We start from the raw sequence: 69521 nt of genomic DNA, 5'->3' as shown, positions 1-69521 counted from the left end.
GAACTCTTGTTTGTTGAGTCAGGGTGTGGAATTCTATGTTAGACATTCTATGTTTAGGTTTTAGTTTTTCTATTTCTATGTCTGGCCGGGTATGATTCCCAATCAGAGGCAGCTGTCGCTCATTGTCTCTGATTGGGGATCATACTTAGGTAGCCCATTGCCTGCTGTGTATTGTGGGATCTTGTTCCTGTTAGGCTGGTATGTGTATAGCCCTTTGGACGTCACGTCACGTCACGTCACGTCACGTCACGTCACGTCACGTCACGTCACGTCACGTTGTTTCTTGTTTTGTTGAATGTTTATTTAGTTAATAAACATGTACGCTCTTCACACTGCACCTTGGTCTGACCCATCTCTCAACGTTCGTGACAGTCATCCTCATCATTGTCTATACTTGTGTTTTGTACAAGATGAGCAAGTGCATAGGTAAGCAATATTATTGTGCATGATACAGTATGCTTATCAATTGTTGGTACAGTTACATTATTTTACATGTTTTGGCCAAAATTGGTCATAAAAGCTCGTCATCGGCACTGTGTAGCTCAGTTGGTAGAGCATGGCTTTTGCAACGCCAGGGTTGTGGGTTCGATTCCCACGGGGGGCCAGTATGAAAATGTATGCACTCACTAACCGTAAGTTGCTCTGGATAAGAGCGTCTGCTAAATGACTAAAATGTAAATGTTGATTGTATTGATTCTTGTTTGATTAAAAGGAACGCACACTCAGCTATGTGCTCCTGCAGTCCCCAGTCATGATAACCAGGTAACCTGACCTAACACTTGTTTAGCTGTTGCTGAATCAATGGGTTTTTCCTTCAATCAAAATACGAAAATATGCATTTTATTAGAAGGGTTGTTTCACTATACCACAATACTTAGTCTAATACCAAATATTTGGATAATCATTTTTTGCTATTCTTCTCAGGATCAAGAGCCTGATACTCTCCATTACGCCGCTCTGAACGTCGTCCACCAGAAACTGAAGGCCGGGAGACAGGGGAACGCCATGGAGAGAGACACTGTGTATTCTGGGGTGAGACGCCAAAACATGGACTGAAATGTCAACTTTTCCTCTTTAATAACTTGCATTGATTCTGTGTTCTCTACACTGTATGTATGACTGTGGCTTTTACATTGTAAGTTACAATGTCTTTTTACATTGATACTGTTCAATTTTGATCAAATAAAACATTAAACTGCTTTCATATAGAGGATTTTCATTCATATTTTTCTCTTTCCTTACATTTCTACAACACTTTCACCCACAGATTAAGTGGGCAACAACCATATCAAGCCTATGCTCAATGTAAAGAAGATGGTTGGTTGCATAATAACTGTTAATATGTATATATTGCTGGTGTTTTAGCCTCTCAAACTGTCTTCTTTTAGTTGTATCCTGTATCACAGCTCTCTGTGGTGTTCTGACTGCCCTAAATAGATTTTCCACTCACGTAAACTCAACTCTAACCCCCAGCAATGACCGTCAGTCCTCACCACACTCTCTTTTCACACACCATCAAAAACCACAAAAATCTATCACTGAGAACACAACTCTCTCTCTCTCCATAAGAAAAGACTGAACTAAAAATAAACTTCTTAGCTGAATATACTTTGAACAGAATTGATATGGTTGAGAGACTGATTTCCAATTTGACATAGTAACTGGGCAGTTTTCAAAAATGATTGACAAAATGTGAATATGTATAAGTGCACCTTGTAGGACTGCAATCAATTTCTTTTTCAACAGGGAGCAGCAGTGTACATGGAAGTCCCCATAACTACCTCAACAGAGTTGGCAGCAACATGTAGTTGTCAAAGTTCATTAATTTGAAGTATCATAGACAACTTGCCTTTCTGTGATAGTTCATGTGTCTAGCCGAAATAGCAGTCAAACAAATGCCAAAAAAGACAATGTGTGGCTATGAAGAATCTATAACAAGGTAATATAGTTATTAAATGCTTATTACACATCTATAACATGTTAGAAATAATTTCCAGTTGCTTTAAGTAGCAACCACCTAAAAAGCCAGGCAGTCATCATCACTGGATCATTACTACTAACCTCAACATAGTTATAAAGTGTAACTTAGTAACAAGGAGCAACAATCATTCAAAATGAAACAGGTAGTAGAGTGATCTGTATGATGAAGACAATGACTCATGTGTGTAGTTTTGTAATTGAGTTCCAGGGAGTCATTGCATAAGTAAGGCAACAAACATATTTTTCAAGTAATATCTCCTCTAAAATGTCTTGACCTTCTTTTAGACGTGTTGATAGCATGACACTCACATCCACCAACACACAGCTAACAAGTTCACAGGTACTTGCGATCTGCTCGAGGCCATATCTAGGCTTTGGTCAGGCCTGCTGGCTTTGTACACACAGGACCCTCCTACCTGCTCTCTGTGTCTCTGTGGTTTTCAGCAAGATGTCTATCTGGTGTCAGTCTGTTGTTTTCACATTTGTTACTGTTGTTCATGTTTCTACTGACAGCTTGCAGTCACAGCAAACCAGTTCTCGGATGTATATAGTTATCTGAAATCAGTAACAAACCACAAAGAACTGCTAATGAACTATTTAAACTCTCCAAGTTAAGCATCATGTGTAATACAGCACCATTCATTGTATAGCTATGTGCTCAGGGGGAAGGGCCATGTTATGAGGATGTCATGACTCATGGGAGAACTAGTACATTCTCAATCAGACAAGTGTTCTAGGAATACTGCAGGGTTCTCTGTAAGGAGACCAATTGAGGAGGATCCTCCTGATAGATTGCCTCCTATGAGAACGGTGTGTCATGTATATTGGTTATATTAGGCTGGGGTGTCCAATCAGTCATGCACTCTCAGGTGTTATATTTCAGTTAGTGCATGTTTCTGTGAATGATAGGGAATGAGACTGACATACAATTGACTTGTTTCATTCTATAGTTGTTTATCTCATATACCCTCCCACAGCTCTACCCCTTTTCACCCGTATACATTTACTTGTTAGTCATTTAGAAGATGCTCTTATCCGGAGCAAGTAGGGTTAAGTGCCTTGCGCAAGGGCACATCAGCTGATTTTTCGACTAGTCGGCTCGGGAATTCAAACCAGCAACCTTTCGGTTACTGTCCCAATGCTCTTAACGTCTAGACAAGACAAGACATGTTCTATGTATAACAGCCCGCCTATGGGTCATCTGGAGGACTGTAACTGTTGAAGGACTTGTTCAAAATAATAATAGTTTTCTTTCAAATACTTTAAGTACACTTGGTTTTGCTGGTCTTCTGCAATGGAGGCAAGATAAAGTAAGTGTGAGAAAACAAATAGTCTACCAATGGCAGGTATCTTAGTGGGTAAGAGCGTTGTGCCAGTAACCGAAAGGTTGCTGGTTCTAATCTCAGAGCCGACTAGGTGAAAAATCTGTAGGTGTGCCCTTAAACAAGGCACTTAACCCTAATTGCTCCTGTAAGTCGCTCTGGATAAGAGCGTCTGCTAAATGACGTAAATGTTTCATATTGCATTTTTAAAATGAGTGACCTGTGACCTTGTATATCAATTGATTAAATTGCTCTTCTGAAATCCCTGTATATGTTGCTTCTTTTAGCATCAATAAATATCAATTTAAACAACTGATACTGACTAAAATAGACTTGTTCCTTCTCTTGTGTTCTGTACATACATTATGTCTGTATGAATGTGTGCAGAGGGCTTCTGCAGACCCAACCTACTGATAAATGCTAAACCCACCCATGCTTGCACCCACACAGTGAGATGTTCACAGGTACCTGTACACTGTGGTCTGCAGTGATAACAAAACAAGGCCGTCTCTATGCTTTGGACAGGCCTGCTGGCCTTTTACATACCCTGTGTCTCTATGTGGTTTTCAGCAGGATGTCTATGTGGTGTCACTCTGTTTTCTCTCATTCTTTCATTGTTGTTCACAACCAAGACAATTAGCAACGCAGTCCACTTATATACTGTATGCCATGTAGCCTGTATCTTGTCACAAGATCATAGGTTTAATTAGTTCAAACTACAATCATTTGTTTACAGAGTTTAAAGTAGAACTTGTATCAATGTATGCTAGGCTACAGCCAAGAGGCCTGCCCCCCGAGGTACACCCCTACTAAACGCTCAACTAGTAGCCTACACTTGAGTTAGTACATGAATGACAGGGATAAGACTGACTTTCATTCTGTAGGTGTTTCCCCCACATACCCTCACAGTAATGCTCCACCCCTGTTCACCCCACATATCAGGATATGTTCTATGTATAACAGTCCTCCTATAGGTCATCAGGAGTACTGTCTGTAACTGTTGCATGGGCTGGAGGTAAATTTACAAGGCACACAACTGAGTTTGACACCAAGAGCATACAGGTACATGTATGTGTAATGTATGCTTGAAAATGTACTGCATACTTACCAGATAACATTATACTTTTAACCCACTTTACTGAAGGATATTAACACATTATTTTTACACACTGCCTCAGCATTAGACATCTTTGATTCAGCTGGTACCTAAATAGCAAGCTATACATTGTATGTAAAAATAATCAATTATCATCTAGACACCACAAAGTGTGTATGCTTCATCCACCCTCTAGAAAATATTCGATACAGTAAGCATTGGTTCACATTGCATGGATTATATGAGTGAATTTCAGTTACGAAGACCATGGTTGGGCTGAATAAGGTGTTAACAAAAATGACGCGTCCAGTTCGACCAATCACCAATAACCCCATAGTTGAAGTGTTGTCTACATGGGAGGACTTTTTCAACTCAAGACACAGGTTGTGAAGAGGACAACTTCAAAGATGATCACACTGAGTCTGTTACTGGCACTTCTTGTAGAGATGGGTAAGTCCAACTTTTATATTTCTCTGCTTAAGGGATGTACACTCAGTTACTATATTGATGCAATTCATAGACGTATGTTTTGGGTATATAAAGGACTTGTGTAAGTAATGGATGATGTCTCTGTCTGTATTCTAGCTGCTGCACAATCCTCTGAAATTCATCTTGTTACAGCCAATGTTGGAGAGACAGTGACTTTGCACTGCTTCTATAAAGGCAACCTGGCACTGTACTTTATGTGGTACAAGCAAACAATGGGTGACAATCCTCAAATCGTATCAACCTTTTACAAGTATAACAAGAATGCAACATTTTACCATGCATTTAAGGGTAACACTCGCTTCTCAGTGCAAAGCGGTGAAGGAATTAATCACCTAAAGATCTCAGACATGCAGCTCTCTGATTCAGCCACATATTACTGTGGGAACTCTTATGCCAACCAGGTGGAGTTTGAAGAAGGAGCCATTCTGATTGTGAAAGGTACAACATCTGAATTTAGAATGAAAGGAAATAGTAACTAATGTTCTGCAACTATAATCTTGAGGGCTTTTTCCACATTACGTTTTGGATACAATGGCTTAATTATGCTGTATTTGCATAATCAGAAATGAGAATGATTTCAAAAATGTTAAGTTGGGACACAACATACGGAATAGATTTACTGACTTATAAACCTTCTTGTCAGGATCAGGGTCCAGAAACATGTCTGTGCTCCAGCAGCCTGTGTCTGAGTCAGTCCAGCCAGGAGACTCTGTGACTCTGAACTGTACAATACACACTGAGACCTGTACAGGAGAACACAGTGTCTATTGGTTCAGACATGGCTCAGGAGAATCCCTTCCAGGAATCATTTACACCCGTGGAGACAGGAGTGATCAGTGTGAGAAGAGCCCTGAGGCTGGGTCTCCTACACAGAGCTGTGTCTACAACCTCCCCAAGAGGAACCTCAGCCTCTCTGATGCTGGGACTTACTACTGTGCTGTGGCCTCATGTGGGGAGATACTGTTTGGGAACGGGACCAAGCTGGACATTCAAAGTAGGTGATACGGCTTGTATCTTTTTATATATTTTACTAATCTACTGTGTAGAATATACATTTACTTGCTGTTATGAGTGTCTTCTATCAATGTTTTAATCTCCACAGGCCATAGGGCAGACCCTCTTCTCTTGGAGTACTGCCTGGGTGTAGCATTGGCTTTCTCCTTAGTCCTGATCATTGTCCTTGCTTGCATCATGTATAAGATGAACCAGAGAAAGTGTCTGCAGTGCAGAGGTAAGTGACTTTGTCTTAGAGGTTGCTCTTCTTTAATATCAATATCTACAGATTTATCTTTAGTGGAAGAAGGGGTTGTATATTTATCTTTGTTGTATTTATTTTCAGGACCCCTCTCTCTGACAACATGTCCAGCAGTCTCTTGTACGGATGCAGGGGTAAATAGAATTCCTTACATTTTTTATTACCGTAAAAATATGTTTGAAAAAGTTCATATTGAAAAATAACATATAGTAATATTTCCCCCTCCCCCCATTATAATTGTTTCTCAAAGGCCCAAGATGCAGACAATCTCCATTATGTAGCTCTGAATCTGAGAAACAAGAAGAACAGGTCTGGAAGACAGAGAAGCCAAATGGAGGAAGAGACAGTGTATGCTGGGATCAGACAGTAGAACTGGATGAATGAAACAGTCCAATGAATTCTCTTTTTATTAACTCTCACTTTATTAACATTATTAGCTGAATTACTGTAACTAATAATTACTGTAGCTACTTGAATTAAGTACATTGCTTCTCTGCCAAACTAATTTGAAATGGACTTGCTTGTGATGAGATCAATAAAGCATTTAGCAGCAGTCAAGACAAAGGAAGTTGAATGTATTTATTTAGGCCAACATCAGGCATCTTTAAAGGTGAAATATGCAGAAATCGCTAGGCCATTTCCTGGTTGCTAAAATTCTAATAGTTCGCCTAATTTCAGTTTATGTGACAAAACAAGCAATGCATAGTGTACAGAATCATTTGAAACATATTTTCAATAACCACAAATATTGTATTTTCAGCTGTTTAAAACTGGTGTACTAAACCGAAAGTAAAAGATGCAAAAACTAAACTTAATAACTGAAAGCTGAGAAATAGAGCCAATAGAACAGATCTACCGCTTCTTAGACTTGCTTTCAATGAGAATGAAAGATCTATAACTCACATTTCTATGTGAATTTGTTCGGGTCGCACAAAAAGTTATACATTGTTGCTTTAAGAACGGGAAGCATAGAAATAGCGCACTTAGAACAGAACTACTGCTTATTAGACTTGCTTTCAATGAGAATGACAGATACATAACTCCCATTTCTATGTGAATTTGGTCAGGTCGCCCAAAAAGTTACGCATTGTTGCTTTAAGAACTAGAAGCATAGAAATAGCACACTTAGAACAGAACTACCGCTTCTTAGACTTGCATTAATTGAGAATGACACATCTATAACTCACATTTCTATTGGTCAGGTTGCCCAAAAAGTTACATTTTGCAGCTTTATTTTGTAGTGTTAAACCGTTTTTTCTCTTCTCATGCCACTAACACGCCCTCAAACACACAGCAACCTATTTACAGTTACTCTGCGGTCTGTGAAGAACACCAGATGAGGATGTATCTGTGCTTTGTTAGGGCCTGCTGGCTTTGTACACAGGACCCTCTGCTCTCTTTCTTTCTCTCTGTTGTTCTCTCTCTCTCTCTCTCTCTCTCTCTCTCGCTCTCTCGCTCTCTCTCTCTCTCTCGCTCTCTCGCTCTCTCTCTCTCTCTGTGGTTTTCAGACGGATGTCTCAGAACTCTTAGCTCTCTCATACCGTAGGCTATACTACTTGCTCTTCAAGTTGACCATTTTAACAACAGTAAACCAACTCTTTTAATAATTATAATAATTGGTCATTTAGCAGACGCTCTTATCCAGAGCGACTTACAGGAGCAATTAGGGTTAAGTGCCTTGCTCAAGGGCACATCGACAGATTTTTCACCTAGTTGGCTCGGGGATTAGAACCAGCGACCTTTCGGTTACTGGCCCAACGCTCTTACCCACTAAGCTACCTGCCGCCCATGAGGCAGCTTATCTATACATAGTCTACTGAAATCTGTGAAAAAACACAATGAGCTATTTATTAAATCATTTGACCTAGATCTGTAGTTCTTAGTCAAACACAACACAGTGTTAACTGTGAAGTATTATCATCACCTATAGGCCTAGAGGAATCTGCCTCCTCAATAACAAAATCATGGGAAGGGATTCTATCCATCCAATCCAATCGAGTGTAAGTCCTGAATTAGATTTTTTTTTCCGTAGATGTTTTTTAGTGAGGTGAAGTGACCGTGGTGATAGAAGCCCTAGTGGATGACAGTGTCATTGCATGCATGTTCCCAACAAGTTCACAACTATGAGTGTCTTGACGTAGACAACAGTAGCTGTAGTGATAAAGAATAAGGGATGCCAAACTTGAATGATCATTACTAAATTTGTACTAAATATATAAGGATAAGAATATACCTATAATAAAATGTTTGTGTGTCTGATTCAGTCCAACCACGAGACTCTGTGACTCTGTACAATGTGAAGAAGATTGTCGTACCGGAATATGGTGTAAAAAAAAATGAAGCGTCCAGTTCGACCAATCATCTGTAACTCCATTGTTGAAGTGTTGTCTACATAGGTTAACTTTTTCCACTCAAGACAGGTTGTGAGGAGGATGACATCTTCAAAGAGGATCACACTGTTTCTGATATTTCCACTTCTTGTAGAGATGGGTAAGTCCAACTTTTATGTTTCTCTGCTTATGCGATGTCCGCCCTTGATTTGGATGCATGAGATATCACATGTAATACTTTACAGACACTTTGAATATTCTAAGTTGTATTTGGGGTATGTAACAGCAAATATGTTGTATTGTTCATGTTCTTTAATACATGTGGTAGCTGGTACTGAGTCCTCATCCATACTTCAGGACAGTGGACTCATATCAGCCAACATTGGAGACGCCGTGATTGTGCACTGCTTCTATGAAGGCGACATGGCCATGCATTTCTCCTGGTACAAGCAACCCTTGAGAGATAAGCTTAAACTCTTATCAACCGTCTATAAGTTTGACAGGAACACAACATTTTACCATGAGTTTAAGGATAACCCTCGCTTCTCAGTGGAAAATGGCCAACAAAAGAATCACCTAAGGATCTCAGACATGCAGCTCTCTGATTCAGGCACATACTACTGTGGAAGTGCTTATGGCAACAAGGTGGAGTTTGGAGAAGGAGCCATTCTCATAGTAAAAGGTACGTTTTTGAAAAACTTAATTTACAGATATGAAGTGTAAATATAAGGTATTATCTAATATGATGAAATGTTGAATTTGAAAACATTCTACAGTAATATTCTATAGATTCACTGGGTTTATTGAACTTCTTGTCAGGATCAGGGTCCTACAGCATGTCTGTGCTCCAGCAGCCTGTGTCTGAGTCAGTCCTCCCAGGAGACTCTGTGACTCTGAACTGTACAATACACACTGAGACCTGTGCAGGAGAACACAGTATCTATTGGTTCAGACATGGCTCAGGAGAATCCCTTCCAGGAATCATTTACACCCATGGAGACAGGAGTGATCAGTGTGAGAAGAGCCCTGAGGCTGGGTCTCCTACACAGAGCTGTGTCTACAACCTCCCCAAGAGGAACTTCAGCCTCTCTGATGCTGGGACTTACTACTGTGCTGTGGCCTCATGTGGAGAGATACTGTTTGGGAACGGGACCAAGCTGGACATTCAAGGTAAAACCCACTTAATCTGTTAATATCCCCAACAATACCGTATATTCGTGCAAACGGCCTACCTCCAAATGATCATATCCTTTTTTCTCAACAAGCTTTATAATAACACCATTAGCTTTTGATGCCATATTTTACTGTTTGATGATCTTCCTAACCACTCATGAATACAATATGAATACCCTGATACCCTTTCCACAGTTTCAGAGCATGATCCTCCATTTGATCAGAGTCCTACTGTTCTGGCCTTGGTCGTCTCCAACATCGTTCTGGGGATAGTGACCCTTCTACTTGTCTGGGCGCTGTGCAAGACTCGGAACAGAGATAGCAGAGGTATTACTTTATATCCAATGTATCCAATGTATCTAACGTTATAGCTGTGTCTAATGTTTCATGCATCTCTATGCGATGTACCTTCTGTAAATATCAGTTAAATAACCAAAGTATAAGCATTGTTAATTAACTACATGTTGTTAAAAAGAGATAGATTGTCATAAAAATAATAGCTGGCCTTCCTCTATTTCAATCTCTTTGAAGGGAGGACAGATATCCCAACATCCCAGGGCAATCAGGTACATTTGTCAACATTTATAAATACAGTATGTTTTCAAGAAACTGCCATTTAATTTTCCTTACAGCTAATATTCAGCTTATTTGTGCTTTTTATGTTATGAAGCTTTATTGGAAGTAATAGGTCACTCTACTAGATGAAGCCTTCTGATCTTTGTGTTTGTTGTTCATTTTTCCATGGAACTTCTGTCTGTCACTGTTCCACTGACTGTCAGGTCATTGTAGTGGGTGTACAGTCTGAACAGTCCTGTCTTTTGTAGAGTGTTTTCTTCCACGGGAGAATATAAACATTATATAGTAGATCATGATATCATCATAATGTATTTTCTCATGGCTCCACCCCCCTCAGAATCAAGACAGTGACGTATTGAACTATGCAGCTGTGAGTTTCACCCCCAAGAAGAACTCCTCCTCCTCTAGAAGAGCAAGAGAGAAGACCAGCAGAGAGGATGCAGTGTACTCTGAGGTCAGATACCTGCAGCAGCAGTGAGAGGTATCACCACTGTCAAAAAGACTCCAAGAAAAACCATTTAACTATTTGTAGCCTAATGAAACTTTTAGTATCTGAAATTGGTATGGAATTTACAATGCAACAAAGAAACTGTAATTTTAACATTGTCTGTATGTTAGATGTATATAATGATCCTGTAATGCGTTAAATAGCCATATGTTATGCCCTGACCTATAGAACTCTTGTTTGTTGAGTCAGGGTGTGGAAATCTATGTTAAATTTTCTATGTTTATGTTCTAGGTAGTCTATTTCTATGTCTGGCCGGGTATGGTTCCCAATCAGAGGCAGCTGTCGCTCATTGTCTCTGATTGGGGATCATACTTAGGTAGCCTATTGCCTACTGTGTATGGTGGGATCTTGTTCCTGTTTAGGCTGGTATTTGTATAGCCTTTTGGACTTCATGTTACGTTGTTTCTTGTTTTGTTTGTATGTTTATTTGGGTGAATAAACATGTACGCTTTTCACGCTGCACCTTGGTCCGACCCGTCTCTCAACGATCGTGACACCATAACTTTTTACAGCTTTTTATTGTAACAAATAATCTGACAGAGAATCCCATTTTTGCTCTATGACTGTGTGTTTTTAACATAATAAACCATTAATTGATACACTCCGTACATCTCTATTCTCTGTCTACAGTACATCTCTGCTATCACATATACAAATATACAATATGATCAAAGGAATAGCGGTTTAGGTGAATATGTGTCAGGCGAACACCAACCATTATATAACAATGTTTAGTCTAGTTGAGATAAAAATATTTTTTTCAGGAGAGAACATGAGAATCTCTCTGACTCCACATACCGCATAGCTAAACATTTATATGATTTACAATAAATGCTCTCTTTGTAAGAAGTGCAGTGTCGGTTCACACACCTACCAGGCCGGGTGTGATTTGATGTGTCTCCCACCAATCAGAGAAAAAAGTTTCCTTTCTGCCTTTCTCTGTAACTGTCACGCAAGAAGCCTACTGATCACAGTACTACACCAGTCCATTTGGTTCAGGGCGAGAGTAACCACTCAGGATGGATTACAAGATGACCCCACTATTCATCTATATGGCGATTCTGCTTCTCACTTGTAAGCACTGTATGTGCAGTCAATTTCTCCTGTGTTTCAGTAGCTATTTACTGTAAGATATCTGACAATATCCTCCACCTTGGCTCAACATATTGACATGGCTTTACTGTAACTCTTATGCAAATTAGGATGTGAATTGATTACATCAATTAGCCAAACATGAACCCTTTACCTCTGGATGATTTACACCATTAGCAAATATTTCCATCTCCAACTATGTCCTCTGTCCTGTGTGTTCCAGATGGTACCATGCATCCCATTGTATCTCAGCCTGTGCTGACAGAATCGTTGCCCCTAGGGGGATCTGTGACTCTGGAGTGCTTCTCCACTGTAGACTCAGTGTTATCCTGGATAGGGCTGAAACACACACCAGGACATGGACTTGTACTCATTGTAACAACCTACTATGAAAAAGTGCAATTCCAGGGAGATTTTGCAAATATGTCTCATTTTGAGCTGCAAATTATGATTTTTGTTTTAATTTGACACTTTGGAATGTTGCCCATACTGATGTTGGATCGTATCATTGTGGAATATTCTGGTATAAATGAATACTATTTTGGAGATCGTGCATATCTCATGATTCAAGATCAGTGAAGAAAGAGAAAGTTTAGTAGGAATCTATGTTTCCAATTTCAATTTCTGATTTTCTTCCATCAGAATGTCAAGATGATGTGTGGTTCTCTTTAGCCAATCAATCAACTCAAGTGATTCGGAACCAGGCTGGACATTGAAGGAAAGACATTCTAAGAGCTGATTATAAAAAATAAAAAAAACGTTTTACACATTATGTATTCTCCTCACACGGGGCACCAAATGTAGGTACAGCTATCATACTTGTAAATGAATGTGCAGGGTTTTCTGATCAGCAAACTTCTCTCTTTCTTTATTTTTGAATCTGAACATGGACACACAAAAATGCTGCTGCACTGAGCTTCTCAATGAACAGATCAGTGTGGAAGAGGGAGAGGGCAGGATGGACACATTTCTGAGACAAGTTGTGTAAACTCCCATGAAGCAACGGCCGTGAAATAATCCCAGACTTGTTTGAGTATGTTAAAATATCATACTGTATCTAATTCTTAATTGTATCAGTATTGAATTGAGTTTTACATTTTCAATAAAGATTAATGTATTTATTGAAAATCTGAACAGAAATACAAAAAAAGTATTACAAGCTAATCTGCATCATCAACATGTGGGCATTTTACCTTGACATTATGCATTTAAACTGATGAGCACTGAAACATTTGAACAGACAGTAAACCACATTTGTGTTTGAAACAGCTGAAGGATTGAGAAACTGAATCATTGAATTGATCTATTTCCTGATGAGGTAGATGATGAAGATGATGGTTAGACAGCAGAGGAGGGCTCCAGTTCTTATGATAGAGAGGAGGACAAGGATCCTCATATCTGCTTCAGTCGCCGCTTGAATGTCACTACCTAAAATAATTAAACCTTTTATATTTCCCATTTTATAGTATTGACAAAAGTAAGGACAAGCAAGAGAGAGAGAGCGAGAGAGATAGCTATATTTCGTGGTATATATTTTTTCACTTTTACTTACTTAGCTAGAATCGAATGCCGCTAGCTAGTTTAGCCACACTCAAACACCCGGCTCAAACAGAGAGGGATGCTATTTGAGAGGAGGAGAGTGCGTCGATACATGAGAGAAGGAATGATATATACAACGAGCTGTTTGTATGTGGCTGCTATGAAAGTGAACTGTGTTTGCGTGCAATCAGGGGTGTATTCAATGCGCCTATTCTGTTGAAAAACTTTCTGAAACGGAAGCAAACGCAACGAAATGGGGACAAACACACACTACCGGTCAAAAGAACACCTACTCATTCAAGGGTTTTTCTTTATTTTTACTATTTTCTACATTGTAGAATAATAGTGAAGACATCAACACTATGCAATAACACATAGGGAATCATCTAGCAACCAATTTATTTTTAAACAAATCAAAATATATGTTATGTTTGAGATACTTCAAATAGCCACCCTTTGCCTTGATGACAGCTTTGCACACTCTTGGCATTCGCTCAACCAGCTTCATGAGGTAGTCACCTGGAATGCATTTAAATTAACAGGTGTGCCTCTTAAAAGTTAATTTGTGGAATTTCTTTCCTTCTTAATGTGTTTGAGACAATCAGTTGTGTTGTGACAAGGTAGGGGGGGGGGGGGGGGGGGGGTATACAGAAGATAGCCCTATTTGATAAAAGACCAAGTCCATATTATGGCAAGAACAGCTCAAATAAGCAAAGAGAAACAACAGTCCATCATTACTTTCAGACATGAAGGTCAGTCAATACAGAACATTTCAAGAACTTCAAAAGTTTCTTCAAGTGCAGTCACAAAAACCATCAAGCGCTATAATGAAACTGGCTCTCATGAGGACCGCCACAGGAAAGGAAGACCCAGAGGTATCTCTGCTGCAGAGGATAAGTTCATTAGAGTTACAAGCCTCAGAAATTGCAGCCCAAATAAATGCTTCACAGAGTTCAAGTAACAGACATATCTCAACATCAACTGTTCAGAGGAGACTGTGTGAATTAGACCTTCATGGTCGAATTGCTGCAAAGAAACCACTACCAAAGGACACCAATAAGAAGAACAGACTTGATTGGGCCAAGAAACACGAGCAATGGACATTAGACCGGTGGAAATGTGTCCTTTGGTTTGATTTTTGGTTCCTACCGCCGTGTCTTTGTGAGATGTGGTGTGGGTGAACGGATGATCTCTGCATGTGTATTTCCCACCGTAAAGCATGCAGGAGGAGGTGTTATGGTGTGGGGATGCTTTGCTGGTGACACTGTCTATGATTTATTTAGAATTCAATGCACACTTAACCAGCATGGCTACCACAGCATTCTGAAGCGATACACCATCCGATCTGGTTTGGGTTTAGTGGGACTATAATTTGTTTTTCAACAGGACAATGACCCAACACATCTCCAGTCTGTTTAAGGGCTAATCTACCAGGAAGGAGAGTGATGGAGTGCTGCATCAGATGACCTGGCCTCCCAATCCCCCGACCTCAACCAAATTGAGATGGTTTGGGATGAGTCGGACCTCAGAGTGAAGGAAAAGCAGCCAACAAGTGCACAGCATATGTGGGAACTCCTTCAAGACTGTTGGAAAAGCATTCCAGGTGAAGCTGGTTGAGAGAATGCCAAGAGTGTGCAAAGCTGTCATCAAGGCAAATTGTGGCTATTTGAAGAATCTTTAATATAAAATATATTTTGATTTGTTTAATATTTGTTTGGTTACTACATGATTCCATATTTGTTATTTCATAGTTTTGATGTCTTCACTATTATTCTACAATGTAGAAAATAGTAAAAATAAAGAAAAACCCTTGAATGAGTAGGTGTTCTAAAACTGTTGACTGGTTGTGTCCCTGAATTGGTCCATTAGAAACTCTCGTTTGCAACTGTTGGACTAATGATTACACCCTAGATCAGCTAGATGCAGGCAAGAGTGTGCAAGGCGGTATTGAATGTGTCACTGTCTGTCACCTTGATTACTCAAAGTTCTCTCGACCTGTATACCTACGTTGCAAACTTTCATTCATAGGCTAGGTTGTAGCAACCTCATGATGGGTATAGGGGAAATTAGAGTATCATGTAGTAGCCTAAACCTATCGATGTTACATTGAGCTGGGTGAATGGAATATGAATGACAGTCATCCAATATGCTGTAATAGAAATAAGTAAAAAAAATTATCATCCTCCCTCATCTTAAACGGCACTGACCGCCACTGGTGTAGACTAGTCGTTCTGCCATCAGATTAGAGTGAGAGGCAGGGGGTTGGCTGTCTAACATGGCTGGAATGATGGTCCCATGTTCTGATTGGCTGTTCTGAGACCAGCAGAGAGAAGGAAGAGGACAGCCTACTCTATCATCAGTCCTGCTTCTAAAAGTGAACTCTGAAGTTAATAAAGTAATTTATAATCAGATGATGATTAACATTCTTATATGTTTCAGATTTTTACACTGTATCTAAACTTATATGTACATCAATTAACAATCTTTTAAAGTGAAATGAAATAGAACAGTAGCCACTAGATGTGGTTGTAATGAATAGAGCGGTTTCAGTTTTCTTCTTTCAAATGTGGCTCTATCTTTGAAATGGTTAAACTACAAAATATTAAGACCCCATCACTGACAGATAATACTCTCAGGAACACATATGTGTCTTCTTTTTCCCTCTACATTTCCCAGATGCTAGAACAGAGTGGACAAGACCAGGCACTAACTCAGACTGGGGGAAAAATAACATAATCAATATCATACAACATTATTGCCTGGTGATCATTTGAACTTCCAAATACCTTTCTGATGCATTTCAGTCACTTCAAACCATACTTCATTCAGATTGAAAAAACTGTCAAAAGTACTGATTTGTAATAGACTGTCATAGCTCCAATTCTAAAAGTAAACATTGGCAATTTGATTACATAACATTTTTTACATGGTGGGGTTGCGAAGAATGTTTGATATCAAAATGGGGTGGCGAGCAAAAAAGTTTGGGAACCCCTGGGTTAGTATCTCTGACACCCAGACGATATGCATGCTATGATCATGAGCTAAAAACAAGTATGGGTAGCTGCAGCCCAATATGGCGACAGGAGTATGGGCGAGTGGGTGTGTCGAAACGAGTGTGTGTATGGAAAGCGAATCAGTGCACCGGTGTTGTATCGACCTGACTGCTGACCTGAGGTGCTGGGCAGTTATATCACGGTTGTGTCGCCAGCGGTAGCTAACATGGTCATGTTTTACCATCACATTATTTTATTTCAAGTAGGATAGCAGCATACACAATAACTATTATTGATAACCATCTAGATGTCACCTTGATACATACATACAGTCTACTACTCAATGGGGAGACCATGAACAGCAACAACACCGGGACACAGTGCCCTTTGCTCCCGTTTGCCAAGCACTAATGTCCGGCAACGGCGTGGGAAGTAGCTACCTACTGTAGTAGCCAATATCAGGGTGACAGTCACAGTAAGCACACACATACAACACATTAAGTAACAGTACACCCATCATCAGTACTTTTAATAACAAATAAACAATTGTCATTTTTACAGCTCAAAAAGTACAATTACTGTTTAAAACTATCAGTGAAACACGACTCAGAGTCATGGTCTTGCTTCAAAACAGACGTCCAAACTTCCGCGGTATGGTAGCTCAACGTATGGTAGCTGCGTGGTAAGAAACTGAAAAAAATAAACACAACGGTCAATCAAAACAGTCTAACCTATAGCAGAGAGCTTTCGACACACCAACTAGATTCCACATTCCTACTACTTTCCTTTCAACACACCCACTCTGCCATTCTCCAGTCACCATATTGGACTGCAGCTACCCCCTTTTCGCAAAAACGCCTGTCTCTGAAAAGACTTGTCTACCTTTGTAGCTGTATCTACAGTCAGGCAAGGGTTAGGGTTTGGGTTAGGCTAGGGTTACGGCTAGGACTAGGGTTAGGGCTGAGGTTAGGGATAGCGTTAGAGTTAGGGTAGGGCTGGGGTTAAGGGTTAGGGCTGGTAGATAGTTAGTTTGACCACAAGGGTCATGTGGTCATCTATGAACCCCACCAAACCCAAACACCTATATCAGTTGATGGGTTCTGAATTATAAACTAGAAATATCCTTAATCATGTCACAGAGGGAGAGAGAGGAATGCAGGACGTGTAAGTACTGGCAGAACATCTTATTGTTAATTATCAAGTATCCTATGGAAATGAGGAGTGCCATAGTCTGGTTTCTAAACCAGAATGTAAGGGTTATCTGTAGGAGGAATGTATATGGTGGAGGCAATTAAGTACTGAGTAAAAGAAAGAAAATCACATGATTACAGTCACTGATGAGTGTGGAGAGCTGTGGATTAGTGAGGAATGGGGTCAAGGTCAGGTCAGGTCACGTTAAGGGAGAAGGAGCAGTTTATTGCCCGCGTTACTTCACTTCCTGCCTATCAATAAACATGTCATGTTTAGAGGGAAGGGAGGATACTTCACCCAAATTGGGGTATATACTTGTGCTGGTGGAAACATGTATTTGTCTTATAGAGCTGTGTGACCCAGTGGGTGAATAAACTTGGTTGAGCTTTACTAATCGTCCGTGAGTTTTACTCGGTTTGTTTAGAACCTAACACAGTTGTTCCCAAAAATGTTTGGCCTGCGACCCGATTTTGATATCCAACATTTTTCGAGACCCCACCATGTAAAAAGAGTGATGTATGAAAAATGTATGCACTCCCTAACTGTAAGTCGCTCTGGATAAGAGCGTCTGCTAAATGACTAAAATATAATGTAAATGTTATCAACGGCCAATGTTTACTTTTTAATTGGTGATATGACAGTCTGTAAATAGACATTGTGGTCCAAAACCAACTACCACGCCCCCTACCAATGAAATCCCTTTTGATCTCAGAGTGAATAACATTTACATTTTAGTCATTTAGCAGGCGCTCTTATCCAGAGCCACTTACAGGTAGGGAGTGCATAATTTTTTTTTTTACATACTGGCCCCCCGTGGGAACCGAACCCACAACCCTGCCGTTGCAAACACCATGCTCTACCAACTGAGCTACATCCATGCCGGCCATTCCCTCCCCTACCCTGGACCAATTGTGCACCGGGATTCGAACCAGGATCTCTAGTGGCAGTGCCTTAGACCACTGTGCCACTCGGGAGGTTAATAAAGCAGTGTTCTCTAATTCACAACCAGACAGATCAGAAAAGATCTAAAACAGAATGGCCAGAACCTTCCTACCAGCACTACTGCTCTATGGATTGAGTAAGTAAGCTACTGTTAATTCTAACATGGAGACAGAGTAAGACTGACTGCATCAGTCAAGTATAAACAGAATGTTCAGTGCAGCATTTCTTCCTGATTTCTAACATGTACATGTGATATCAACAATTATATTCATTAACATAGGACTTTGTTCTTTGTATTTCAGGTTTGGTCTCTGTTTCGGTTTCTCAGTCTCAGACTATGGAGGTCCGTACTGGGGATACCATCACCTTGCAGCGCTCCAATGTTACAACGGCTGTGGGACACATAGCATGGTCAACGGATCAGAGCCTGTCTGTATCTCATCTATGTATGGCTATAATTCAACAGCTGATCTCCACAATGGTTTTCAAAGGAGCCATTTGGAAATGTTCAGCACCAACACCACTATCTTTCTTAAAATCACAAAAGTGGAAATAGCTGACTGTGGCCTGTATTTCTGTGGATTGTATCCACATAGCCACATGTTCTTTGTCAACGCAACAGTTCAAAAAATTCAAGGTACGTTATCAACTATTTATCTGGCTTTTGATGCATTTGAAAATGTTTATCAACCTATTCAGGAGTTATCATGAAACACAGGCAAACCATTGATGGACATGTTTTTTTATCATTACAATTTGGAGACAAAATAAGTATTTATTCTTACTAATCTCAATGTTATAGGGCACAACGGAGGTGAGGAAATACCATCCAAAAATATTGAGTTCGTCTTTCTTTCTCATGTAGATAAAACATAATAATAATTAAGCAAAATGTTTAGGTTTGTCATTAAAGGACCACCTAGTGATTAAATAAAATGTAATCTAATAGGACAATGTAATGGAACTATCAGTCTAGCAGGAGAGGATGATGATGGAACCATGTACCTCCTTCCCCTGGTTGTGAACCTGGATGTTGTGACTGCTGTTCTACTGATCCTCATCCTGGTCCTCAAGATCAGACGAGACGCAAACAGACACAACACAGGTAGGAGCCCATTTCATGATAATGTGGGACCTGTGAACTACACCTTTAATGTGGATGTTTTTCCCGTGACATACTGTACACTGACGATCAGAAGAGTCAGTGAGTACACTAGAATGGAATGATCCATTAATCCATTCTCTTGTCTCTCTTTTATATCATATTCAGGACCTGATTCTCAAAGACAACAACAAAATGATCAGGTAAATACTGCATGATTAAATACTGAATTATAAGCAATTCAGAAACAGTGAAAATTACAACTGTAGTCTATGTCATTGTGTTTGCAAATCCAGATGCATTGAATTATTCCGCCCTGAATTTCACCTCCAAGAAGAGGAAGATGGAGAGGAGAAGAGAGAAGGAGCTGGACCCCCATGCAGTGTATGCTGCTACAAGATGACAAAGTGCCATATCTTTGAATGCAAGTTTAAATCCTTCTATATTGTATGTGTAGTTAAAATAAATGTTTAGAAATGTAAATCAGTAAATATCTCTGTAGTGTTTGTGAGTTGTACCTCAGGGCCACTGTAGCTCTCTCCAACTTGGTTAGGCAACAAAGCTCAGTGGTACAGGGTGTGGGTAGTCCCCTGTAGCTCAGTTGGTAGAGCAAGGCGCTTGCAACGCCAGGGTTGTGGGTTCGTTTCCCACGGGGGGCCAGTATGAAAAATGTATGCACGCACTAACTGTAAGTTGCTCTGGATAAGAGCATCTAGTAAAATGTTAGAGAGGAAGGGTTAGAAGTCAAAACACAACTGTTTAATGGTTGCAGAGGAGCAGTTGCCTCACTTAACTTAGATGTCTGTTGTGTGTGTTAGTGATTTAAAAAAAATATTTTTATAGGGTGACCCTGAGGGGCAAAGTACCCAGCAGTAGACAATTGCATTATACTGATCACTTATAAAGACAAATAAAGAGATCAATCAAAATGACCTTTGTCGTGATGTTATTTGCCCCTTAGTATTTCCTGTCTTGGCTTTGCACTGATCACAGCCCCCTATTCTGAGAAGCACCTTATAAGGAGAATAGGACTGGGGTTTGAGGTAGAGGAGGGGCCAGTGAGGGTACGCATCACTTCCTGTGGTGTGAGTGACAGGAAGGATCAGCTCAGTGTAGAGTGAGACCTGCTGAGGTGAACATCACTGGGTCTCTCATAGACTAACACTGGGGGATGAAATGTCCCTTATGCTCTCTCTCTCTTGCCCGATTTTCAGTCCACCTGCCATTAGATAGAATTGGCAAAATATTTGTGTGTAAGAGTAAATGCCTGGGTTATTTGAGGGCGTGGGGGGTGGGGTGGGGGGGCTCTTTACACACGTCTCTTAATTTGTTCATTTGGACGGTAAACACCAGACCCCTGCCGCTCAGTTAGATGTGCAAAGTATGTCAAGAATATAAACAAGCTAAAAGCATTTTCCAAACCCTAAACTGTGCAGGGTTTCTTAAACTATGGGTCCTGAGTTATGAGAATACATCTATAATCAAACACTATTTCTTCTTACTTTGGGTTGTTGGAGGTCGATTTTGGTCACGGGAGGACAGTCAATTTCTCATTTGGGTCTCGAGTTGAAAACGTTTAAGGACCCTACAGTATTCAACAACAGGACAAAGTGCAGATAAAGATTGAGTGTCATCTCAATATTTTTGTCAACTCTTCCTTCATGGAAAAAAAGAAGGTATTGGTATCAAAAAAAGGTTTGAAATTAGGCCAACAAAAACATATATTATTCAATGCTATTGCGGTTACAACTAGTATTAGTATTTAATGTTGGAGGCTTATGATGCAGCTTTTATGCAGTGGTGGGTCAATTTACATTATGGATAACTTTAACCCTTGGGCTGGGCTGTGTTGGGGTCGGTAGTATAAGCAGCACTAGAGATCCTTCACTGTTTCCTGTCCAAACATCAAAAGAGAAATCATTTCAGTAAATGTTTCATTTCTCTCAAAAAAGAAGCAACCATATCAAGCCAATATTTGATTGCCTTGATCCAGTAACTCTGACTTGATTTATAATGTCTTCTTAAAAATGCAATTCCCGGGAAGCTCAAACTATGGTAAGCTAGAGGACACACATCTAAGATTGTAGTCAGCCAATAAAATCTCTTGTTTCAGTGTTCCCTCCTACTGTATGACGGCTACATGTAAAGTGTCATCATATATAAGGTGCCGATAAGGTATCACACGTTCAGACCCACACACTATACAGTGCAGAAGGGACTAATGTTACAATGATGAATAGAGAAGTACTTTTGTTTTACATCAACTTGTGTAAGTGTAAGATATTTTAATTGAGTTCCTTTTTAATCATTTGTAGTATGTAGTTTGAATATGATAAGTGAAGTGGATGTTCTGTCTGTTATGGGTATAAATGGTTTATCCATGTCTTTGTCTTTGATCCATTTTATTTGTTTGCTTTGACAGTTTGTGCTTTTACCAAACCAAACGTAATCCAACCAGACCCTGTGATGGTTACTGAGCTGGGAGGCACCGTGACTCTCACTTGCCTTTGTCCAGATAAGTCAGTGACCAGATTTCATTGGTTCAAGCAGAGTTTTGGACAGAAACCCCTCCTCGTGTCGTTATCTTTTTATGTTGGCCAAGACAGTTATTATTCCAACAACTTTATCAAGGACTTTACTGAGACCAAACGTTTGGGTGTGAGGAGAGGAGTCTACAGCTGTAACTTGACCATATCCAAGACAGAGCCAGGGGACTCAGCTACATACTATTGTTCCATTACAGCCATCTATGAGCAAATATTTGGAGAGGGAACTGTTTTAATTGTCAAAGGTAACACAATGTCTTTCTTCAATTTCAAATTGTGTGGCCCTGTATGTTGATATGTTCGTTCAACTGCTTCATCAAATGCTAGTGATGAATACATGTCTTTTCATGCTCTTCACCAAAACACCTTAGATTTACTTTAGTTACTCACTTTCTTCAGGTTCAGAGTCCAACAGCATGTCTGTGCTCCAGCAGCCTGTGTCTGAGTCAGTCCAGCCAGGAGACTCTGTGACTCTGAACTGTACAATACACACTGAGACCTGTGTAGGAGAACACAGTGTCTATTGGTTCAGACATGGCTCAGGAGAATCCCATCCAGGAATCTTTTACACCGATGGAGACAGGCGTGATCAGTGTGAGAAAAGCCCTGAGGCTGGGTCTCCTACACAGAGCTGTGTCTACAACCTCCCCAAGAGGAACGTCAGCCTCTCTGATGCTGGGACTTATTACTGTGCTGTGGCCTCATGTTGGGAGATACTATTTGGGAACGGGACCAAGCTGGACATTCAAGGTAAATCCCATTTAATCTGTAAATATCCCCAACAATACTGTATTTTTATGCAAATGGACTACCTCCAAATGATCATATACATTTGTCTCAACAAGCTATACAATATCACATTTAGCATTTGATGCCATATTTTATTGTTTGATGATCTTCCTAAGCGCTCATGAATACAATATGAATTCCCTGATATCCTTTCCACAGTTTCAGAGCATGATTTTCCATTTGATCTGAGTCCTACTGTTCTGGCCTTGGTCGTCTCCAACATCGTTCTGGGGATAGTGACCCTTCTACTTGTCTGGGCGCTGTGCAAGACTCGGAACAGAGATAGCAGAGGTATTACTGTATATCTAATGCATCCAATGTATCTAACGTTATGCTGATGTATCTAATGTTACATGCATCTCTATGCAATGTACCTTCTGTAAATATCAGTTAAATGACCGAAGTAGAAGCATTGTTAATTAACTACATGAGGTTAAAAAGAGATAGATTGTCATAAAAAATAATAGGTGGCCTTCCTCTTTTTCAATCTCTTTGAAGGGAGGACAGATGTCCCAACATCCCAGGGCAATCAGGTACATTTGTCAACATTTATAAACATAGTATATTTTCAGTTTTTACAAGAAACTGCCATTTACCTTTCCTTACGGCTAGTATTCAGCTGTTTGTGCTTTATATGTTATGAAGCTTTATTGGAAGTAATAGGTCACTCTACTAGATGAAGCCTTCTGATCTTTGTGATCGTTGTTAATTTTTCCATGGAACTTCTGCCTGTCACTGTTCCACTGACTGTCAGGTCATTGTAGTGGGTGTACAGTCTGAACAGTCCTGTCTTTTGTAGAGTGTTTTCTTCCACAGGAGAATAGAAACATTATATAGTAGATCATGATATCATCATAATGTATTTTCACATGGCTCCACCCCCCTCAGAATCAAGACAGTGACATGTTGAACTATGCAGCTGTGAGTTTCACCCCCAAGAAGAACTCCTCCTCCTCTAGAAGAGCAAGAGAGAAGACCAGCAGAGAGGATGCAGTGTACTCTGAGGTCAGATACCTGCAGCAGCAGTGAAAGATATCACCACTGTCACAAAGACATCAAGAATAACTTTTTTTTAAACTATTTGTAGCCTAATGAAACAGCTTTTAGTAATTGAAATTAGTATGGAATTTACAATGCAACAAAAAAAATGTAATTTTAACATTGTCTGTATGTTAGATGTACAGTGGGGGAAAAAAGTATTTAGTCAGCCACCAATTGTGCAAGTTCTCCCACTTAAAAAGATGAGAGAGGCCCGTAATTTTCATCATAGGTACACGTCAACTATGACAGAAAAATCCGGAAAATCACATTGTAGGATTGTTAATGAATGTATTAGCAAATTATGGTGGAAAATAAGTATTTGGTCACCTACAAACAAGCAAGATTTCTGGCTCTCAGAGACCTGTAACTTCTTCTTTAAGAGGCTCCTCTGTCCTTCACTCGTTACCTGTATTAATGGCACCTGTTTGAACTTGTTATCAGTATAAAAGACATCTGTCCACAACCTCAAACAGTCACACTCCAAACTCCACTATGGCCAAGACCAAAGAGCTGTCAAAGGACACCAGAAACAAAATTGTAGACCTGCACCAGGCTGGGAAGACTGAATCTGCAATAGGTAAGCAGCTTGGTTTGAAGAAATCAACTGTGGGAGCAATTATTAGGAAATGGAAGACATACAAGACACTGATAATCTCCCTCGATCTGGGGCTCCACGCAAGATCTCACCCCGTGGGGTCAAAATGATCACAAGAACAGTGAGCAAAAATCCCAGAACCACATGGGGGGACCTAGTGAATGACCTGCAGAGAGCTGGGACCAAAGTAACAAAGCCTACCATCAGTAACACACTACGCCGCCAGGGACTCAAATCCTGCAGTGCCAGACGTGTCCCCCAGCTTAAGCCAGTACATGTCCAGGCCCGTCTGAAGTTTGCTAGAGTGCATTTGGATGATCCAGAAGAGGATTGGGAGAATGTCATATGGTCAGATGAAACCAAAATATAACTTATTGGTAAAAACTCAACTCGTCGTGTTTTGAGGACAAAGAATGCTGAGTTGCATCCAAAGAACACCATACCTACTGTGAAGCATGGGGGTGGAAACGTCATGCTTTGGGGCTGTTTTTCTGCAAAGGGACCAGGACGACTGATCCGTGTAAAGGAAAGAATGAATGGGGCCATGTATCGTGAGATTTTGAGTGAAAACCTCCTTCCATCAGCAAGGGCATTGAAGATGAAACATGGCTGGGTCTTTCAGCATGACAATGATCCCAAACACACCGCCCGGGCAACAAAGGAGTGGCTTCGTAAGAAGCATTTCAAGGTCCTGGAGTGGCCTAGCCAGTCTCCAGATCTCAACCCCATAGAAAATCTTTGGAGGGAGTTGAAAGTCTGTGTTGCCCCGCGACAGCCCCAAAACATCACTGCTCTAGAGGAGATCTGCATGGAGGAATGGGCCAAAATACCAGCAACAGTGTGTGAAAACCTTGTGAAGACTTACAGAAAACGTTTGACCCGTGTCATTGCCAACAAAGGGTATATAACAAAGTATTGAGAAACTTTTGTTATTGACCAAATACTTATTTTCCACCATAATTTGCAAATAAATTCATTAAAAATCCTACAATGTGATTTTATTTTTTTTATTTTTTTATTTTGTCTGTCATAGTTGACATGTACCTATGATGAAAATTACAGGCCTCTCTCATCTTTTTAAGTGGGAGAACTTGCACAATTGGTGGCTGACTAAATACTTTTTTCCCCCACTGTATATAATGATCCTGTAATGTCTTAAATAGCCATACATTTTTACAGCTTGTAAGAAATAATCTGACAGAGAATCCCATTTTTGCTGTATGACTGTGTGTTTTTAACATAATAAATCATTAATTTATACTGTGCCTTGCAAAAGTAATTGAAAACAGAAATAACGGAAAAGTGGTGCGTGCATATGTATTCACCCCCTTTGCTATGAAGCCCCTAAATAAGATCTGGTTCAACCAATTACCTTCAGAAGTCACATAATTAGTTAAATAAAGTCCACCTGAGTGCAATCTAAGTGTCACATGATCTCAGTATATATACACCTGTTCTGAAAGGCCCCAGAGTCTGCAACACCACTAAGCAAGGGGCACCACCAAGCAAGCGGCACCATGAAGACCAAGGAGCACTCCAAACAAGTCAGGGACAAGGTTGTGGAGAAGTACAGATCAGGGTGGGGTTATAAAAAAATATCAGAAACTTTGAACATCCCACGGAACACCATTCAATCCATTATTAAAAAATGGAAAGAATATGGCACCACAACAAACCTGCCAAGAGAGGGCCGCCCACCAAAACTCACGGACAGGCAAGGAGGGCATTAATCAGAGAGGCTCAAAGAGACCAAAGATAACCCTGAAGGAGCTGCAAAGCTCCACAGCGGAGATTGGAGTATCTGTCCATAGGACCACTTTAAGCCGTACACTCCACAGAGCTGGGCTTTACGGAAGAGTGGCCAGAAAAAAAGCAGTTTCTTCAAGAAAAAAATAAGCAAACATGTTTGGTGTTCGCCAAAAGGCATGTGGGAGACTCCCCAAACATATGGAAGAAGGTACTCTGGTCAGATGAGACTAAAATTGAGCTTTTTGGCCATTAAGGAAAACGCTATATCTGGCGCAAACCCAACACCTCTCATCACCCCGAGAACACCATCTCCACAGTGAAGCATGGCGGTGGCAGGGACTGGGAAAATTGTCAGAATTGAAGGAATGATGGATGGCGCTAAATACAGGGAAATTCTTGAGGGAAACCTGTTTCAGTCTTCCAGAGATATGAGGTTCACCTTCCAGCAGGACAATTTACATTTGAGTCATTTAGCAGATGCTCTTATCCAGAGCGTCTTACAGTTAGTGAGTGCATACACTTTCATAATGGCCCCCCGTGGGAAACGAACGCACAACCCTGGCGTTGCAAGCACCATGCTCTACCAACTGAGCTACTTGGGGCTTAAAGATTGCTGTACACCAACGGAACCCATCCAACTTGAAGGAGCTGGAGCAGTTTTGCTTGAAGAATGGCTAGATGTGCCAAGCTTATAGAGACATACCCCAAGAGACTTGCAGCTGTTCTTGCTGCAAAAGGTGAAAGGTGGTTCTACAAAGTATTGACTTTGGGGGGATGAATAGTTATGCACGCTCAAGTTTTCAGTTTTTTTGTCTTATTTCTTGTTTGTTTCACAATGAAAAATATTTAGCATCTTCAAAATAGTAGGCATGTTGTGTAAATCAAATGATACAAACCCCCCCCAAAAATCAATTTTAATTCAAGCTTGTAAGGCAACAAAATAGGAAAAATGCCAATGTGGGTGAATACTTTCGCAAGCCACTCTGTACATCTCTATTCTCTGTCTACAGAACATCTCTGCAACCACATATAAAAAACATAATATGATTAAATGGAATAGCAGTTTAGCTGAATATGTGTCAGGCTCCATCACACCATTAAAAATGGAAGAACACTAACACACATCTATTTCTTATCACAGAAGAGGTGCCTTTTTATTTAACCATTCTATAACCATGTTAATTCTCATTGATATACAAATAACTTTTTCAAGAGAGACCTGGTTCTTGAGAATCTCTCTGACTCCACATACCACATAGACAAACATGTATATGATTTGCAATAAATGCTCTCTTTGTAAGAAGTGCAGTGTCGGTTCACACACCTACCAGGAAGGGTGTTATTTGATGTATCTCCCACCAATCAGAGAAAAATGTTATTTTCTGCCTTTCTCTGTAACTGTCAGGCAAGAAACCTACTGATCACAGTACTGCACCAGTCCATTTGGTTCAGGGCAGGGGAGAGTAACAACTCAGGACGGATTGCAAGATGACCCCATTATTCATCTGTATGGTGACTCTGCATCTCACTTGTAAATCTAGATGTGCATATCTAGACTGCCTAGTATATTTCTCCTGTGTTTCAGTAGCTATTTACTGTAAGATAACTGACATTGTCCTCTACCTTGGCTCAACTTATTGACATGGCTTTACTGTAACTCTTATGCAAATTAGGATGTGAAATTATTAATTTTACGCATACATCAATTAGCCAAACATGAGCCCTTTACCTCTGGATAATTTACACCATGGGCAAATATTTCCCTCTCCAACTATGTCCTCTGTCCTGTGTGTTCTAGATGGTACTATGCATCCCATTGTATCTCAGCCTGTGCTGACAGAATCAGTGCCCCTAGGGGGATCTGTGACTCTGGAGTGCTTCTCCACTGTAGACTCAGTGTTACCCTGTATATGGCTAAAACACACACCGGGACATGGACTTGTACACATTGTAACAAACTACTATGAAAAGGTGCAATTCCAGGGAGATTTCGCAAATACGTCTCGTTTTGAGGATGACTTTAGTTTTAATTTGACCCTTTGGAATGTTGCCCATATCGTATCATTGTGTAATATTCTGGTATAATGCTTCTTATTTTGGAGATTGTGCATATCTCATGATTCAAGGTCAGTAAAGAAACTGAAAGTTTAGTAGCAATCTATGTTTCCAGTTTCAATTTCTGATTATTTTTCCATCAGAATGTCTAAATGTTGTGTGGTTCTCTTTGGCCAATCAATCAACTCAAGTGAACCGTAACCAGGCTGGACATTGAGGGAAAGACATTCTATGAGATGATTATTTAGAAAATATATATTTTTACAAATTCTGAAAAGTATGTATTCTCCTCACACGGGGCACCAAATGTAAGTACAGTTATTATACACGTAAATGAATGTGTAGGGTTTTCTCGTCAGCAAACTTCAGAATTCCCTGTAATTTAGTAATTGTGGATGAAGTACATATCTCTCTTTCTTTATTTTGGAATCTGAACATGGACCCACAAAATTATGCTGCACTGAGCTTCTCAATTAACAGATCAGTGTGGAAGAGGGAGCGGGCAGGGTGGAGACGTTTCTGAGACACACGTTGTGAAAGCTCCCATAATGCAATGGCCGTGAAATACTTCCCATCAGTCTTGTTTGAGTTTGTTAACATATCATACTGTATCTACTTCTTAATTTTGTCAGTATTGAATAAGAAATGGCATTGTCATTAAAGATTAATGTATTTATTTAAAATCTGAACAGAAATATAAAAAATAATTGCAAGCTAATCTGCATCATCAACATGTGGGCATTTTTCCTTGACATTCTGCCATCTAAGCTGACATTTGTGTTTGTAACAGCTGAAGGATTGAGAAACTGAATCATTGAATTGATCTATTTCCTGATGAGGTAGATGATGAAGATGATGGTTAGACAGCAGAGGAGAATTTCAGTTCTTATGATGGAGAGGAGGACAAGGATCCTCATATCTGCTTCAGTTGCCACTTGAATGTCATCACCTGAAAGAAATAAACATTGTATATTTCCCATTTAATATAATATAGTATTTACAAAAGTAAGGACAAGCAAGAGAGAGAGAGCGAGAGAGATAGCTATATTTCGTGGTATATCTTTTTTCACTTTTACTTACTTAGCTAGAATCGAATGCCGCTTGCTAGTTTAGCCACACTCAAACACCCGGCTCAAACAGAGAGGGATGCTATTTGAGAGGAGGAGAGTGCGTCGATACATGAGAGAAGGAATGATATATACAACGAGCTGTTTGTATGTGGCTGCTATGAAAGTGAACTGTGTTTGCGTGTGATCAGGGGTGTATTCATTGCGCCGATTCTGTTGAAAAAAAAATCTTAAACAGAATGAAATGGGATATACACACCTGAATTGGCACATTAGAAACTCTTGTTTGCAACTTTTGGACTAATGATTACACCCTAGATCAGCTAGATGCAGGCAAGAGTGTGCAAGGCGGTATTGCATGTGTCACCTTGATTACTCAAAATTCTCTCAACCTGTGCATCTACGTTGTAAACTTTCATTCATATGCTAGGTTGTAGCAACTTCATGATGGGTACAAGGAAAATTGGAGTCTCATGTAGTAGACTAAACCTATCAATCTTACATTGAGCTGGGTGAATGGAATATGAATGACAGTCATATAATATGCTGTAATAGAAATAAGGCCATGTTCATTAAAAAATATAATCCTCCCTCATCTTAAAAGGCACCGACTGCCACTGGTGTATACTAGTCATTCTGTCTGTCAGATTAGAGTGAGAGGCAAGGGGATTGGCTGTCTAACATGGCTGGAATGATGGTCCCTTGTTCTGATTGGCTGCTCTGAGATCAGCAGAGAGAAGGAAGAGGACAGCCTACTGTATCATCAGTCCTGCTTCTAACAGTGAACTCTGAAGTTAATAAAGTCATGAATAATCAAAAGATGATTAACATTCTTATACATTTGAAGTCGGAGGTTTACATACACCTTAGCCAAATAAATTTAAGTTTTTCACAATTCCTGACATTTAATCCTAGTAACAATTCCCTGTTTTAGGTCAGTTAGGATCACCACTTTATTTTAAGAATGTGAAATGTCAGAATAATTGTAGAGAGAACAATTTATTTCAGCTTTTATTTCTTTCATTACATTCCCAGTGGGTCAGAAGTTTACATACACTCAATTAGTATTTGGTAGCATTGCCTTTAAATTGTTTAACTTAGGTCAAACGTTTCGGGTAACCTTCCACAAGCTTCCCACAATACGTTGGGTGAATTTTGGCCCATTCCTCCTGACAGAGCTGGTGTAACTGAGTCAGGTTTGTAGGCCTCCTTGTTCGCACACGCTTTTTCAGTTCTGCCCACAAATGTTCTATAGGATTGAGGTCAGGGCTTTGTGATGGCCACTCCAATACCTTGATTTTGTTGTCCTTAAGCCATTTTGCCACAACTTTGGAAGTATGCTTGGGGTCATTGTCCATTTGGAAGACCCATTTGCGACTAAGCTTTAACTTCCTGACTGATGTCTTGAGATGTTGCTTCAATATATCCACATAATTTTCCTTCCTCATGATGCCATCTATTTTGTGAAGTGCACCAGTCCCTCCTGCAGCAAAGCATGATGCTGCCACCCCCGTGCTTCACGGTTGGGTGTTCTTCGGCTTGCAAGCATCCCCCTTTTTCCTCCAAACATAACGATGGTCATTATGGCCAAAAAGTTATATTTTTGTTTCATCGGACCAGAGGACATTTCTCCAAAAAGTACGATCTTTGTCCCCATGTGCAGTTGCAAACTGTAGTCTTGCTTTTTTATGGCGGTTTTGGAGCAGTGGCTTCTTCCTTGCTGAGCGGCCTTTAAGGTTTTTATTTATTTATTTTATTTATTTCACCTTTATTTAACCAGGTAAGCCAGTTGAGAACAAGTTCTCATTTACAACTGCGACCTGGCCAAGATAAAGCAAAGCAGTGCGGAAAAATCAACAACAACACAGAGTTACATATGGAATAAACAAAATGTAAAGTTAATAACACAATAGAAAATCTATATACAATGTGTGCAAATGTAGTAAGTTATGGAGGTAAGGCAATAAATAGGCCATAGTGCAAATCATTACAATTATAATTTACTATTAACACTGGAGTGATAGATATGCAGAAGATGATGTGCAAATAGAGATACTGGGGTGCAAATGAGCAAAATAAATAACAATGTAAATAACAATATGGGGATGAGGTAGTTGGGTGGGCTAATTACAGATGGGCTGTGTACAGGTGCAGTGATCGGTAAGCTGCTCTGACAACTGATGCTTAAAGATAGTGAGGGAGATAAGTGTCTCCAGCTTCAGAGATTTTTGCAGTTCGTTCCAGACATTTGCATTAGAGAACTGGAAGGAATGGCGACCAAAGAGGTGTTCGCTTTGGGGATGACCAGTGAGATATACCTGCTGGAACGCATACTATGGGTGGGTGTTGCTATGGTGACCAATGAGCTAATATAAGGCGGGGATTTGCCTAGAAGGGATTTATAGATGACCTGAAGCCAGTGGGTTTGGCGACGAATATGTAGTGAGGGCCAGCCAACGAGAGCGTACAGGTCACAATGGTGGGTAGTATATGTGGCTTTGGTGACAAAACGGATGGCACTGTGATAGACTACATCCAATTTGCTGAGTAGAGTGTTGGAAGCTATTTTGTAAAATCGCCGAAGTCAAGGATCGGTAGGATAGTCAGTTTTACAAGGGCATGTTTAGCAGCATGAGTGAAGGAGGCTTTGTTGCGAAATAGGAAGCCGATTCTAGATTTAACAGTTATGTCGATATTCGACTCATTTTACTGTGGATATGGATACTTTTGTACCTGTTTCCTCCAGCATCTTCACAAGGTCCTTTGCTGTTGTTCTGGGATTGATTTGCACTTTTCGCACCAAGGTACGTTATTCTCTAGGAGACAGAACGCTTCTCCTTCCTGAGCTGTATGACGGCTGTGTGGTCCTATGGTCTTTATACTTGTATACTATTGTTTGTACAGATGAACGTTGTACCTTCAGGCGTTTGGAAATTGCTCCCAAGGATGAACCAGACTTGTGGAGGTCTACCATTTTTTTCTGAGGTCTTGGCTGATTTCTTTTGATTTTCCCATGATGTCAAGCAAAGAGGCACTGAGTTTGAAGGTAGGCCTTGAAATACATCCACAGGTACACCTCCAATTGACTCATATTATGTCAATTAGCCTATCAGAAGCTTCTAAAGCCATGACATCATTTTCTGGACTTTTCCAAGCTGTTTAAAGTCACTGTCAACTTAGTGTATGTAAACTTCTGACCCACTGGAATTGTGAAACGGTGAATTATAAATGAAATAATCTGTCTGTAAACAATTGTTGGAAAGATTACTTGTGTCATGCACAAAGTAGATGTCCTAACCGACTTGCCAAAACTATAGTTTCTTAACAAGAAATTTGTGGAGTGGTTGAAAAACGAGTTTTAATGACTCCAACCTAAGTGTATGTAAACTTCGACTTCAACTGTAGTATGATAAGTGAGGTGGATGTTCTGTCTGTAATGGGTAGAAATGGTTTATCCATGTCTTTGTCTTTGATCCATTTTATTTGTTTGCTTTGACAGTTTGTGCTTTTACCAAACCAAACGTAATCCAACCAACCCCTGTGATGGTTACTGAGCTGGGAGGCACCGTGACTCTCACTTGCCTTTGTCCAGATAAGTCAGTGACCAGATTTAATTGGTTCAAGCAGAGTTTTGGACTGAAACCCCTCCACATGACGTCATCTCTTTATGTGGGTCAAGACAGTAATTATTCCAACAACTTTATCAAGGACTTTACTGAGACCAAACGTTTGGGTGTGAGGAGAGGAGACTACAGCTGTAACTTGACCATATCCAAGACAGAGCCAGGGGACTCAGCTACATACTATTGTTCCATTACAGCCATCTATGAGGTTACATTTGGAGAGGGAACTGTTTTAATTGTCAAAGGTAACTAAACATTTGCTTCTTCAATTTCAAATTGTGTGGCCCTGTATGTTGATATGTTCGTACAACTGCTTCATCAAATGCTAGTGATGAATACATGGCTTTTCATGTTTTTCACCCACTTAGTCTTATTTGAGTTACTCACTCTCTTCAGGTTCAGAGTCCAACAGCATGTCTGTGCTCCAGCAGCCTGTGTCTGAGTCAGTCCAGCCAGGAGACTCTGTGACTCTGAACTGTACAATACACACTGAGACCTGTGTAGGAGAACATAGTGTCTATTGGTTCAGACATGGCTCAGGAGTATCCCGTCCAGGAATCATTTACACCCATGGAGACAGGAGTGATCAGTGTGAGAAGAGCTCTGAGGCTGGGTCTCCTACACAGAGCTGTGTCTACAACCTCCCCAAGAGGAACCTCAGCCTCTCTGATGCTGGGACTTACTACTGTGCTGTGGCCACATGTGGGGAGATTCTGTTTCGGAACGGGACCAAGCTGAACATTCATGGTAAATCCCATTTAATCTGTAAATATCCCCAACCATACTGTCTATTTATGCAGACGGCCTACCTCCAAATGACCCCATACATTTGTCTCAACAAGCTATACAATAACACCATTAGCTTTTGATTCCATATTTTTCTGTTTAATGAAATTCCTAAGCGCTCATGAATACAATATGAATTCCCTGATACCCTTTGCACAGTTCCAGAGCATGATTCTCCATTTGATCAGTCCAACTGTTCTGGCCTTGGTCGTCTCCAACATCGTCCTGGGGATAGTGACCCTTCTACTTGTCTGGGTGCTGTGCAAGACTCAGAACAGAGATAGCAGAGGTATTACTGTATATCTAATGTATCCAATGTATCTAATGTTATAACTGATGTATCTAATGTTTCATGCATCTCTATGCAATGTACCTTCTGTAAATATCAGCTAAATAACCAACGTATAAGCATTGTTAATTAACTACATGAGGTTAAAAAGAGATAGATTGTCATAAAAAATAATAGCTGGCCTTCCTCTATTTCAATCTCTTTGAAGGGAGGACAGATGTCCCAACATCCCAGGGTAATCAGGTACATTTGTCAACATTTATAAATATAGTATATTTTCAGTTTTTACAACAAACTGCCATTTAACTTTCTTTCCACCTAATATTCAGCATATTTGTGCTTTATGTGTTATTAAAATGTATTGGAAGTAATAGGTCACTGTACTAGATGAAGCCTTCTGATCTTTGTGATCGTTGTTCATTTTTCCATGGAACTTCTGCCTGTCACTGTTCCACTGACTGTCAGGTCATTGTAGTTGGTGTACAGTCTGAACAGTCCTGTCTTTTGTAGAGTGTTTTCTTCCACAGGAGAATAGAAACATTATATAATAGATCATGATATCATCATAATGTATTTCCTCATGGCTCCACCACCCTCAGAATCAAGACAGTGACATGTTGAACTATGCAGCTGTGAGTTTCACCCCCAAGAAGAACTCCTCCTCCTCTAGAAGAGCAAGAGAGAAGACCAGCAGAGAGGATGCAGTGTACTCTGATGTCAGATACCTGCAATAGCAGTGAAATATATCACCACTGTCACAAAGACTCCAAGGTGAAATTAGTATGGAATTTACAATTGTAACATTGTCTGTATGTTAGATTTATATAATGATCCTGTAATGCCTTAAATAGCCATAACTTTTTACAGCTTTTTATTGTAAGAAATCATCTGATAGAGAATCCCATTTTGGCTGCATGACCGTGTGTTTGTAACATAATAAACCATTCATTTTTATGCTGTTTGGGTAAAATCACTGGGGAGGCCAAGCCATTTTACAACCTATGTGTTGTGATAATTGCATTGTTTACTCTATAACCTGTTAACTCATATGCCTTGAGACCATCATATATAGGCCTAAAGACCAAGACAATAAGAAGACACAATGCCAGAATAAATTCAACCACACCTTTGTTCTTTCACAAAACCGGATAGCAACCTTTGTCCAGTGAAGTCCACAAAGCATATTGAATGTACAGTAACAGACAGTTGCATGACCACAGCATGGTCAAGGAAGTTAATGTTTCCCACATTTTCGGACCACTAAACAACTACTGATTTAGAACCACAGAGAGTTACCACAAGTCACAAAGAAAACAGGAGCTGCCTCCACTATTCCAGCACCATTTCAAATTCAACATTTCAACATCATCAAATCACCTCTGCTTAGTCTAATACAGTGACAACTAAAAGATACCAAAAACTATTTAGTTCAATCAACGTAAGCTAAATATTATGTGGCTGTCCATGGTTCTGATTTCTGTGTGCGTGTTTGTGTGTGTATGTGTGTGTGAGTGTGTTCGTGCAAGTAGAAAAACACGTTGACTCACCCTACTTGTAGAGAAACGCCAATGCCACACGCTTTTATTTGTTGTTGTCCTAGGCTACCTGGCTAAAATGCTTGCTCGTTAGCCTAACTTCCATTCATGGGCAACATTAGCTAGTTAACATTAGCCTTCTACATCTACCTACATATTGAACTTCCATCCTCTCAGGCCAGGGGCACAACAATGTATGAATTCATGGTTGGATCAGAATGGCCGTTATAATCAGAATTAAGAAAAAACATGAATCCAAATCCCTATCTCCATCCGTTGCTAATTTAGGCAAGGGACAATTTTAGTCAGCTGGCTATTCACTGGAGGACAACAACACAACAAGATGCAACAATACAAGTTTTTCTGTCAATGACGTATGCTCTCAATGGGATTTGAAAGGAGTGATGTTTAGGTGCATCCTGTTTCCATTGATCATCCTTGAGATGTTTCTACAACTTTATTGGAGTCGACCTGTGGTAAATTCAATTGATTGGACATGATTTGGAAAGGCACACACCTGTCTATAGAAGGTCGCTGTCACGCCCTGGCTCTGGGGACTCTTAAATGTTGAGCCAGGGTGTGGATTTTTCTATGTTTAGTTTTCTATGTTTTTTGTTCTAGATCTTTTAGATCTATGTTGGCCAGGGTGGTTCCCAATCAGAGGCAGCTGTAGCTTGTTGTCTCTGATTGGGGACCATACTTAGGCAGCCTGTTGGCACCAGTTAGTTGGTGGGATCTTGTTCCGTAAAGGTTTGTGTTGTTGTAACCACAGGACTTCACGTATCGTTCGTTTTGTTGTTTTGTTCGTGTGTTGTGTACTAAATAAAATGTACGCTTATCACGCTGCGCCTTGGTTCCACGAGTCATCAGTCAACGTGCGTGACAGTTGCACAGTTGAATGTGCATGTCAGAGCAAAAACCAAACCATGAGGTTGAAGGAATTGTCCGTAGAGATCCGAGACAGGATTGTGTCGAGGCACAGATCTAGGGAAGGGTACCAAAAAATGTCTGCAGCATTGAAGGTCCCCAAGAACACAGTGGCCTACATAATTCTTAAATGGAAGAAGTTTGGAACCACCAAGACTCTTCCTAGAGCTGGCCGCATGGCCAAACTGAGCAATCGGGGGAGAAGGGCCTTGGTCAGGGATTTGACCAAGAACCCGATGGTCACTCTGAAAAAGCTCCAGAGTTCCTCTGTGGAGATGGGAGAACCTTCCAGAAGGACAACAATTTCTGCAGCACACCACCAATCAGGGATTTTTGGTAGAGAGGCCATACGGAAACCACTCCTCAGTAAAAGGCACATGGCAGCCCACTTGGAGTTTGCCAAAAGGCTCCTAAAAGGCTCTCAGACCATGAGAAACAAGATTCTCTGGTCTGATGAAACCAAGATTGAACTCTTTGGCCTGAATGCCAAGTGTCACGTCTGGAGGAAACCTGGCACCTTCCCTACGGTGAAGCATTGTGGTGGCAGCATCATGCTGTGGGGATATTTTTCAGCGGCAGGGACTGGAAGACTAGTCAGGGTCAAGGGAAAGATGAACGAAGCAAAGTACAAAGAGATCCTTGATGAAAACCTGCTTCAGAACGCTCAGGACCTCAGACTGGGGCTATGGTTCACCTTCCAACAGGAAAACAACCCTAAGCACACAGCCAAGACAACGCAGGAGTGGCTTCGGGATAAGTCTCTGAATGTCCTTGAGTGGCCAGCCAGAGCCCAGACTTGAACAAGATCGAACATATCTGGAGAGACCTGAAAAAAGCTGTGCAGCGATGCTACCCATCCAATCTGACAGAGCTTGAGAGGATCTGCAGAGAAGAATGGGAGAAACTCCCCAAATAGAGGTGTGCCAAGCTTGTCAATATGTCCGTTTTTTATTTTTAATACATTTGCAAAAATGTCTAGAAACCTGTTTTTGCTTTGTCGTTATGGGGTATTGGGTGTAGATTGATGATTTTTTTTTTTTATCTAATCCATTTTAGAATAAGGCTGTAACATAACAAAATTTGGAAAAAGTCAAGGGGTCTGAATACTTTCCGAAAGCACTGTATATTTCAATCTGAAATACATAGTTTGCATAGTTCAATAATAAGTTTGCACTATTACAGCTTGCTCTACCTGCTCCAAATGAATGAGAGATGGTGTCGTAGAAATGTAGATAGACTTTATTACACAAATTAACAAAAGCCGAGCTGGTCTGCAGAGCAACTGCCTTCCCAACACTCAGCCCTCAGTTTCTATACAATTCTATTCCTGCTCATTTTACATACTTTTTAGCTTAAACCCTCCCAGTTTAGTTCCTCCACCATTGTTTCCAAGCTTTCATCTTTAGACCGCTCAGCCCACTCTCTTAAGTTATAATAGCGGCGAAATCTGACTTCTCCTCCTCCTATGTATTCAGTCTCCTCCTTCTAGTGGAAGAACCAAGCTTTCTCATGTAAAAAATAACAGAGCCATCTCCTGGCTCTGCTCTGTTTATTCTAAAACATATACATCGATACTTAAATATGGTTTAAACATGGCAAGTGCATAACCCATTCTCAACCATATACATTTAAGACATTCCTCATGCATTGCCTCATGCATAACAGTATTTCCCACACATAGTAAGAATGAGCAGGCCCATTCCAAAGAGCCATGTCCTGACTCTGGCTCAGCCTCCCTCCTTGTGTACCACTCGGTACCACCCTCTGTATTCACTTAGTCATACTGCTTGTCTTTATGATTAACTATGGTTTAACTTTATAGTCTAAAAAGATTTACTATGTTTAACATATGGTCTACAGAAAAATACTCAATAATGTCCAGACAGAGTTTTGTCGTTGTCCTCTGTAGAGAGATCCCTATCATGTGTGGCTCCTCAGAGGAGGAAGGGGAGGACCATCCTACTCAGTGAATTTCAGAAGGAAAAAAAATTGTGAAACATTAAAAAAGTTATCATTTTTAGATAAAACTATACTAAATATATTCACAACACCAAATCATTGACTAAAACACACTGTTTTGCAATTAAGTTCTACAGTAGTCTCAGCAGCACTCTGTAGGGCAGCACCATGGTGTAGCCGGAGGAAAGCTAGCTTCTGTCCTCCTCTGGGTACATTGACTTGAATACAAAACCTAGGAGGCTAATGGTTCTCACCCCCTTCCATAGACATACACAGTAATTATGACAATTTCTGGAGGACGTCCACCAAACTATCAGAGCTCTTGCAGCATGAAATGACATGTTGTCCACCCAATCAAAGGATCAGAGAATGAATCTAGTACTGAAAGCATAACATTTCAAAATGGGGTCACGGGCAAAAAGGTTTGGGAAGCCCTGGGTTAGTATATCTGACACCCAGACAGATATGCATGCCATGATCATGAGCTAAAAACAAGTATGGGTAGCTGCAGCCCAATATGGCGACCGGAGTATGGGCGAGTGGGTGTGTCGAAAGGAGTGGGTGTATGGAAAGCAAATCAGCTAATTGGGCAGATTTGTTGCCACTCAAGACCGTTTTGCATGGCTGATTTGGCTGAATGACGAGACGATAAGCCGGTGACCAGTGCACCGCTGTTGTATCGACGTGCCTGCTGACCTGAGGTGCTTCTTACTGGGCAGCTATATCACTGTCGTGTCGTCAGCAGTAGCTAACGTGGCCATGTTTTACCATCACATTATTTTATTTCATGTAGGATAGCAGCATACACAATAACTAATATTGATAACCATCTAGATGTCACCTTGATACATACATACAGTCTACTACTCAATGGGGAGACCATGAACAGCAACAACACCAGGACACACTGCCCTTTGCTCCCGTTTGCCAAGCACTAATGTCCGGCAACAGCGTGGGAAGTAGCTACCTACTGTAGTAGCCAATATCAGGGTGACAGTCACAGTAAGCACACACACACAACACAAACTCTCATGGTCCAAACACGCCAAGACAGTCGTGAAGAGGGCACGACAACACCTTTTCCCCCTCAGCAGACTGAAAAGATTTGGCATGGGTCCCCAGATCCTCAAAAAGTTATACAACTGCACCATCGAGAGCATCCTGACTGGTTGCATCACCGCCTGGTATGGTAACTGCTTGGCTTCCGACAGTAAGGTGCTACAGAGGGTAGTACGTATGTCCCAGTACATCACTGGGGCCAAGCTTCCTGCCATCCAGGACCGATATACTAGGCGTTGTCAGAGGAAGGCCCAAAAAATTGTCAAAGACTCCAGTCACCCAAGACACAGACTGTTCTCTCTGCTACCGCATGGAAAGTGGTACCGGAGCGCCAAGTCTAGGTCCAAAAGGCTCCTTAACGGCTGAGGTGAACATCACTGGGTCTCTCATAGACTAACACTGGGGGATGAAATGTACCTTATTCTCTCTCTCTCTCTCTCTCTCTCTCTCTCTCTCTCTCTCTCTCTCTCTCTCTCTCTCTCTCTCTCTCTCTCTCTCTCTCTCCTCTCTCTCTCCCTCTCTCTCTCTCTCTCTCTCTCTCTCTCAGTATGTCAGTATTTCCAGTCCACCTATCAACAGGTTGGTAATGCATTTAATCGTTGATTCGGGTGGTAGTGCACACGCTCTTCTCACACCTCTTTTCATCTGTTCAGCTGGACGGTGAACACCAGACCGCTGCCGCTCAGTTAGATGTGCAAAGTATGTCAAGAATACAAACAAGCTAAAAGCATTTTCCAAACCCTAAACTGTGCAGTGTTTCTTAAACTATGGGTCCTGAGTTATCAGAATACATCTATTATCACTAACTATTTCTTCTTACTTCGGGTCGTTGGAGGTCGATTTTCGTCACGGGAGGACATTCAATTTCTCATTTGGGTCTCGAGTTGAAAACGTTTCAGAACCCTAAAGCACTCAGGAAGATGTGCTTTAGGGTTAAGATGTAGTGTCATCTCAATAGTTTTGTCAACTCTTCCTTCATGAAAAAAAATAAGGTATATGCAGTGGTGTATTCAGTTTGCCAATAGGCACCTAAAGGACTCTCAGACCATGAGAAACACGATTCTCTGGTCTGATGAAACCAAGATTGAACTCTTTGGCCTGAATGCCAAGCGACAAATCTGGAGGAATCCTTGCACATTTACATTTACATTTACGTCATTTAGCAGACGCTCTTATCCAGAGCGACTTACAAATTGGTGCATTCACCTTATAGCCAGTGGGTTAACCACTTTACAAGTTTCTCAATACTTTGTTATATACCCTTTGTTGGCAATGACACAGGTCAAACGTTTTCTGTAAGTCTTCACAAGGTTTTCACACACTGTTGCAGGTATTTTGGCCCATTCCTCCATGCAGATCTCCTCTAGAGCAGTGATGTTTTGGGGCTGTCGCTGGGCAACACAGACTTTCAACTCCCTCCAAAGATTTTCTATGGAGTTGAGATCTGGAGACTGGCTAGGCCACTCCAGGACCTTGAAATGCTTCTTACGAAGCCACTCCTTCGTTGCCCGGGCGGTGTGTTTGGGATCATTGTCATGCTGAAAGACCCAGCCACGTTTCATCTTCAATGCCCTTGCTGATGGAAGGAGATTTTCACTCAAAATCTCACGATACATGGCCCCATTCATTCTTTCCTTTACACGGATCAGTCGTCCTGGTCCCTTTGCAGAAAAACAGCCCCAAAGCATGATGTTTCCACCCCCATGCTTCACAGTAGGTATGGTGTTCTTTGGATGCAACTCAGCATTCTTTGTCCTCCAAACACGACGAGTTGAGTTTTTACCAAAAAGTTATATTTTGGTTTCATCTGACCATATGACATTCTCCCAATCCTCTTCTGGATCATCCAAATGCACTCTAGCAAACTTCAGACAGGCCTGGACATGTACTGGCTTAAGCAGGGGGACACGTCTGGCACTGCAGGATTTGAGTCCCTGGCGGCGTAGTGTGTTACTGATGGTAGGCTTTGTTACTTTGGTCCCAGCTCTCTGCAGGTCATTCACTAGGTCCCCCCGTGTGGTTCTGGGATTTTTGCACACCGTTCTTGTGATCATTTTGACCCCACGGGGTGAGATCTTGCGTGGAGCCCCAGTACGAGGGAGATTATCAGTGGTCTTCTATGTCTTCCATTTCCTAATAATTGCTCACACAGTTGATTTCTTCAAACCAAGCTGGTTACCTATTGCAGATTCAGTCTTCCCAGTGTGGTGCAGGTCTACAATTTTGTTTCTGGTGTCCTTTGACAGCTCTTTGGTCTTGGCCATAGTGGAGTTTGGAGTGTGACTGTTTGAGGTTGTGGACAGGTGTCTTTTATACTGATAACAAGTTCAAACAGGTGCCATTCATACAGGTAACGAGTGGAGGACAGAGGAGCCTCTTAAAGAAGAAGTTACAGGTCTGTGAGAGCCAGAAATCTTGCTTGTTTGTTGGTGACCAAATACTTATTTTCCACCATAATTTGCAAATAAATTCATTAAAAATCCTACAATGTGATTTTCTTGATTTTTTTCCCTCAATTTGTCTGTCATAGTTGACGTGTACCTATGATGAAAATTACAGGCCTCTCTCATCTTTTTAAGTGGGAGAACTTGCACAATTGGAGGCTGACTAAATACTTTTTTCCCCCACTGTATCTTTGTATCTGAGAGAAGAAAGTATGACTCTCAGATCAGGTAGAGTCTTGTTGGTGTCTTAAACATTGTCATAGCTTTATCCCTCAGTGTCTCAGTGTCTCTATCCCTATTTGATATTTCACAGATGGTTTTAAGGAGGACCATCTTCTGTTCATGTACTGCCTGGGCGTAGCGTTGGGTCTGTGTGTCATTGTCACGCCCTGACCTATAGAACTCTTGTTTGTTGAGTCAGGGTGTGGAATTCTATGTTAGACATTCTATGTTTAGGTTCTAGTTTTTCTATTTCTATGTCTGGCCGGGTATGATTCCCAATCAGAGGCAGCTGTCGCTCATTGTCTCTGATTGGGGGTCATACTTAGGTAGCCCATTGCCTGCTGTGTATTGTGGGATCTTGTTCCTGTTAGGCTGGTATGTGTATAGCCCTTTGGACGTCACGTCACGTCACGTCACGTCACGTCACGTCACGTCACGTCACGTCACGTCACGTCACGTCACGTCACGTCACGTCACGTCACGTCACGTTGTTTCTTGTTTTGTTGAATGTTTATTTAGTTAATAAACATGTACGCTCTTCACACTGCACCTTGGTCTGACCCATCTCTCAACGTTCGTGACAGTCATCCTCATCATTGTCTATACTTGTGTTTTGTACAAGATGAGCAAGTGCATAGGTAAGCAATATTATTGTGCAAGATACAGTATGCTTATCAATTGTTGGTACAGTTACATTATTTTACATGTTTTGGCCAAAATTGGTCATAAAAGCTCGTCATCGGCACTGTGTAGCTCAGTTGGTAGAGCATGGCTTTTGCAACGCCAGGGTTGTGGGTTCGATTCCCACGGGGGGCCAGTATGAAAATGTATGCACTCACTAACCGTAAGTTGCTCTGGATAAGAGCGTCTGCTAAATGACTAAAATGTAAATGTTGATTGTATTGATTCTTGTTTGATTAAAAGGAACGCACACTCAGCTATGTGCTCCTGCAGTCCCCAGTCATGATAACCAGGTAACCTGACCTAACACTTGTTTAGCTGTTGCTGAATCAATGGGTTTTTCCTTCAATCAAAATACGAAAATATGCATTTTATTAGAAGGGTTGTTTCACTATACCACAATACTTAGTCTAATACCAAATATTTGGATAATCATTTTTTGCTATTCTTCTCAGGATCAAGAGCCTGATACTCTCCATTACGCCGCTCTGAACGTCGTCCACCAGAAACTGAAGGCCGGGAGACAGGGGAACGCCATGGAGAGAGACACTGTGTATTCTGGGGTGAGACGCCAAAACATGGACTGAAATGTCAACTTTTCCTCTTTAATAACTTGCATTGATTCTGTGTTCTCTACACTGTATGTATGACTGTGGCTTTTACATTGTAAGTTACAATGTCTTTTTACATTGATACTGTTCAATTTTGATCAAATAAAACATTAAACTGCTTTCATATAGAGGATTTTCATTCATATTTTTCTCTTTCCTTACATTTCTACAACACTTTCACCCACAGATTAAGTGGGCAACAACCATATCAAGCCTATGCTCAATGTAAAGAAGATGGTTGGTTGCATAATAACTGTTAATATGTATATATTGCTGGTGTTTTAGCCTCTCAAACTGTCTTCTTTTAGTTGTATCCTGTATCACAGCTCTCTGTGGTGTTCTGACTGCCCTAAATAGATTTTCCACTCACGTAAACTCAACTCTAACCCCCAGCAATGACCGTCAGTCCTCACCACACTCTCTTTTCACACACCATCAAAAACCACAAAAATCTATCACTGAGAACACAACTCTCTCTCTCTCTCCATAAGAAAAGACTGAACTAAAAATAAACTTCTTAGCTGAATATACTTTGAACAGAATTGATATGGTTGAGAGACTGATTTCCAATTTGACATAGTAACTGGGCAGTTTTCAAAAATGATTGACAAAATGTGAATATGTATAAGTGCACCTTGTAGGACTGCAATCAATTTCTTTTTCAACAGGGAGCAGCAGTGTACATGGAAGTCCCCATAACTGCCTCAACAGAGTTGGCAGCAACATGTAGTTGTCAAAGTTCATTAATTTGAAGTATCATAGACAACTTGCCTTTCTGTGATAGTTCATGTGTCTAGCCGAAATAGCAGTCAAACAAATGCCAAAAAAGACAATGTGTGGCTATGAAGAATCTATAACAAGGTAATATAGTTATTAAATGCTTATTACACATCTATAACATGTTAGAAATAATTTCCAGTTGCTTTAAGTAGCAACCACCTAAAAAGCCAGGCAGTCATCATCACTGGATCATTACTACTAACCTCAACATAGTTATAAAGTGTAACTTAGTAACAAGGAGCAACAATCATTCAAAATGAAACAGGTAGTAGAGTGATCTGTATGATGAAGACAATGACTCATGTGTGTAGTTTTGTAATTGAGTTCCAGGGAGTCATTGCATAAGTAAGGCAACAAACATATTTTTCAAGTAATATCTCCTCTAAAATGTCTTGACCTTCTTTTAGACGTGTTGATAACATGACACTCACATCCACCCACACACAGCTAACAAGTTCACAGGTACTTGCGATCTGCTCTAAGTACGAGGCCATATATAGGCTTTGGTTAGGCCTGCTGGCTTTGTACACACAGGACCCTCCTACCTGCTCTCTGTGTCTCTGTGGTTTTCAGCAGGATGTCTATCTGGCGTCAGTCTGTTGTTTTCACATTTGTTACTGTTGTTCATGTTCCTACTGACAGCTTGCAGTCACAGCAAACCAGTTCTCGGATGTATATAGTTATCTGAAATCAGTAACAAACCACAATGAACTGCTAATGAACTATTTGAACTCTCCAAGTTAAGCATCATGTGTAATACAGCACCATTCATTGCATAGCTATGTGCTCAGGGGGAAGGGCCATGTTATGATGATGTCATGACTCATGGGAGAACTAGTACATTCTCAATCAGACAAGTGTTCTAGGAATACTGCAGGGTTCTCTGTAAGGAGACCAATTGAGGAGGATCCTCCTGATAGATTGCCTCCTATGAGAACGGTGTGTCATGTATATTGGTTATATTAGGCTGGGGTGTCCAATCAGTCATGCACTCTCAGGTGTTATATTTCAGTTAGTGCATGTTTCTGTGAATGATAGGGAATGAGACTGACATACAATTGACTTGTTTCATTCTATAGTTGTTTATCTCATATACCCTCCCACAGCTCTACCCCTTTTCACCCGTATACATTTACTTGTTAGTCATTTAGAAGATGCTCTTATCCGGAGCAAGTAGGGTTAAGTGCCTTGCGCAAGGGCACATCCACTGATTTTTCGACTAGTCGGCTCGGGAATTCAAACCAGCAACCTTTCAGTTACTGTCCCAATGCTCTTAACGTCTAGACAAGACAAGACATGTTCTATGTATAACAGCCCTCCTATGGGTCATCTGGAGTACTGTAACTGTTGAATGACTTGTTCAAAATAATAATAGTTTTCTTTCAAATACTTTAAGTACACTTGGTTTTGCTGGTCTTCTGCAATGGAGGCAAGATAAAGTAAGTGTGAGAAAACAAATAGTCTACCAATGGCAGGTATCTTAGTGGGTAAGAGCGTTGTGCCAGTAACCGAAAGGTTGCTGGTTCTAATCTCAGAGCCGACTAGGTGAAAAATCTGTAGATGTGCCCTTAAACAAGGCACGTAACCCTAATTGCTCCTGTAAGTCGCTCTGGATAAGAGCGTCTGCTAAATGACGCAAATGTTTCATATTGCATTTTTAAAATGAATGACCTGTGACCTTGTATATCAATTGATTAAATTGCTCTTCTGAAATCCCTGTATATGTTGCTTCTTTTAGCATGAATAAATATCCATTTAACTGTTACTGACTAAAATAGACTTGTTCCTTCTCTTGTGTTCTGTACATACAGTATGTCTGTATGAATGTGTGCAGAGGGCTTCTGCAGACCCAACCTACTGATAAATGCTAAACCCACCCATGCTTGCACCCACACAGTGAGATGTTCACAGGTACCGGCACACTGTGGTCTGCAGTGATAACAAAACAAGGCCGTCTCTATGCTTTGGACAGGCCTGCTGGCCTTTTACATACCCTGTGTCTCTATGTGGTTTTCAGCAGGATGTCTATGTGGTGTCACTCTGTTTTCTCTCATTCTTTCATTGTTGTTCACAACCATGACAATTTGCAACACAGTCCACTTATATACTGTATGCCATGTAGCCTGTATCTTGTCACTTACAAGACAATAGGTTTAATTAATTCAAACTACAATCATTTGTTTACAGAGTTTAAAGTAGAACTTGTATCAATGTATGCTAGGCTACAGCCAAGAGGCCTGCCCCACGAGGTACACCCCTACTAAACGCTCAACTAGTAGCCTACACTTGAGTTAGTAAATGACTGACAGGGATAAAACTGACTTTCATTCTGTAGGTGTTTCCCCCACATATCCTCACAGTAATGCTCCACCCCTGTTCACCCCACATATAGGTCATCAGGAGTACTGTCTGTAACTGTTGCATGGGGTAGGGATAAATCTATTGAAGGCACACAAGTTTGATACCAAGAGCATACAGTGGCATGTATGTGTAATGTATACTTGAAAATGTACTGCATACTTGCCAGATGACATTAAACTTTCAACCCACTTTAATGAAGGACATTCACATATTCTCTTTACACACTGCCTCAGTATTGGACATCTTTGATTCAGCTGGTGCCTAAATATCAAACTATACAATGTTAACAAAAATTAATTATCATCTAGACACCACAAAGTGTGTATGCTTCACCCACCTTCTACAAAATAGCCTATACAGTAAGCATTGGTTCACTTTGCATGGATTATATGAGTGATTTTCAGTTACGAAGACCATGGTGGGCTGAAGAAGGTGTTAACAAAAATGAAGCGTCCAGGAGCCAAATAGTTGAAGTGTTGTCTACATGGAGGACTGTTTCCACTCAAGACACAGGTTGTGAAGAGGACATCTTCAAAGATGATCACACTGAGTCTGTTACTGGCACTTCTTGTAGAGATGGGTATGTCCAACTTTTATATTTCTCTGCTTAAGGGATGTACACTCAGGTACATTATTGATGCAATTCATAGATTTATATTTTTTTGTATATAAAGGACTTGTGTAAGTGATGGATGATGTCTCTGTCTGTATTCTAGCTGCTGCACAATCCTCTGAAATTCATCTTGTTACAGCCAATGTTGGAGAGACAGTGACTTTGCACTGCATCTATAAAGGCAACCTGGCACTGTACTTTATGTGGTACAAGCAAACATTGGGTGACAATCCCCAAATCTTATCAGTATTTTACAAGTATAACAAGAATGCAACATTTTACCATGAATTTAAGGGTAACACTCGCTTCTCAGTGCAAAGCGGTGAAGGAATGAATCACCTATAGATATCAGACATGCAGCACTCTGATTCAGCCACATATTACTGTGGGAACTCTTATGCCAACCAGGTGGAGTTTGGAGAAGGAGCCATTCTGATTGTGAAAGGTACAACATCTTAATTTACAATGAAAGGAAATAGTAACTAATATTCTGCAACTATAATGTTGAGGGCTTTTTCCACATTACGTTTTGGATACAATGGCTTAATTATGCTGTATTTGCATAATCAGAAATGAGAATGATTTCAAAAATATTAAGTTGGGACACAACATACGGAATAGATTTACTGACTTATAAACCTTCTTGTCAGGATCAGGGTCCAGAAACATGTCAGTGCTCCAGCAGCCTGTGTCTGAGTCAGTCCAGCCAGGAGACTCTGTGACTCTGAACTGTACAATACACACTGAGACCTGTGCAGGAGAACACAGTGTCTATTGGTTCAGACACGGCTCAGGAGAATCCCGTCCAGGAATCATTTACATCAATGGAGACAGGCATGATCAGTGTGAGAAGAGCTCTGATGCTGGGTCTCTTATGGCAAGAAGGTGGAGTTTGGAGAAGGAGCCAATATAAACTCTCGTTTGCAACTGTTGGACTAATGATTACACCCTTGATCAGCTAGATGCAGGCAAGAGTGTGCAAGGTGATATTGAATGTGTTACTGTCTGGCACCTTGATTACTCAAAGTTCTCTTGACCTGTACACCTACGTTGCAAACTTTCATTCATAGGCTAGGTTGTAGCAACCTCATGATGGGTACAGGGAACATTTTAGTATCATGTATTAACCTAAACCTATCAGTGTTAAATTGAGCTGGGTGAATGAAATATGAGTGACAGTCATCCAATAGAAATAAGGCCATGTTCATTAAAAAACAGCCCCGACTGCCACTGGTGTATACTAGTCGTTCTGTCTGTCAGACCAGGCACTAAATCAGACTGGGGGAAAAATAACATAATCAATGATGATGATCTTTTCTACACAGAATATCGTACACAATTATTGCCCGGTGATCATCTGAAATTCCCAATACCTTTCTGATGCATTTCAGTCACTTCAAACCATACTTCCTTCAGATTTAAAAACACTCAAAAGTACTGTTAGACTGATTTGTAATAGACTGTCATAGCTCCAATTTATAAATGTAAACATTGGTCTTTGATTACATAACTTTCTGTACATGGTTGGGTCGCAAAAGATGTTTGATATCAAAATATGGTCACGGGCAAAAAAGTTTGGGAACCCCTTGGTTAGTATCTCTGACACCCAGACAGATCTGCATGCTATGATCATGAGATAAAAACAAGTATGGGTAGCTGCAGCCCAATATGGCGACCGGAGTATGGGAGAGTGGGTGTGTCGAAAGGAGTGGGTGTATGGAAAGCGAATCAGCTAATTGGGCAGATTTGTTCCCACTCAAGACCGTTTTGCGTGGCTGATTTGGCTGAATGACTAGACGATAAGCCGGTGACCAGTGCACCGCTGTTGTATCGACGTGCTTCTTACTGAGGAGCTATATCATGGTCGTGTCGCCAGCGGTAGCTAACGTGGTCATGTTTTACCATCACGTTATTTTATTTCAAGTAGGATAGCAGCATACACAATAACTCATATTGATAACCATCTAGATGTCACCTTGATACATACATACAATCTACTACTCAATGGGGAGACCATGAACAGCAACAACACCGGGACACACTGCCCTTTGCTCCCGTTTGCCAAGCACTAATGTCCGGCAACGGCGTGAGAAGTAGCTACCTACTGTAGTAGCCAATATGAGGGTGACAGTCACAGTAAGCACACACATACAACACATTAAGCAACAGTACACCCATCATCAGTATTTATAATAACAAATAAACAATAGTCAGTTTTATAACTCAAAATGTACAATTATTTGTGTAAAACTAACAGTGAAATACGACTCAGAGTCATGCTCTGGCTTCAAAACAGACGTCCAAAATCTCATGGTATGGAGCTCAATGTATCGTAGTTGCGTGGTAAGAAACTGAAGAAGAAAACACACCGCTCAATCAAAACAGTCTAACCTATAGCAGAGAGATTTCGACACACCAACTCCTTTCCACACACCCACTACTTTCCTTTCGACACACCCACTCGGCCATTTTCCAGATACCATATTGGACTGCAGCTACCCCCCTTCTCGCAAAAAAAAATACTTGTCTACCTTTGAAGCTGTATCTAGTCAGGCTAGTTAGGGTTACGCTAGGGTTACTGTTAGGGATAGGGTTAGAGTTAGGCTAGGGCTGGGGTTAAGGGTTAGGGCTGGGGTTGGGTTTAAGGGTTAGGATTAAGGCTAGTGGACAGTTATTTTGAACATGTATAATCCATATGTAGGGGACTATACAAATAAAGCCTTACCAGCACTAACCCTGATAGGGTGAAGCCTTGTGGTCACCTATGAACCCCACCTAACCCAAACACCTATATGAACCCACCAAACCCAAACACCTATATCAGTTGTTCCCAAAATTATTTGGCCTGCGACCCAATTTTGATATCCAACATTTTTCGAGACCCCACCATATAAAAAGAGTGACATAATCAATGGCCAATGTTTACTTTCTAATTGGTCTAGTACAAATCAGTCTAACAGTACTTTTGACAGTATTTAACTCTGAAGGAAGTATGGTTTGAAGTGACTGAAATGCACCAGAAAGGTATTGGGAAGTTCAGAAGATCACCAGGCAATAAAGTTGTATGATCTTCTGTGTAGAAAATAATATCATAATTGATTACAGTATGTGTTTTTCCTTCCCAATAGTATTTAGTGCCTGGTCTTGTCCTCTCTGTTCTAATGAGTCCTGAGTGCTTGTGGGCAGTGTAGAGGGAAACAGAAGACACATATGTGTTCCTAAGAGTCTTATCTTTCAGGGATGGGGTCAGAATATGCTTTAACTTAAACCGTTCAAAAGATAGAGACGCATTTGTAGGAAGAAAACAGAAACAGCTCTGTTTATTACAACCGCAACTCGCGGCTACCGGAGGTTACTGACAGGGGCGGTGTGTTCATTAGGGCGATATGGGCGACGCACTGCCAAACTGGAAAAGGAAGGGATTTTTTTTCTAATCAATTATATCACGGCAACAGTAGTTATCAGTGTTCTAATCTAGACGTCTGATCTGCCACTAAATGTCCAATCAGGCTAAAGTCGTGCTTCAAATGGCCCCGCCCCTTTTGGGGCGATTTCAGTCAGGTTGAAAATCGCCCCAGAAGTCTCTCATAGACTCTCATGTAAAATATTTTTTTTTGAAATATCAGAGCTTTCAATACAATCTCTATGGGTTCCGGGAGGGCTTGCACTTACGCGCTTTAGTCATACTGAGGGCTCCACCAACTATGGTATTTTTCTTGGACTTGTCAACTTTGTGGCACAATTAGATGAGGTGTTTTATGGAAATGCATATTGTTTATGCAGTGTTGAGGAATGTGAAAGAACACCCTTGATTATTTTTACTGTGATAACTTATTTTGCTTTTGTAAGCCAACACTTTTGAGATCAGTCAATAAATGCTTCTGGTATTGACTTATATGCTGCCCCTGTCTTCATGTTGTTGCTGGACATATCTTTTTTAAAATGTGTGTAGGTCACCTAAATCATCAGAAAAATTGCCCCCTCTGAGAATTTTTTCAGGAGCCGCCACTGGTTACTGACGTAACCCGGTTCTATGAACCAAAAGAGATTTTGTACATCTTATCTCCGATTTTTTCTTGTGACACAATTTTTTTATCAGGGGACAGAGACTACATGGGGTCGCAACCTTTAGTTTGAGAAACGCTGACCTATATTTACCCAACCGAACCCAAACACCTATCGCAATTTTGATTGAACACAAATATGCAACATTTCTGTTTTTACACTCCATATAAAACGTCTGTGTCAATTTTACTTCCTGTAAATAGACATTGCTGTCCAATACCAAATACCACGCCCACTACCAATCAAATCCCCTTTGATCTCACTGTGATCTCAGAGTGAATAAAGAGGTCTGATTCACAAACAGACAGAGCAGAATAGATCTACACACAGAATGGCCAGAACCTTCCTACCAGCTCTACTGCTCTATGGATTGAGTAAGTAGGCTACTTACTGTTAAATCTAACAAGATTGACTGCATCCGTCAAGTATAACCAGAATGTTCAGTGCAGCACTTTTTCCTGATTTCTAACATGTACATGTGATATCCATGACGATAGTCATTAACTTAGGACTTTGTTCTCTGTGTTTCAGGTTTGGACTCTGTTTTGGTTTCTCAGTCTCAGACTGTAGAGGTCCGTACTGGGGAAACCATCATCTTGCAGTGCTCCAATGTTACAACGGTTGTGGGACACACAGCATGGTTCAAGCAAGTCAACGGATCAGAGCCTGTGTGTATCTCGTCTATGTACGGCTTTAATTCAACACCTCATCTCCACAATGGTTTTCACTGGAGCCATTTGGAAATGTTCAGCAACAACACCACTATCTTTCTCAAAATCACAAAAGTGGAAATAGCTGACTGTGGCCTGTATTTCTGTGGATTGTATCCACATAGCCACATGTTCTTTGTCAACGCAACAGTTCTAAAAATTCAAGGTACGTTTTCAACTATTTATCTGGCTTTTGATACATTTGAAAATGTTTATCAACCTAATCAGGAGTTATCGTGAAAGAAAGGCAAACCATTGATGGACATATTGATTATCATTCTAATTTTGAGAAAAAATACTTATCTATTCTTACTAATCTCAATGTTATAGGGCACAACGGAGGTGAGGAAATACAGGAGTCATCTATAGAGCGTGAGTTTCTTTTTTCATTGTCATGTAGATTATTATTTTTTAAATGTAGCTCAGCTGGTAGAGCACGGCGCTTGTAACGCTAAGGTAGTGGGTTCGATCCCCGGGACCACCCATACACAAAAAAAAAAATTTATGCACGCATGACTGTAAGTCGCTTTGGATAAAAGCGTCTGCTAAATGGCATATTATTATTATTATTATTATTAAAAACACATAATGTTGAGGTCTGTCAATAAAGGGCCACCAAATGATTTAATAAAATGTAATCTAATAGGACATTGTAATGGAACTATCAGTCTAGTAGGAGAGGATGATGATGGAACCATGTACCTCCTTCCCCTGGTTGTGATCCTGGGTGTTGTGACTGCTGTTCTACTGATAGTCATCCTCATCCTGGTCCTCAAGATCATACGAGAGGCAAAAACACACAACACAGGTAGGAGCCCATTTCACGATAATATGGGTCCTGTGAACTACACTTCAAATGTGGATGTTTTTCCTGTGACATACTGTACAATGATGATCAGAAGAGTCAGTGTGTACACTAGAATGGAATTATCCATTAATCTGTTCTCTCATCTCTCTTTTATATCATATTCAGGACCTGATTCTCAAAGACAACCACAAAATGATCAGGTAAATACTGCATGGTTAAATACTTAATTATAAGCAATTCAGAAACACTGAAAATTACAACTGTAGTCTATGTCATGATGTTTGCAAATCTACAGAATCAAGATCCAGATGCATTGAATTATTCCGCCCTGAATTTCACCTCCAAGAGGAGGAAGATGGAGAGGAGAAGAGAGAAGGAGCTGGACCCCCATGTAGTGTATGCTGCTACAAGATGACAAAGAGGAGGAGGATGGAAGATGAGGAAGATTGGTTTGCCATATCTTTGAATACACGTTTAAATATTTCTAAATTGAATGTGTAGTTAAATAAAATGTTTTGAAATCTCTGTAGCGCTCTCCAACACAGTTAGGCCACACAGCTCAATGGTACAGGGTGAGGTTAGAGAGGAGGATTTAGAAGTCAAAACACAACTGTTTACTGGCTGCAGAGGAGTATTTGCCTCTTTTGGCCTCTCTTAACTTAGATCTCTGTTGTGTGTTTTAGTGATTTTTTTATAGGGTGACCCTGAGGGGCAAAGTACCCAGCAGTAGACAATTGTATTGATCACTTATAAAGACAAATAAAGAGTTAAAAACAAAATTGCCTTTGTCATGATTGTGTTTGTCAATGAGTATTTCCTGTCTTGGCTTTGCACTGATCATAGCCCCCTATTCTGAAAATCACCTTATAAGGTGAATATGTTTGGGGTCTGAGGTAGAGGAGGAGCGAGTGAGGGTATTGCTCACTTCCTGTGGTGTGAGTGATAGGAAGGTGCAGCTCAGTGTAGAGTGAGACCTGCTGAGGTGAACATCACTGGGTCTCTCATAGACTAACACTGGGGGATGAAATGTCCCTTATGCTCTCTCTCTCTCTCGCCCGATTTTCAGTCCACCTGCCGTCAGATAGAATTGGCAAAATATTTGTGTGTAAGAGTAAATGCCTGGGTGATTTGAGGGCGTGGGGGGTGGGGTGGGGGGGGCTCTTTGCACACGTCTCTTCATTTGTTCATCTGGACGGTAAACACCAGACCCCTGCCACTCAGTTAGATGTGCAAAGTATGTCAAGAATACAAACAAGCTAAAAGCATTTTCCAAACCCTGAACTGTGTTGGGTTTCTTAAACTATGTGTCCTGAGTTATGAGAATACATCTGTAATCACAAACTATTTATTCTTACTTCGGGTCATTGGAGGTCGATTTGGGTCACGGGAGGACAGTCAATTTCTCATTTGGGTCTCGAGTTGAAAACATTTAAGAACTCATAGCATTCAGGAAGAGGAAAAAGTGCAGATAAAGATGGTGTCATCTCAATCGTTTTTTTTCAACTTCCTTCAACAAAAAGAAGGTATTGGAAACAAATAAAGGTTTGAAATTAGGCCAACAAAAACATATATTATTCAATGCTATTGCGGTTACAACTAATATTAGTGTTTAATGATGGAGGCTTGTGATGAAAGCCAAGAGCCAGAAATGCAGCTTTTATGCAGTGGTGTATACATTTACATTATGGATGTCACGTTGTATAATGATTAGAAGACAGGCGCAGGAATACGTATTAGGGGTTTTATTACTCCACCCAACACAAATATATATATACAGTGGGGAGAACAAGTATTTGATACACTGCCAATTTTGCAGGTTTTCCTACTTACAAAGCATGTCGAGGTCTGTAATTTTTATCATAGGTACACTTCAACTGTGAGAGACGGAATCTAAAACAAAAATCCAGAAAATCACATTGTATGATTTTTAAGTAATTAATTTGCATTTTATTGCATGACATAAGTATTTGATATATCAGAAAAGCAGAACTTAATATTTGGTACAGAAACCTTTGTTTGCAATTACAGAGATAATACGTTTCCTGTAGGTCTTGACCAGGTTTGCACACACTGCAGCAGGGATTTTGGCCCACTCCTCCATACAGACCTTCTCCAGATCCTTCAGGTTTCGGGGCTGTCGCTTGGCAATACGGACTTTCAGCTTCCTCCAAATATTTTCTATTGGGTTCAGGTCTGGAGACTGGCTAGGCCACTCCAGGACCTTGAGATGCTTCTTACGGAGCCACTCCTTAGTTGCCCTGGCTGTGTGTTTCGGGTCGTTGTCATGCTGGAAGACCCAGCCACGACCCATCTTCAATGCTCTTACTGAGGGAAGGAGGTTGTTGGCCAAGATCTCGCAATACATGGCCCCATCCATCCTCCCCTCAATATGGTGCAGTCGTCCAGTCCCCTTTGCAGAAAAGCATCCCCAAAGAATGATGTTTCCACCTCCATGCTTCATGGTTGGGATGGTGTTCTTGGGGTTGTACTCATCCTTCTTCTTCCTCCAAACACGGCGAGTGGAGTTTAGACCAAAAAGCTCTATTTTTGTCTCATCAGACCACATGACCTTCTCCCATTCCTCCTCTGGATCATCCAGATGGTCATTGGCAAACTTCAGACGGGCCTGGACATGCGTTGGCTTGAGCAGGGGGACCTTGCGTGCGCTGCAGGATTTTAATCCATGATGGCGTAGTGTGTTACTAATGGTTTTCTTTGAGACTGTGGTCCCAGCTCTCTTCAGGTCATTGACCAGGTCCTGCCGTGTAGTTCTGGGCTGATCCCTCACCTTCCTCATGATCATTGATGCCCCAAGTGGTGAGATCTTGCATGGAGCCCCAGACCGAGGGTGACTGACCGTCATCTTGAACTTCTTCCATTTTCTAATAATTGCGCCAACAGTTGTTGCCTTCTCACCAAGCTGCTTGCCTTTTGTCCTGTAGCCCATCCCAGCCTTGTGCAGGTCTACAATTTTATCCCTGATGTCCTTACACAGCTCTCTGGTCTTGGCCATTGTGGAGAGGTTGGAGTCTGTTTGATTGAGTGTGTGGACAGGTGTCTTTTATACAGGTAACGAGTTCAAACAGGTGCAGTTAATACAGGTAATGAGTGGAGAACAGGAGGGCTTCTTAAAGAAAAACTAACAGGTCTGTGAGAGCCGGAATTCTTACTGGTTGGTAGGTGATCAAATTTTTAAGTCATGCAATAAAATGCAAATGAATTACTTAAAAATCATACAATGTGATTTTCTGGATTTTTGTTTTAGATTCCGTCTCTCACAGTTGAAGTATACCTATGATAAAAATTACAGACCTCTACATGCTTTGTAAGTAGGAAAACCTGCAAAATCGGCAGTGTATCAAATACTTGTTCTCCCCACTGTATATATATACACTGCTCAAAAAAATAAAGGGAACACTTAAACAACACAATGTAACTCCAAGTCAATCACACTTCTGTGAAATCAAACTGTCCACTTAGGAAGCAACACTGATTGACAATACATTTCACATGCTGTTGTGCAAATGGAATAGACAACAGGTGGAAATTATAGGCAATTAGCAAGACACCCCCAATAAAGGTTTTGCAGGTGGTGACCACAGACCACTTCTCAGTTCCTATGCTTCCTGGCTGAAGTTTTGGTCACTTTTGAATGCTGGCGGTGCTTTCACTCTAGTGGTAGCATGAGACGGAGTCTACAACCCACACAAGTGGCTCAGGTAGTGCAGCTCATCCAGGATGGCACATCAATGCGAGCTGTGGCAAGAAGGTTTGCTGTGTCTGTCAGCGTAGTGTCCAGAGCATGGAGGCACTACCAGGAGACAGGCCAGTACATCAGGAGACGTGGAGAAGGCCGTAGGAGGGCAACAACCCAGCAGCAGGACTGCTACCTCCGCCTTTGTGCAAGGAGGAGCAGGAGGAGCACTGCCAGAGCCCTGCAAAATGACCTCCAGCAGGCCACAAATGTGCATGTGTCTGCTCAAATGGTCAGAAACAGACTCCATGAGGGTGGTATGAGGGCCCGACGTCCACAGGTGGGGGTTGTGCTTACAGCCCAACACCATGCAGGACGTTTGGCATTTGCCAGAGAACACCAAGATTGGCAAATTCGCCACTGGCCCCCTGTGCTCTTCACAGATGAAAGCAGGTTCACACTGAGCACGTGACAGACGTGACAGAGTCTGGAGATGCCGTGGAGAACGTTCTGCTGCCTGCAACATCCTCCAGCATGACCGGTTTGGCGGTGGGTCAGTAATGGTGTTGGGTGGCATTTCTTTGGGGGGCCACACAGCCCTCCATGTGCTCGCCAGAGGTAGCCTGACTGCCATTAGGTAACGAGATGAGATCCTCAGACCCCTTGTGAGACCATATGCTGGTGCGGTTGGCCCTGGGTTCCTCCTAATGCAAGACAATGCTAGACCTCATGTGGCTGGAGTGTGTCAGCAGTTCCTGCAAGAGGAAGGCATTGATGCTATGGACTGGCCCGCCCGTTCCCCAGACCTGAATCCAATTGAGCACATCTGGGACATCATGTCTCGCTCCATCCACCAACGCCACATTGCACCACAGACTGTCCAGGAGTTGGCGGATGCTTTAGTCCAGGTCTGGGAGGATATCCCTCAGGAGACCATCCGCCACCTCATCAGGAGCATGCCCAGGCGTTGTAGGGAGGTCATACAGGCACGTGGAGGCCACACACACTACTGAGTTTTGACTTGTTTTAAGGACATTACATCAAAGTTGGATCAGCCTGTAGTGTGGTTTTCCACTTTAATTTTGAGGTTGACTCCAAATCCAGTGTGACACTCTGGCTCCGGGACTTTTGTATTTGAGCCAGGGTGTATTTTGTTTTGTTGGGTTTTGGTTTGGTTATGTTGGGTATTTGGGTGTATTTCTATGTTTGCATTTCGGTTGGGTTCATTTCTAGGTTTGGTCTATGACTCCCAATCGGAGGTAACGAGTGTCAGCTGTCGGCTCGTTATCTCTGATTGGGAGCCATATTTAATCTGTATGTTTTCCTGTGGGAGTTGTGGGTTTTTGTTTCGTTTCGGTCAGTGTACCGTGGACTTCATTGAGTCGTCTTTTGTTTTGTAGTTCAATAACGTTTAATTAATAAAGTCATGTTTCTTGGACACGCTGCGCCTTGGTCATACTTAGACGACATAGACGACCGTGACAGAAAAACCCACCATAATAGGACCAAGCAGCGTGTCAAGCAGCAACAGGACCCAGCTCCAAAGGATTCATGGACATGGGGGGAGATACTGGCTGGAAAGGGTCCTTGGGCACAACCGGGAGAATATCGCCGCCCTCGTGAAGAGCTGGAGGCAGCTAAAGCCGAGAGGAGGCGGTATGAGGAGGCAGCACGGAGTCAAGGCTGGAAGCCCGTGGGTACTACCCAAAAATGTCTTGGGGGGGGGCTTAAAGGGAGTGTGGCGAAGTCAGGTAGGAGACCTGCGCCTACTCCCTGGACTTACCGTGGAGAGCGAGAGTACGGGCAGACACCGTGTTACGCAGTAGAGCGCATGGTGTCTCCTGTACGCAGGCATAGCCCGGTTCGGTACATTCCAGCTCCACGTATCGGCCGGGTTAGAGTGAGCGTTGAGCCAGATGTCATGAAGCCGGCCCAACGCATCCGGCTACCAGTGCGTCTTCTCGGGCCGGCGTACATGGCACCAGCCTTACGCATGGTGTTCCCGGTTCGCCCACATAGGCCGGTGCGGGTTATTCCACCTCCCCGTACTGGTCGGGCGACGGGGAGCATCAACCCGGGTAAGGTTGGGCAGGCTCAGTGCTCAAGGGGGCCAGTAAGCCTGCACGTTCCGGTATTTCCGGCGCCACCTCCCCGCTCCAGCCCAGTACCACCAGTGCCTACACCACGCACCAAGCCTCCTGTGTGTTCCCCGAGTCCTGTGCGTCCTGTTGCTGCTCTCCGCACTAGGCCTTATGTGCGTCCCCAGGGTCCAGCATGCCCTGTTCCTTCTCCCCGCACTAGGCTTTATGTGCGTTCCCAGGGTCCAGCATGCCCTGTTGCTTCTCCCCGCACTAGCCCTGAGAGGCGTGTCCTCAGCCCGGTACCTCCAGTTCCGGCACCACGCACCAGGCCTACGGTGCGCCTCAGACGGCCAGAGTCTGCCGTCTGCCCAACGGGGCCTGAACTGCCCGTCTGCCCAAAGGCGCTTGAACTGGCCGTCTGGACTGAGCCTGCAAAGCCGCCCGTCTGCCATGAGCCTTCAGAGCCGTCCGCCAGACCGGAGCCGCTAGAGCCTTCCGCCAGACAGGATCAGCCAGAGCCTTCCGCCAGACAGGATCAGCCAGAGCCTTCCGCCAGCCATGAGCAGCCAGATCCGTCAGCCGGCCATGAGCAGCCAGATCCGTCAGCCAGCCATGAGCAGCCAGATCCTTCAGCCAGCCATGAGCAGCCAGATCCGTCGGCCAGCCATGAGCAGCCAGATCCGTTGGCCAGCCATGAGCAGCCAGATCCGTCAGCCAGCCATGAGCAGCCAGATCCGTCAGCCAGCCATGAGCAGCCAGATCCTTCAGCCAGCCATGAGCCGTCCAGCCAGGATCCGCCAGAGCCGTCCAGCCAGGATCCGCCAGAGCCAGCCAGCCAGGATCCGCCATTGAGTCCGGTGCTGTCCCTTAGTCCGGTGCTGCCCCTTAGTCCGGTGCTGCCCTTTAGTCCGGTGCCGCCCCTTAATCCAGTGGGGTTTAGTTGGGGGGTGGTCATGTGGAGGAGGCTACGGAAGCGGATAGTGACTAAGGTGGGGTGGGGACCACGACCAGGGCCAGAACCGCCACCGTGGACAGACGCCCACCCAGACCCTCCCCTAGACTGTATGCTGGTGCGCCCGGAGTTCGCACCTTTAGGGGGGGGTACTGTGACACTCTGGCTCCGGGACTTTTGTATTTGAACCAGGGTGTATTTTGTTTTGTTGGGTTTTGGTTTGGTTATGTTGGGTATTTGGGTGTATTTCTATGTTTGCATTTCGGTTGGGTTCATTTCTAGGTTTGGTCTATGACTCCCAATCGGAGGTAACGAGTGTCAGCTGTCGGCTCGTTATCTCTGATTGGGAGCCATATTTAATCTGTATGTTTTCCTGTGGGAGTTGTGGGTTTTTGTTCCGTTTCGGTCAGTGTACCGTGGACTTCATTGAGTCGTCTTTTGTTTTGTAGTTCGATAACGTTTAATTAATAAAGTCATGTTTCTTGGACACGCTGCGCCTTGGTCATACTTAGACGACATAGACGACCGTGACATCCAGACCTCCATGGGTTGATACATTTGATTTCCATTGATAATTTTTGTGTGATTTTGTTGTCAGCACATTCAACTATGTAAAGAAAAAAGTATTTCATAAGATTATTTCATTCATTCAGATCTAGGATGTGTTATTTTAGTGTTCCCTTTATTTTTTTGAGCAGTGTATATATGTACACACACATACATACATATATATACAGTGAGGGAAAAAAGTATTTGATCCCCTGCTGACTTTGTACGTTTGCCCACTGACAAAGAAATGATCAGTCTATAATTTTAATGGTAGGTTTATTTAAACAGTGAGAGACAGAATAACAACAAAAAAATCCAGAAAAACGCATGTCAAAAATGTTAGAAATTGATTTGCATTTTAATGAGGGAAATAAGTATTTGACCCCCTCTCAATCAGAAAGATTTCTGGCTCCCAGGTGTATTTTATACAGGTAACAAGCTGAGATTAGGAGCACACTCTTAAAGGGAGTGCTCCTAATCTCAGCTTGTTACCTGTATAAAAGACACCTGTCCACAGAAGCAATCAATCAATCAGATTCCAAACTCTCCAACATGGCCAAGACCAAAGAGCTCTCCAAGGATGTCAGGGACAAGATTGTAGACCTACACAAGGCTGGAATGGGCTACAAGACCATCGGCAAGCAGCTTGGTGAGAAGGTGACAACAGTTGGTGCGATTATTCGCAAATGGAAGAAACACAAAATAACTGTCAATCTCCCTCGGCCTGGGGCTCCATGCAAGATCTCACCTTGTGGAGTTAAAATGATCATGAGAACGGTGAGGAATCAGCCCAGAACTACACGGGAGGATCTTGTCAATGATCTCAAGGCAGCTGGGACCATAGTCACCAAGAAAACAATTGGTAACACACTACGCCGTGAAGGACTGAAATCCTGCAGCGCCCGTATGGTCCCCTTGCTCAAGAAAGCACATATACAGGCCCGTCTGAAGTTTACCAATGAACATCTGAATGATTCAGAGGATAACTGGGTGAAAGTGTTGTGGTCAGATGAGACCAAAATCGAGCTCTTTGGCATCAACTTAACTCGCCGTGTTTGGAGGAGGAGGAATGCTGCCTATGACCCCAAGAACACCATCCCCACCATCAAACATGGAGGTGGAAACATTATGCTCTGGTGGTGTTTTTCTGCTAAGGGGACAGGACAACTTCACCGCATCAAAGGGACGATGGACGGGGCCATGTACCGTCAAATCTTGGGTGAGAACCTCCTTCCCTCAGCCAGGGCATTAAAAATGGGTCGTGGATGGGTATTCCAGCATGACAATGACCCAAAACACACGGCCAAGGCAACAAAGGAGTGGCTCAAGAAGAAGCACATTAAGGTCCTGGAGTGGCCTAGCCAGTCTCCAGACCTTAATCCCATAGAAAATCTGTGGAGGGAGCTGAAGGTTCAAGTTGCCAAACGTCAGGCTCAAAACCTTAATGACTTGGAGAAGATGTGCAAAGAGGAGTGGGACAAAATCCCTCCTTAGATGTGTGCAATCCTGGTGGCCAACTACAAGAAAGGTCTGACCTCTGTGATTGCCAACAAGGGTTTTGCCACCAAGTACTAAGTCATGTTTTGCAGAGGGGTCAAATACTTATTTCCCTCATTAAAATGCAAATCAATTTATAACATTTTTGACATGCATTTTTCTGGATTTTGTTGTTGTTATTCTGTCTCTCACTGTTCAAATAAACCTACCATTAAAAGTATAGATTGATCATGTCTTTGTCAGTGGGCAAACGTACAAAATCAGCAGGGGATCAAATACTTTTTTTCCCTCACTGTAATTCCCATTTAATCTGTAAATTGCCACACCGATATATTCATGTGAATTAACAAAAAAATATTACATACAAGATAAATCTATACCACCATTAGTTTATTGGTGCAATTTTTTACTGTTTAATGATCTTACTACTAAGAGTTAATTAATACAATATGAATTTACCAATACCTTCTCCACAGTTCCAGAGCATGATTCCCCATTTGATCTGAGTCCTACTGTTCTGTGGTTGATGGTTTCCAACATCATTCTGGGATAGTGACGCTTCTGCTGGTCTGGGCACTGTGCAAGACTCAGAACAGAGATAGCAGAGGTCAAACTTTATATAATGTCTAATGTTTAATGTCAATAAAATGTGCATTCTGCAAATATCAATTCAATATCCATATAAACATAGTTAATTAACTACATGAGGTTAAAAAGATAAATGGATTGTCTTCAAATTAATAGCTGGCATTCTTCTATTTCAATCTCTTTGATGGGAGGACAAATGTCCCGAAGTTTGATGGCAAACAGGTAATTGTGTCAATATGTATAAATACAGTATATCTTCAGTTTTTACAAGAAAATGTTTCTTTAAAACTGATATGTAACTTTCCTTACAGCTAGTATTCAGCTTATGTGTGCTTTTGATGTTATTAAGCTTTTTTGGAAGAAAAATATCACTGTACTAGAAGAAGCCTTCTGATCTTTGTGATTGTTGTTCATTTTTCCATGAAACTTCTGCCTGTCACTGTTCCACTGACTGTCAGGTCATTGTAGTGGGTGTACAGTCTGAACAGTCCTGTCTTTTGTAGAGTGTTTTCTTCCACAGGAGAATATAAACATTATATAGTAGATCATACTATCATCATAATGTATTTTCTCATGGCTCCACCCCCCTCAGAATCAAGACAGTGACGTGTTGAACTATGCAGCTGTGAGTTTCACCCCCAAGAAGAACTCCTCCTCCTCTAGAAGAGCAAGAGAGAAGACCAGCAGAGAGGATGCAGTGTACTCTGAGGTCAGATACCTTCAGCAGCAGTGAAAGATATCACCACTGTCACAAAGACAACAAGAAGAACCATTTTACTATTTTTAGCCTAATAAAACTGCTTTTAGTAACTGACATTAGTATGGAATTTATAATGCATCAAAGAAACTGTAATTTTAACATTGTCTTTATGTTAGATTTATATAATGATCCTGTCATGGCTTAAATAGCAATAACTTTTTACAGGTTGTAGGAAATCATCTGATAGAGAATCCAATTATTTCTATATGACTGTGTGTTTTTAACATAATAAAGCATTAATTTATACACACCGTATATATCTATTCTCTGTCTACAGAACATCTCTGCGACCACATATACAAATATACAGTGCCTTCGAAAAGTTTTCAGACCCCTTCACTTTTTCCACATTTTGTTGCGTTACAGCTTTATTCTAAAATGGTTTAAATAAATGTTTTTCCTCATCAATCTACACACAATTCCCCATAATGACGAAGTGAAAACAGGTTTTTAGACATTTCTGCAAATGTATTATAAATAAAAACAGAAACCTTTGCTATGAGACTCGAAATTGAGCTTAGGTGCATCCTGTTTCCATTGATCATCCTTGAGATCTTTCTACAACTTGATTGGAGTCCACCTGTGGTAAATTCAATTGATTGGACATGATTTGGAAAGGCACACACCTGTCTATATAAGGTCCCAAGGTTGACAGTGAATGTCAGAGAAAAAACCAAGCCATGAGGTCAAAGGAATTGTCCGTAGAGCTCCGAGACAGGATTGTGTCAAGGCACAGATCTGGGGAAGGGTACCAACACATTTCTGCAGCATTGAAGGTCCCCAAGAACACATTGGCCTCCATCATTCTTAAATGGAAGAAGTTTAGAACCACCAAGACTCTTCCTAGAGCTGGCCGCACGACCAAACAGAGCAATTGGGGGAGAAGGGCCTAGGTCAGGGAGGTGACCAAAACCTGATGGTCACTCTGGTAGAGCTCTAGAGTTCCTCTGTGTAGATGGGAGAACCTTCCAGAAGGACAACCATCTCTGCAGCATTCCACCAATCAGGTCTTTATGGTAGAGTGGCCAGACGGAAGCCACTCAGTAAAAGGCACATGACATGGCAGGCATCTAAAGACTCTTAGACCATGAGAAACAATATTCTCTGGTCTGATGAAGCCAATATTGAACTCTTTAGCCTGAATGCCAAGCGTCACGTCTGAAGGAAACCTGGCACCATCCCTATGGTGAAGCATTGGGGTGACAGCATCATGCTGTGGGGATGTTTTTCAGCGGCAGGGACTGGGACACTAGTCAGGATCGAGTGAAAGATGAATGGAGCAAAGTATAGAGAGATCCTTGATGAAAACCTGCTCCAGAGCACTCAGGACCTCAGACTGGGGCAGAGGTTCACCTTCCAATAAGACAATGACCCTAAGCACACAGCCAAGACAATGCAGGAGTGGCTTCGGGACAAGTCTCTGAATATCCTTGAGTTGCCCAGCCAGAGCCCGGACTTGAACCCGATCAAACATCTCTGGAGACACCTGTAAGTAGCTCTGCAGTGACGCTCCCCCTCCAACCTGACAGAGCTTGAGAGGATCTGCAGAGAAGAATGGGAGAAACTCCCCAAATACAGGTGTGCCAAGCTTGTAGCCTCATACCCAAGAAGACTCAAGGCTGTAATCACTGCCAAAGGTGCTTCAACAAAGTACAAAATAAAGGGTCTGAATACTTATGTAAATGTTATATTTCCGTTATTTGTTTGTAATAGACTTGCAAAAATGTCTAAAAACCTGTTTTTGCTTTGTCATTATGGGGTGTTGTGTGTAAATTCACCCCCCCCCCCCCAGTTTAATCAATTTTAGAATAAGACTGTAACGTAACAAAATGTGGAAAAAGTCAAGGGGTCTGAATACTTTCCGAATGCACTGTATTATTCAATGCTATTGCTGTTACAACTAATATTATTGTTTAATGTTGGAGGCTTATGATGAAAACCAAGAGCCAGAAATGCAGCTTTTATGCAGTGGTGGGTAAATTTACATTATGGATTACTTTCACCCTTGGGCTGGGATGGGTTGGGGTTGGTAGTATTAGCAGCACTAGAGATCATTCACTGTTTCCTGTCCAAACATCAAAAGAGAAATCATTTCAGTAAATGTTTCATTTCTCTCAAAAAATAAGCAACCGTATCAAGCCAATATTTGATTGCCTTGATCCAGTAACTCTGACTTGCTTTATAATGTCTTCTTAAAAAAGTCATTCCCGGGAAGCTCAAACTATGGTAAGCCAGAGAACACACTTCTAAGATTGCAGTCAGCCAATACAATCTCTTGTTTCAGTGTTCCCTCCTACTGTATGACGGCTACATGTAAAGTGCCTTCATATATAAGGTGCATATAAAGTGTTCCACTGTCAGACCCACACACTATACAGTGCAGAAGGGACTAATGTTACAGTGATGAATAGAGAGGTATTTTTGTTTTACATCAACTTGGGTAAGTGTAAGACATTTTAATTGAGTTCCTTTTTTAATCGTTTGTAGTATGTAGTTTGAATATGATATGTGAAGTAGGATGTTCTGTCTGTAATGGGTAGAAATGGTTTATCAATGTCTTTGTCTTTGATCTATTTTGTTTGTTTGCTTTGACAGTTTGTGCTCATACCAAACCAAACGTAATCCAACCAGACCATGTGATGGTTACTGAGCTGGGAGGCACTGTGACACTGACTTGCTTTTGTCCCAAAGTGTCGGTGACCAGGTTTGATTGGTTCAAGCAGAGTTTTGGACAGATAACCCTCCTCATGGCATCATCTCTTTATGTGGGTCAAGACAGTTATTATTCCAACAACTTTATCAAGGACTTTACTGAGACCAAACGTTTGGGTGTGAGGAGAGGAGTCTACAGCTATAACTTGACCATATCCAAGACAGAGCCAGGGGACTCAGCTACATACTATTGTTCCATTACAGCCATCTATGAGCAAACATTTGGAGAGGGAACTGTTTTAATTGTCAAAGGTAACACAATGTCTTTCTTCAATTTCAAATTGTGTGGCCCTGTACGTTGATATGTTCGTACAACTGCTTCATCAAATGCTAGTGATGATTACATGGCTTTTCATGTTTTTCACCCACTTAGTCTTACTTTAGTTACTCACTCTCTTCAGACTCAGTCCAACAGCATGTCTGTGCTCCAGCAGCCTGTGTCTGAGTCAGTCCAGCCAGGAGACTCTTTGACTCTGAACTGTACAATACACACTGAGACCTGTGCAGGAGAACATAGGGTCTATTGGTTCAGACATGGCTCAGGAGAATCCCGTTCAGGAATCATTTACACCATGGAGACAGGAGTGATCAGTGTGAGAAAAGCCCTGAGGCTGGGTCTCCTACACAGAGCTGTGTCTACAACCTCCCCAAGAGGAACCTCAGCCTCTCTGATGCTGGGACTTACTACTGTGCTGTGGCCTCATGTCGGGAGATACTGTTTGGGAACGGGACCAACTGGACATTGACCCTAAGTGGTACTGTGGTGGAAATTCAACACCAGGGACACCTGAAGTCAATCTTAAATGAATCACTCTTTATTTGTCAGCTAGCTGGAGAGGTTCCAACAAACTTAATGCATGATAGTGAATGTCTGTCAGAAGCTCAGCTGGGGCAGTCTCAGCAGTTGCCTTATATACGGCTATACATTTTTACATTTTTAGTAATTTAGCAGACGCTCTTATCCAGAGCGACTTACAGTTAGTGAGTGCATACATTTTCATACTGGCCCCCCGTGGGAAACGAACACACAACCCTGGCGTTGCAAGCGCCATGCTCTACCAACTGAGCTACAGGGGAACACAGACAAGTTATATTTGCATGATTTAGCATAATTAATTCATCATTACCGGTGGCTCGTACATGTGACTGACCAATTCCTCATGAAGCTCTCTCTCTCTCCAAGTTGAGACCTTGAAACTGAGATACCTTGGTTGTTCCCATAGCAATATTCTGGGCATACTGCCAAATTGAGGATCAGTGATAGTGAGGATTCCTCCATACACGATCTGTCAGTCACCTGCATGAACCCATCTAGTTGGTTACAAGAAGTAGCATTGATTTTGATACACAAACGTACAATTTCCCTTACATTCCCTCCTCTTATCACTCTGTGATAATTATCGTAAAATTTTAATGCAAGCATTAGATTATAGCTTCTATCAAAGGAGGTTCTATCAAAATATTCATATTAAAGTAAGCGAAATCAACACATAAAACCAGACAATTCATCCTTTCAAACCCTATTTTTTTTTTTCAAACTCCCTTTTACAATCTAAAATACACACACGTACACAAGGGGTCTACAGGCTCAGAGGTGACTAAATCTCTCAATGTTTACATAGTTCTTACCACAATCGGGTTGCAGTGATATCTGTTCTGCACCAACTGTCCCCGAGACTAGTCAAAACATAAAACTGTTGTTTAACAAATCCGCTAGAGCCTTCTAAACTTGTACACTAAAAACAACCTTCAATTCTCACTCATCGTCCTTATCTACAGGGGGAAAGGGAAGCTCATCCAGTGTCGGCAGCTCATCAGTCTCACCATCCTCTTGAGGAGCATTAAACATAATGGCTGCCAAAACTTTCCCAGCTAGGGAGGAACAAATAGCCGTACAACATTTTAGACAATTAGACAGACTAAGCAAGAAACACATGCTGCAGCCCTTTGGGAAATCTGGGATCCCCAACTTCCAAACAGATTTCAACCAAGTTGCAAGCGTCCACTCGGGCTGTGGGGAATTGTTCTTAGCCATAGTGGCAATGTATTCGGCAAGATCGGTAACATTAGAGTTCCTATCTGGGACAAAAGTGCCCCCTTGAGCTAATTTATGCAATTCTTTCAGTTCGTCATTTAACTGTTCCAGGGCATTTTGAGTAGCATTGCCAATTTCCTCTACGTGTTTAGAGGCATCACACATTTGATCTAGGGCACATGCAACTCCATACCCCGGAAAAAACACACCAAAGAACCTGGAGGCAGGTGCCTGATTGTGAGTGATGTCAGCTAGAGACCTCTTATCTCTCCTCATTCCAGCCAGAAGGTTTGTCATTTCTAAACAGAGCCTCAGGACTCTTATCATTGTTTGGAACGGTTCTCATACCTGTCACCACAAAGCCACAACTACCTCCCCAGTTCAGGGGCAGGCTATAGTAAGCCATTTTTCCACACAACCAATAGGTGCCATTTGGGGCTCCTCTCAAAGGGATAAGAACATTATAGACTGAAATTCCATCAGTAACATTACCAGGTTCCCCAGTGTCGGCATTGTTAACAATTAACTTACAGGTACTGGACCCGTTGTAATACATTGCACAATTACATTCTAGTTCAACCAAATGATTACCTCCTTCTCCTCTAATACACCAAGGGGCTGTCATCACTCCTGCTACTGAGATGGGTGGGAGTAAAGTATTATCTGGCCTAGCAAACGACGGTGGGCCTATGTGGTTGTATAATGCAGAAAACGTCATGGGGTCAGGGTTACGTGGCATCTCTACTAGGAATGGTAAGTCCATTTGTATAATCAGATTTACCCCTATGGGAACTCTTACAAGTGGTAAACCTGCTCCTACCTTAACTGGCCCCAATCCACACACCCAACACTATTTTTGTCCAGATGTAAGATTAGCAACCATTTCTGCTCTAGAGAGGAACAGATTGTCCTCATGGTTATGAGGGCCCAGCAGGGCTCTCCTTCTCCGATTATCATCTACTTCTGGGCCCCTTTGGCTCGGGACTTATCTCACCCTCTGTCAGGTTTCCAAGAAGAGGACAACCTACTGTTCTTATTAGCACTCCTGTCCTAATGCAGAGGAGGGCCACACTGCAACACCGGAACTGGCGAGGCCTCATCTTCTCCTGAATCAGGAATTTGTCTGCAGTGCGACACGTGGATCCAGGTATCTCTCTCAGCAACCTTCACCGCAGTGGGGGTGGTCAGAAGAACTTGGTACGGCCCTCTCCAACGGGGGTCCTTCCAACTCTTTCTCCTGAAGTCTTTGACCACCACGAAATCACCTGGGCTCAAACAGTGCTCAGCTCTACCTGCCAAGTTCGGCAATGACACCTTCACTCGAGGAAAGAGAGTCTTAAGAACACTGTTAAGGGTGACACAATACTCAACCATGTCTTCCTCCATTCCTTGCAGGGACAACCTATTCTGGGCGAAGGGTGTATTCGTCATTCGCATGGGACGGCCAGTCAGCACCTCGTGTGGAGAGAGACCAGTGACTGTATGGGAATTGTACATAGTTTCAGAGTAACATGAGACATCCTCAATAGAATGTTCTGATAATCTAGCAGTCTCGCAGGCATCAAATGAGCCATTCTTGCCTGTGTAATAATTGTTTGCACAGCATGGGGCACATGGACTGTTAGGGGAGACATAGCCACAATATCAGAACATGCCAAAACAGCTTCAGTAGCAGCCGTTACCAATCTCAAACAGGAAACCATTCCCCTGATCACACTATCTAATCGTTTAGAATAATAACCAACAGGTC

The 69521-nt window shown here is 41.7% G+C and overlaps 3 protein-coding genes and 1 pseudogene across 4 annotated transcripts; all 4 read left to right on the top strand.

Annotated features, from left to right (window-relative positions):
• Positions 1 to 5234: 5234 nt before the first annotated feature.
• Positions 5235 to 10699, top strand: LOC311132575 (uncharacterized protein; the record flags this gene model as incomplete). Its single annotated transcript, XM_084165835.1, has 8 exons — positions 5235 to 5325; positions 5531 to 5611; positions 5990 to 6118; positions 8801 to 9154; positions 9292 to 9642; positions 9841 to 9972; positions 10177 to 10211; positions 10559 to 10699. The coding sequence occupies 8 exons, from the start codon at positions 5235 to 5237 to the stop codon at positions 10697 to 10699; spliced, it is 1314 nt and encodes a 437-aa protein (XP_084021961.1).
• An 8786-nt stretch (positions 10700 to 19485) lies between these two features.
• Positions 19486 to 23952, top strand: LOC311132574 (uncharacterized protein; the record flags this gene model as incomplete). The annotated part of the gene is made up of 6 exons (XM_084165834.1): positions 19486 to 19591; positions 22011 to 22379; positions 22534 to 22884; positions 23083 to 23214; positions 23422 to 23456; positions 23812 to 23952. The coding sequence occupies 6 exons, from the start codon at positions 19486 to 19488 to the stop codon at positions 23950 to 23952; spliced, it is 1134 nt and encodes a 377-aa protein (XP_084021960.1).
• A 7748-nt stretch (positions 23953 to 31700) lies between these two features.
• LOC311132571 (uncharacterized protein) lies at positions 31701 to 42445 on the top strand (the record flags this gene model as incomplete). Its single annotated transcript, XM_084165829.1, has 4 exons — positions 31701 to 31737; positions 32930 to 33298; positions 33450 to 33800; positions 42366 to 42445. The coding sequence occupies 4 exons, from the start codon at positions 31701 to 31703 to the stop codon at positions 42443 to 42445; spliced, it is 837 nt and encodes a 278-aa protein (XP_084021955.1).
• Positions 42446 to 52791: 10346 nt separating this feature from the next.
• Positions 52792 to 69249, top strand: LOC311132570 (annotated as a pseudogene). Its single transcript has 4 exons — positions 52792 to 52903; positions 65620 to 65988; positions 66121 to 66491; positions 69167 to 69249. The product of its transcript is annotated as an uncharacterized misc_RNA (transcript).
• Positions 69250 to 69521: the final 272 nt, after the last annotated feature.

The sequence above is a fragment of the Coregonus lavaretus genome (assembly GCF_964263955.1).
Source record: "Coregonus lavaretus genome assembly, chromosome: 7".
Taxonomy (NCBI): domain Eukaryota; kingdom Metazoa; phylum Chordata; class Actinopteri; order Salmoniformes; family Salmonidae; genus Coregonus; species Coregonus lavaretus.
The sequence above is the reverse complement of the archived record's forward strand: the minus strand, read 5'-3'. Positions and strand labels throughout refer to the sequence as shown.